The sequence below is a fragment of the Lithobates pipiens genome, unplaced genomic scaffold, assembly GCF_037356315.1.
Source record: "Lithobates pipiens isolate NorthernLeopardFrog02 unplaced genomic scaffold, aLitPip1_a1.2 Scaffold_28, whole genome shotgun sequence".
In the NCBI taxonomy this organism is placed as follows: domain Eukaryota; kingdom Metazoa; phylum Chordata; class Amphibia; order Anura; family Ranidae; genus Lithobates; species Lithobates pipiens.
Window position 1 is genome coordinate 115,496,023 of NW_027507789.1, and position 72,089 is coordinate 115,568,111.

General features: G+C 46.1%; 1 long non-coding RNA gene across 1 annotated transcript; it reads left to right on the plus strand.

Annotated features, from left to right (window-relative positions):
- Window positions 1-15,137: 15,137 nt before the first annotated feature.
- LOC143934890 (uncharacterized) lies at window positions 15,138-51,115 on the plus strand. Its single transcript, XR_013263417.1, has 2 exons — window positions 15,138-15,411; window positions 50,365-51,115. It is a non-coding gene; the product is annotated as an uncharacterized LOC143934890 (long non-coding RNA).
- Window positions 51,116-72,089: the final 20,974 nt, after the last annotated feature.

Genomic DNA, 72,089 nt, shown 5'->3' on the forward strand with positions numbered 1-72,089 from the left:
CCTGAGTTCATACCAGGAAACATATGCCTTCCAGATTTTGTAGTAAATAAGCCTGGAGGCCGGCTTTCTGGCATTGACCAGAGTAGAAAGGACTGGCCCCGAAAGCCCACGGTCTCTCAGAATGTGGGTCTCAGCAGCCAAACCGTCAAATTCAGACTGTGTAAAGCAGGATGGTAAATTGGACCCTGTGAGAGCAGATCTGGCCAGAGAGGGAGGATCCACGGCCTGCATACTGCCAACTTCATGATCTCTGCGTACCAAGGTCGCCAAGCCGGGGCTACCAAAAGGACCAACTTTGTTTCCCTCTTGACTCTTCCCAGGAACCACGACAGAAGCGGGCACGGGGGGAAGGCATAAATCAAATTGTACTGATCCCAGGGAACTGTCAGAACTGTCTGACCCTTGAGCGAGTGCATCTCTTGTCCTTGACACAAATTTGTCCAGTTTTCTGTTGAACCTGGACGCAAACAGATCTACGTCTGGAGTACTCCACCTGCGACATATGTTCCAAAACACGTCGGGGTGCAGAGCCTGGGCACAACTGCTGGCGGCTCAGAAAATCCGCCTGCCAATTTTCCACTCCTGGAATGAAGACTGTAGAAAGGCATGGAACATGCCTTTCTGCCCAGACAAGTATGCGATTCACCTCTTTTTGCGCAACCAGACTCCTGGTACCGCCCTGGTGATTGATATAGGCCACTGCTGTGGCATTGTCGGACTGAACTCGAACAGGGAGACCCCGTAGTCTGAAAGACCAGTTTATGAGAGCCATATAAACTGCCCGGATCTCCAAGACATTTATGGGCAACAGCTTCTCGATCGCAGACCATTTCCCCTGCGAGCATGTCTCCTCCAACACTGCTCCCCAGCCTGTCAGGCTGGCATCTGTCGTAATAATCTTCCATGGAAGGGGAAGAAAAGTTTTGCCTTTCAGCAAATTCTCGGTTTGTAACCACCAAACGAGACTCTTGCGTGTCCCTGGGGATAGACGCATAGGAAGATCCAAGGCCTGGGGCTTCCTGTTCCAAGCCACAAGGATGTATCTTTGCAGAGGCCTTGAGTGGAACTGGGCGAATGGAACGGCCTCGAAGGAGGCGACCATCTTCCCTAACAGTCTCATGCACAACCGAATGGGGGAAGATCTCCTGCCCAGAATTAAGAACACCAGAACCCCAATGGCCAAGGCTTTTGGCCTTGGTAAAAACACCTTGCCCTGAGCGGTGTCGATGACCATACCCAGGTATTCCAACCTGGTAGCAGGCTATAGGGACGACTTTTCTAGGTTTATAATCCAACCTAGGCGTTCCAGGTGTTCTAGCGTTCTGGTAACACTGTGGTTCAGGAGCGCTACTGTTTTCTCTATGAGAAGCAAATCGTCTAGATAAGCCATAACGGCTATACCCTGGGCTCTTAGGTTTGCCAAGAGAGGGTCTAGAATCTTTGTGAAGACTCGAGGGACCTTAGCGAGCCCGAACGGCAAGGCCACAAATTGAAAATGGCGCCGCTCTACCGCGGACCTTAGATACTTTTGGTGTGCGGAAAAAATTGGCACATGGAGATATGCATCCTTGATGTCTATTGATGCCATAAACTCTCCCCCTTGAAGGGAGGAGACCACAGTGCAAATTGACTGCATTCGGAAGGACCGGATGCGTAAAAACCGGTTCAGATCCTTCAGATCCAGGATAGGTCTGACACCCCCATTTGGCTTTGGAACGGTGAAGAGATTCGAGTAAAACCCTGAACCCTGTTCTTTTGGGTCCACTTCTACTATCACTCCCTGGGATAGTAAGTGATCTAAGGCCAGAAATAGCGGTCTTTGCTTTACTGGGTCCCTGGAATCCTTGACCTTAGAAAGCGAGAAGGTGGAATCTCCTGAAACTCTAGCTTGTAGCCCAGAGATACCGAAGAGACCACCCACTTGTCCCGGATCTCTTCCCGCCAGGCTTCTGCAAACTGCAGGAGCCTTCCCCCCACTCGGCCGAGCGGGGGCGCCCCTTCACAAGGAAGCGTTTGGGCTCTGCTTGGCAGGCTTTCGCCCCCAAGATTACTTCTGCCCCTGGGCCCGGCCTTGAGCTTTTCCTGTAGAGGGAGGTTGGGAAGGCCGTCGCCACTGCTTAGAGCCTGATGCTCCGGGAGAGAGAGAACGCCTAAATGATGGACGTTTGCTCCTTTTGCTTGGAAGGAGAGTAGATTTACCCCCTGAAATTTTTTGGACAAATTTGTCTAATTCTTCTCCAAACAAACGTTCCCCTTTAAACGGGAACCCAATCAAATGCTTCTTGCATGATAGCTCAGCTGCCCAATTTTTTAGCCATAGGGCCCTTCGCATGTGTACCAACAGGAGAGACAAACGAGATGCTTGTTGGACAGAATCCAAAATCGCATCAATCATGAAACACAGAATTTGAGGTATATCTGCATAATTCTCCACTTCCTCACTGGGAAGGAGGCCAAGCATCTGCTTAACCTGTTCCTTGAGGAACTGACACAACCCCACAGCTGCGACTGTAGGTTGCACTACAGCGCCAGTCATGGAAAAGGAGGCTTTCAACAATGTTTCCAGCTTCTTATCAGTTGGATCTTTAAATACCTGAGCATTATCCAAAGGACAGGTCAGGTTTCTATTCACGCAAGAAACAGCCGCATCGACAGATGGGACCCCCCACTTCTTGTTGAAACTTTCCTCCAGAGGATAAAGCATAGAAAACCTTTTAGGAGGAGCAAACAGTTTATCGGGATGTCCCCAATCCTCATACATCAATTTATCCATTAAGGGGTGAATTGGAAAGGAAAAGGCAGTCTGTGGGTTTTTCTTGACCCCCAGGGAAGAAACAGAGGATGTAGTGACCTCAGCAGCGGGCATTCTGAATGTGGTACGCACCAAATCAGTATAATATTGCACCTGTTTTCTGAGCGCCTGGGAGGAGGGGACTCTCTCCTCTTCCTCTGATTCATCCGACTGCTCAAGATCCCTGTCCCAAGATAGGGATCTCTCCTCATTGTCAGAAGTGTCATCTGAAAGAGGAATCTCAGCAGAGGGAGGGGATCTACCCCTTTTCCTGCTATCTTTCAGGGAAGCTGAAATAAAATTCATGATTCTCCCTTCAAAACCCTCCAATGTAGCCCTAAGGGAGTCCTCAGTGACATATACCGGGGCTGAAATATTAGGAGAGGCTGCAAAACCTGACAGGGGCACTGACTCATCCTGTGAGGCTGGCTCCAGTCTTGCAGGGGGGTATGGTAGCCTACAGGCATTTTTAGAACCCCTAGACCTAGGCAGTGATTTACCAGTGCCCTTGTTACCTCCCCCTGAGACACTCTTACGAGGAGACATAGTCCTAAGCTACAAAGCAGAGGTACTAGTACAAAGTGCAATCACTGTTGTGCTCAAAGTCTCACAATAAATATATATGCTTAAACTGCACAACCTGATGCTGAGTAGGTGTCTAATGTTTGCCTGGTTCCAATCCCTTAGGATGCTTACTGCCCACAGCTCCTGTGTCTCCACTTACAGCCCCCTAGCGCTCTGGGCTTTTAAAACTACCGCCTGGCGCCTGCGCAGTACAGCGCCGTGCACACCGACACCCCCCCCCCCCTCCATTAGCACGGGAGCGCGCTTGGCGCACGTGCACGAGGACCTTCGGTCAACCAGGGGGAAAGGGGATCGCCATCGGAGCTGCGTGGGACCCCTGTATTACCTTCATTGTGGCAGAGATTGCAGTGGAGACGTGAGTCATCTGGGAGAACCAGGCTTCACTGAGCGTGTGTATCTGAAAGGCATGCAAGTATGCATCAGGCTGCTCTTACTCCCTCTAGTGGTGGAAACCAGGTAAGACATACAACTACTTAATGAAGAAATCCATAATATATAATTTATATAGGATTAACTTCCCTTACCTGTCCTCGCGGCAGGAATTGCTGAAAACAGACAGATTCCAGCCTTCACCCATCACGGCGGGCAGAGTTGTGCCAACCTTCAGGATTTTTTGGGTTCCTTCTCAGAGGAACCTCTTACCTGGACCTTGTAAAAGACTCTGCCAGAAACTTTCGTGCCACTAAGTAAATAGTACACCAAGTCTGGTTTTCCCAGAGCCCAGTCTTCCAATAGGAGAGGACTTACAGGCAAAAGCTTGTTTCTTCGGATGACGAGACCCGGGTACCATACCATCTTGGGAGTCAAAATATCGGCCCGAGATATGGATCCGGTTATTGTAGCCCTTAGGCACCCGCAGGGACCTACACAGAGCTTTCTTCATAGCACATGTTTTACGTGACCAACCACCATAGTCACTGGCGAAAAAACTGAGGTGCCTCCCATATGAGAGGGGTTATATAGGGGAGGAATTCTTAATTGGGGGTTAACCAGTGTCCAATCACCAGAGGTGCCTATATAACCCATGTAATGAAGCTCCTGTGTCCCATGATGTATGATCAAGAAAAGTTTTTTATGCATTTCCATAGAGTTGCCTGGCAGATTGAATACTTTGAAAACCACAACAGAGCAGCTAACAGCACTGAAGAATGATGGTGGCAGTTCTTCCTGTGTGGGTGTATCATGTGCATCAGCATCTGTCCCATCTAAAGAGTTGAGCTCATCTCCTTGTCAAGCGTCGTACTCGAGGCCTAAACAGGTAGGTTTTCTTTTGATACTAAAACATTTAATGTGGTACTGAAACATTAAAACTGTTTTTTTTTTTTTAATATCTAACATGTCATGTTTACCTGCTCTGTGTAAGGGTTTTTGCACAGAGCAGCCCGGATACATCTCTTCTCAGGTCCCATGCCAGCGCTCATGAACCACAGCTCTGAGTGTCCAATCACACACTGAGCTGTGCCTTGGCTCTGTCTCCTAATTGGCTCATTGGCTGTGTTTGGCAGCATCGGGAGCCAATTGCTGCCACCACTACAGAAAGCCAATCAGCAGTATGAGTCCCTGGAGAGACGAGGCTCTCATGGACATCTCTGGATCGAGAGGGGGCTCATGTAAGTATTGGGGGCTGATGCACACAGAAGGTTTTTTACATTCATGCATAGAATACATTAAGGTAAAAAAACCTTGTGTCTTTACAACCACTTTAATAAAAAGTAACTTTCAAAGCCTGTGTCTCCAAGTGGCTGACAGATGGAGAGAAGCGGGTGCAGTTAGACCCTATGAAAACATCAGCTTTGGCATGTAGACTGTAAGCCAATTTGACTGTTGTGTCAAAATCAAATATCTTGTTCAGTCGGGCAGTAGTCTGAATTAATAAGGCAAGTTGTAGGCAAAATGTTGATTTTTATACAGATTTTTGAAAAGTCTAAAATATTTTGATGTTTTTATACATGCTTCATTTTGTTTGTTTTATTTACTCAGTTGCATCTGTTAGACCCCTTTCACACTGAGGCAGTTTTCAGGCCTTTTAGCGCTAGAAATAGCCTCTAAAAAGTGCCTGAAAACTGCTTCCCATTCGGAGCAACGAGTACTTTCACACCGGGGCGGTGCGCTTGCGTGACATTAGAAAAAGTCCTGCAAGTAGCATCTTTGAGGCGGCTTGGGAGCACTACAAATATCGCTCCTAAAATGCCCCTGCCTATTAAATTTAATGGGCAGCTCTTCCAAAGCACCTTAATGCCTCCTTGGCGCCGGAAAAGCGCTGCAAAAACACCGCAAAAACGGCCGGCGCTTTAGCAGCGCTGCGATGTGAAAGGGGTCTTACATGGCTTTTGGTTCACAAGGAAAATCTAATAAGTCTAATATTTTCCATTTACTTTTTGAAGCTGCTACGTTGGCAAAGTTTCCTGGGACTGCAAAAGGTGTGATTAGTGATGCTGCGGAGTTGAAATATCGCCTGAAGGAAACATCAGGAACCTCAGCACAATACCACAAATAAACTTTTATGTCATTAATGTCATTTACCACAGTTAACACCACTTTCTATTCTGTGTTGTAGTTTTTTTGTAGATTTACATGATAATAAAGCTTTGTGTGTATTGTACGGTGTTATTGTGTTTTCCACATCCAGAAAATAATTCAATGGGTATACATTTGGATTATATTTGAAATGCATTGAAAATTTATTTTCAAAACAATACATAAAATACAATATACACGTGCCTTGCAAACGCATTCACCCCCTTGGCATTTTTTGTGTTTTGTTGCCTCACAACCTGGAATTAACATGGAATTAACATGGATTGTTTGAAGATTTGCATCTTTTAATTTACAGAACATGCCCACCACTTTGAAGGTTTTTTTTTTTTCCTGAAGCAAACAACAAATAGGACAAAATAACAGAAAAAGTCAATGTGCATAATTATTCACCCCCCTAATGTCAATACTTTGTAGAGCCACCATTTGCGGCTATCACAGCTCCAAGTCATTTTGGAGAAGTCTCTATGAGATTGGCACATTTTACCACTGGGATTTTTGCCCATTCCTTCTTGCTCCAGCGCCTTCAAGTTGGATGGTTTGCACTTGTGAACAGCAATCTTTAAGTCTGACCACAGATTTTCTATTGGATTGAGGTCTGGGCTTTGACTAGGCCATTCCAACACATTTACATGTTTCCCCTTAAAGCGGAGGTCCACCCTAAAGTGGACCTTCCGCTCATTGGAATCCTCCCCCCCTCCGGCGCCACAATTGGCACCTTTCAGGGGGGAGGGGGGTGCAGGTACCTGTACAGTACAGGTATCTGCACCCACTTCTGGCGTAGATTCTGCAGAAGGTACGCCCCTTTCTGCAGAATCTACGCCCCTTTCCGAAAGTCCCCCGCTGCCTGCTGGGAAACCCACGGATCCCAGAGACAGCGGGGACCATCCTTATTGTGCAGCGCGACTTGCGCATGCGCAGTAGGGAACCGGGAAATGAAGCCGAAAGACTCCACTTCCAGATTCCCATACCCAAGATGGCGGCGGCAGCACCCGAGAGACGATCGAGAGATCGGCTTCGGGTGCCGACATCGCGGGCGCGCTGGGCGGGTAAGTGTCACTATTTTAAAAGTCAGCAGCTGCAGTATTTGTAGCTGCTGGCTTTTAAAAAAAAAACGGCGGAACTCCCGGCGGACTCCCGCTTTAACCACTTCAGCCCTGGAAGAATTGGCTGCTCAATGACCAGGCCATTTTTTGCGATATGGCACTGCGTCGCTTTAACTGACAATTTCTCAGTCGTACACAAACAGAATTGATGTCCTTTTTTCCCACAAATAGAGCTTTCTTTTGGTGCTATAAAAATGCATTGATTATTGTGTAAATGTCACTGGCAGGGAGGGGGTTAACTGTGTTCCCTATGTGTGGATTCTAATTGTGGAGGATGGGACTGACTATAGAAGATGAGAGATTGTGGTTCCTGTCTCATAAGAACTCACGATCTCTCTCTCCTCACAGAACTGGGTTGTGTGTGTTTACACACACACGTCCCTGTTCCGCCTCTTGTGACCGGCAGTCATCGCGACCACCGGTCATGAGCATCGGCACCCCCCGCTGTGCTGCGGGCGCTCACGCGCCTGCTTAAAGGGACTGACGTACAGCTACAATGGTTTGCGGGATTGTGTCGACCTGCCGCAGTATAATGATGGAGGATGGTCAGCAAGTGGTTAAACCACTCAAGTGTTGCTTTAGCAGTGTGTTTGGGGTCATTGTCCTGCTGGAAGGTGAACTGAGTGGTACAGGTTTTGCTCAAGAATATCCCTGTATTTAGCACCATCCATCTTTCCCTCAACTCTGACCAGTTCCCCAGTCCCAACTGCTGAAAAACATCCCCCACAGCATGTATCACTGTGGGGATGGTGTTCTTTGGGTGATGTGACCTGTTGGGTTTGCGCCAGACATAGCGTTTTCTTTGATGGCCATAAGTTAAATTTTAGTCTCATCAGACCAGAGCACTTTCCTTCATATATTTTGGGAGACTTCCACATGCCTTTTTGCAAACTCAAAACGTGCCATTTTGTTTTTTACTGAAAGTAATGGCTTTCTTCCGGCCACTCTGCCATAAAGCCCAACTCTATGGAGTGTACGGCTTATTGTCGTCCTATGTACAGATACTCCAGTCTCTGCTATGGAACTCTGCAGTTCCTCCAGGGTTACTTTAGGTCTCTGTGCTGCCTCTCTGATTAATGCCCTCCTTGCCCGGTCTATGAGTTTTGGTGTGCGGCAGGCTCTTGGCAGGTTTGCTGTTATGCCATGTTCTTTCCGTATGGTTATGATAGATTTGATGGTGCTCCTAGGGATCCTCAAAGATTTGGATATTTTTTTATAACCTAACCCTGACTTTTACTTCTCAACAACATTGTCCCCAACTTGTTTGGAGAGTTCCTTGGTCTTCATGGCAGTGTTTGGTTAGTGGTGCCTCTTGCTTAGGTGTTGCAGCCTTTGGGGCCTTTCAAAAAGGTGTGTATATGTAATGACAGATCATGTGACACTTAGATTGCACACAGGTGGACATTATTTCATTGATTATGTAACTTCTGAAGGCAATTGGTTGCACCAGAGCTTTTTATCAGCTTCATAACAAAGGGGGTGAATACATACGCACATGCAAATTATCAGTTTTTTATTTCTGAAAAATCGTTTTATGTATATATTTTTCTAATTTTACTTCACCAACTTAGACTATTGTGTTCAGATCCATCACATATAATTCTGATAAAAAAAAAACATTGAACTAAAGGCTGTAATGTAACAAAATAGGTAAAATGCCAAGGGGGTGAATACTTTTGCAAGGCACTGTACATCTGGCAGTTTCCAGGTACAAAGTAGCGGCAGATCATCATTGCCGTTTGAGTCCCAAATTTCTTCCTGGTGACAAGGTTTGACTCTCTACCAAGAATATCCGTCTTTGTGTACCTTCTCTGAAATTTGCTCCCCCTTTTATTGGTCCCTTTACAATTATTTGCCAGGTTAACCCTGTTGCTTTCAAGCTCCATCTAACATCTAACCTAATTATAATATTGCACAACACCAATAATTGCTTCCACAAAAGTATATATATAAACAATTAATTGTGCTTCCTCCTCTGTGAAATAGAGACAATCAACTACACACAGACTTATATAAACAAAACTACACAATGAGTGTATGAAAAGTCCCAATAATATAGACAATCATCACCTGAGAAAGTGATAGTCCCAAACCACCTTCAAATAATAAATCCGAAACCCGAGTCACAACGATACTCTCCAAGTCATGTATCCCCGCTCCGATGGGATTGTGGATTCCCGTGGTTCAGATGGTGTGTTGTCCCAGCTGTTCATTTCTAAAAAGTTGCTCACAAACAAAAACATATGCGCAGGATAGTTGTATAATTAAATACACCCCCAGGAAAAATGTGGACTGATTCACTCACAATTAGCAGGGCTAAAACACGCTTTTAAAACGATCAGAAATGCTTGCAGGCTTCCTCCCCATTGCACACCCGGCGTACTAAAACTCAGAGGTTGACATCACTGGCTCCTCCGTCGTGTTGCGTCACAGGTCACGTGACTTTCTCAAGGGAAATAAAAATAAAATTAATTTAGGCAAGGACGAGGGCCACCCAGGTGACATAACCGAGTGACCCTGCCCCTTCTGACATCATGTGCTGTCAGGGGAGGTAGGGTCATTCGTTTGCATCAGCGGGCGGCCCCGCCCTTGCCTATATAACAGCTATCACAGTGAAAAGACAGTAGTCACCGGGAGGCCTCCCATGGAGGCAGAGTTTTTTCATTTTTTATTTCTATTTTTCGGTTCTGATGGGCGGCGTGATAGAAGATGGCTGTACATCACAGAAAACACGTACCTAGGGTCTCCAGTGCCCTTGGCAAGGAGAATCTGCATCGGCGCCCCTCTCGGTGCTGAATGCTGGAGGCTGGAGCCTCAGCCGGAAAGCGAGACCGAGGTTACAGCATGCCATTCAGAGTAGAGGAGGAGGGTTACCTCCTCTCCGTGTTGCGGTCTTAGACTTTGCCAGCACCACCACACCAGGCAGGCACACTCAGAGTCAGGCAGCCGCAGCAGGCTTAGGCTCTCAGACAGCACTCTGATATGTTAGTGTGTCTGACATAAGGACCCCTTTACATTACGCAGCACCCTACACCTCTGGACCCCTTTACATTACGCAGCGCCATACACCTCTGGACCCCTTTACATTACACAGCCCTTGTAGCTCTGGACCCCTTTACATTACACTGCACCCTGCGCCTCCGGACCCCTTTACATTATACAGCACCCTACACCTCTGGACACCTTTACATTACACAGCACCCTGCACCTCTGGACCCCTTTACATTACACAGCACCCTGCACCTCTGGAGCCCTTTATATTACACAGCACCCTACACCTCTGGACCCCTTTACATTACACAGCACCCTGGACCCCTTTACATCACACAGCCCTTGTAGCTCTGGACCCCTTTACATTACACTGCACCCTGCACTTCCAGACCCCTTTACATTACACAGCACCCTACACCTCTGGACCCCTTTACATTATACAGCACCCTACACCTCTGGACCCCTTTACATTACACAGCACCCTGCACCTCTGGACCCCTTTAGATTATACAGCACCCTACACCTCTGGACCCCTTTACATTACACAGCCCTTGTACCTCTGGACCCCTTTACATTACACAGCACCCTGCACCTAAGGACCCCTTTACATTGCACAGCACCCTACACCTCAGGACCCCTTTATATTGCACAGCACCCTACACCACTGGACCCCTTTACATTACGCAGCACCCTGCACCTCTGGACCCCTTTAGATTATACAGCACCCTACACCTCTGGACCCCTTTACATTACACAGCCCTTGTACCTCTGGACCCCTTTACATTACACAGCACCCTGCACCTAAGGACCCATTTACATTGCACAGCACCCTACACCTCTGGACCCCTTTACATTACAAAGAACCTCTGGACCCCTTTACATTACACAGCACCCTGGATCCCTTTACATTACATAGCACCCTGCGCCTAAGGACCCCTTTACATTGCACAGCACCCTACACCTCGGGACCCCTTTACATTGCACAGCGCTCTGCACCTCTGGACCCCTTTATATTACACAGCACCCTACACCTCTGGACCCCTTTAAATTACACAGCACCCTGGACCGCTTTACATCACACAGTCCTTGCACCTCTGGACCCCTTTACATTACACAAAACCTAGTGTAGTAAGGCCAACATTCTTCATCGTGCGGTAGAAAATAGAGCCAAGGTTTCTGTGCTAAGAGGGTGCTTACTGCTCGCTCCCAGCATAGTGACTGAGCTGTCATAGACAGCTTCCAGTCTCTACTAATGATATGAAGATGGCGAAACTGTCATGTGACCACTGTGACAGCCAATCACAGTGATCTCATGACTAGGCAGTCTTTCCCACCCTTAGACATAAAGACCTAGTTACAGAGATGTAGGTACTGGGCAGGAAGGTGGAAAAATGATTCGTACTCCGGTTGTTGCTCTTAAAATTTCTTAATTTTGTTAGAGAAAATTGAGTACTGTCCATGATACTTTTTTTTATTTGCACTAACATACAATTTTTCAGGACAAGCTTTCGGGGTATGTCCCCTTCTTCAAGGTCCAAGCAGTACTGATTTACTAATTTTAAAGCAGAATGTAAAAACAAAACAAAACAAAAAAAAACACCTCTGAGGGAAAGAAGAGAAAAAAAAATAACAAAAAAAAAACACATACAAATCAATGGCAATAAAGATAACAGAAGAGTTAGTGAGATAAGACAGGGATAGCTATGGAATGGGGGAGGGGGGGGGGGGTGCTAGTCACAGAGGGGGTTGTAAAACTTTAGTATAATGGGTAAGGAAACCTATATCTAAATTCAGGCCATTATTTTTTGTGTCAAAAAGAATTATCATTCTTAGTTCAAAGGTTTTCCTTTCCTGGATAGTTCTGAAATTCCCTTTAACCACTTGCTTACTGGGCACTTAAACCCCCCTCAGTCCCAGACCAATTTTCAGCTTTCAGCGCTGATGCACTTTGAATGACAATTGCGCGGGCATACAACACTGTACCCAAATGAAATTTTTATCATTTTTTTCCCACAAATAGAGCTTTCTTTTGGTGGTATTTAGTTACAGCTCGGAGTTTTATTTTTTGCTAAACAAACAAAAAAAGATGCAAAAAAAAAAAAAAAAATCATGTTTAATAGTTTGTTATAAAATTTTGCAAATGGGTCATTTTTCTCCTTCATTGAAGTGCGCTGATTAGGCGGCACTGATAGGCTGCACTGGTGGGCACTGATGGGCTGCATTGGTGGGCACTGATAGGCTGCATTGGTGGGCACTGATAGGCTGCACTGGTGGGCACTGATAGGCATAGTTAAGGCGGCACTAATAGGCACAGATAAGGCGGCACCGATGGGCACAGATAAGGCGGCACTGATGGGCAAAGATGGGCACAGATGGGTGGCACGGATGGGTGGCACGGATGGGCACTGATAGGTACCACTGATAGATGGGACTGATGGGCACTGATAGGTGGCACTGATAGGTGGCACTGCTGGGCACTGATGGGCGGCACTGGTGGGCACTGGTAGATGACACTGATGGGCACGGATAAGTGGCACTGGGGTGCAGCACCTTTGAGGCAGATTGTGGGCACTGCTGGGTGGCACTGTGGGTGGCACTGCTGGGTGGCACTGTGGGCACTGCTGGGTGGCACTGTGGGCACTGCTGGGTGGCACTGACGGGGGGCACTTACTTTTTAAACATTTGGCACTGCAGGCGGCAGGTGGGCACTGGCAGGGGGCAGGTGGGCACTAGCAGGGCTGGCCGTGATCGGGACTGATGTCCCGATCACGGCCGCCGGTGATCGGCTTTTTTTTTTCTCCTCGCGCTGACAGCGCGAGGAGGAATAATAGCCGATTACCGGCTCCGTTATATCACATGATCAGCTGTCATTGGCTGACAGCTGATCACGTGATAAGGGGTCGGGGCCTTGTAGCTCTGGACCCCTTTACATTACACTGCACCCTGCACTTCCAGACCCCTTTACATTACACAGCACCCTACACCTCTGGACCCCTTTAGATTATACAGCACCCTACACCTCTGGACCCCTTTACATTACACAGCACCCTGCACCTCTGGACCCCTTTAGATTATACAGCACCCTACACCTCTGGACCCCTTTACATTACACAGCCCTTGTACCTCTGGACCCCTTTACATTACACAGCACCCTGCACCTAAGGACCCTTTTACATTGCACAGCACCCTACACCTCAGGACCCCTTTATATTGCACAGCACCCTACACCTCTGGACCCCTTTACATTACACAGCACCCTGCACCTAAGGACCCATTTACATTGCACAGCACCCTACACCTCTGGACCCCTTTACATTACAAAGAACCTCTGGACCCCTTTACATTACACAGCACCCTGGATCCCTTTACATTACATAGCACCCTGCGCCTAAGGACCCCTTTACATTGCACAGCACCCTACACCTCAGGACCCCTTTACATTGCACAGCGCTCTGCACCTCTGGACCCCTTTATATTACACAGCACCCTACACCTCTGGACCCCTTTACATTACACAAAACCTAGTGTAGTAAGGCCAACATTCTTCATCGTGCGGTAGAAAATAGAGCCAAGGTTTCTGTACTAAGAGGGTGCTTACTGCTCGCTCCCAGCACAGTGACTGAGCTGTCATAGACAGCTTCCAGTCTCTACTAATGATATGAAGATGGCAAAACTGTCATGTGACCACTGTGACAGCCAATCACAGTGATCTCATGACTAGGCAGTCTTTCCCACCCTTAGACATAAATACCTAGTTACAGAGATGTAGGTACTGGGCAGGAAGGTGGAAAAATGATTCGTACTCCGGTTGTTATAATAATAATAGCCGATTACCGGCTCCGTTATATCACATGATCAGCTCTCATTGGCTGACAGCTGATCACGTAATAAGGGGTCGGGATCGACCCCTTGCACGGATCGGTGATCAGGCGAGTCTCATGGACTCGCCGATCACAGAGCGCGCCGCGCGCGCCCCTCAGGGGGCGCGCAGGCCGCTCGTGCACGGGACGACGTCAATAGACGTAGTCCCGGCAAAGGAGATCCGCGCTGTAGCCGTCATTTGGCTATAGCGCGGATCTCAAGTGGTTAAGAACTAAAACATTGAGGTCTTCTATAGTGTGGTCCGGTTGTGAGCCCACAGGTGTGCATAAACTGTCTTCTTTATGTTCCTTGATGGTATGTCTGTGTAAATTCATCCTTGCTTGCAACTTCTGTCCTGTTTCACCAACATAAGATCCTTTGCTGCACCTTTTGCATTGGATGAGGTACACATCCCCCCCCCCCCCCCCCCATTCCATAGCTCTCCCTCTGTCTTATCTCACTAACTCTTCTGTTATCTTTATTGCCATTGATTTGTATGTTTTTTTTTGTTTTGTTTTTTCTCTTCTTTCCCTCAGAGGTTTTTTTTTTTTTTTGTTTTGTTTTGTTTTTACATTCTGCTTAAAAATTTGTAAATCAGTACTGCTTGGACCTTGAAGAAGGGGACATACCCCGAAAGCTTGTCCTGAAAAATTGTATGTTAGTGCAAATAAAAAAAGTATCACGGACAGTATTCAATTTTCTCTGTCACAATTGCACTAATACGGCTACAATCACATTAATTTTGTTAAATAGCCACAGTGAACAAACGCAGATTAGGTCAGTTGACGCGTTTCAGTCTATAAGGCTTTAATCATAATCACATTACAGACAGACATAAAACTTTGAAATAAATAGTAGGTCTAGGGATCACAGGCTCCACCTATTGATTGTCTTAATTCAATTATCCAAAAAAGAGAATCAGCTGTAATACATATAAGGGATCCATGTGTATGCCACTAATTTTCACACACCTTGTAGTGATAATATGCGCATGTATGTACACACACATGTACACACACATACATACATTCATACATGTATAGACATATGCATAAGAAAGCACACCATAAAATTCAAAAAACATTAAATAAAAAAGATGAAAATAATAATCCAGGTATGTGGAAAAAAAAAATAGAAGGAGGGGGGTTAATAATTTACTGCACACATTTCTAATACATTAAACAATGCAAACTGTGCTTTTGAATAGATCTAACTTACAATACTACCACGAGCGTTACTGAAGGTTTCCAGATATAGCCATAGTAGAATAACATGACTTTGCTTGTTGTTCCTGTTGAGGCTGTCTCACACTATTACTCATGTCCTGTATCCTGAGGCTATAATAGGAGAACAGATTTCACCATTTGAAACTGAAGCATTAAGTGACCCATCTGGACAAGCTATTGGGGAAACCAGCTGCAACAGAAACTGGACACCATTTAATTGTTTCAGATGTGAGCGTATAGTGCAAAAAAACAACAAAGAAATACAAATACTGCAGGGAAACAATAGTGAGCAATGAGATCACTAGTAAACTTCCAGGTAAGTGACTCACCTGTTTTTTTCACCCAACTGTCTTAATCACCGTAACTGATTGACAGTGCATGATACCTATGCAGGGGGGGGGGGGGGGGGTGTCACTAAAACCTGTCTGGAAGTTTAAGAATGTGCATGAGACTTCTAAACTCAATATCTATTTTGCTGAGTTTAGAATAACCTTTAGGGCCCATAACTCTACTAAGTGATTGGTTAAATGACAATACAAGTGAATTTTGACTGTTTGGCTTCTTCAAACATTTTTAACCATTTTATCCCTGAATGATAAATGTAGGTTTATTGTATTTCTAATGTCCAAAGTTTTTTTGTTCTGCATAGGGTGAAATCATTAAAAAATGTATATAGCACTTACCCCCAAAGGAGCGGCTGATATTTGATTGGACCTGTACTCTGCTATATCCACCCCCAATAATTTGGTTCAACCCACTTGACACAGCTGTGGAACAGTGTTGGTGTGAATCTAGGCAACAAGGGATAATCCCACAATAACAGTATTCCAATTAGGGTGACCACATCATCCCTTTAATCCAGGACACATATGAATTACACGGTTCTGAGGCTGATTTAATGCAGATAAGGCACCAAGTGAGTTTAATTACCACCTTAATCAGCCACAAAACCTGTGTAATTAATTTGTGTCCTGGATTAAAGGGATGATGTGGCAACCCTAATTCCAATAATATATAAAACATAAAAGGTTGCGCTCTAGATTATAACACAAAAATATCAGTGAATAATATATGAAAAATATTGTAATCCCAAAGTGTCCAAGGAAAACACTTTCCTTTAAATAAAGTTTTCAAATACGATCAATGGATTGTGTTCGTGTCCAAAAATTATCCAAACAATGTCCAGTATCTGTGCAATATTGGTGACACTGATGCCGCATACACACGATCAAACTATCCGGCGGACTTTTTTTTCCCAAAAGTTCGGCAGACTTAGAAAGTAGTTTTGACTCAAAAATTGTCCATCGGACTGTGAGTCCGGCGGACAATCCGGACGTCAGTGTGCTAGTCCACCGGACTTTTGAAATGAACGGACTTTCCCGCACACTGAGAAAAGTCTGTTCATTTTGAACGTGGCTCCAGGTAGACGAGACTAGCACAGGTCAATGGCGGCGAGATTGACACGTCACTGGCCCCGTCACCTGGTATGGACTTAAAGGGGAAGCCCTATGCCGAAAAAACGGCGTGGGGGCCCCCCCCCCAGGTCCATATCAGTACCTTATCCAAGCAAGCTACCCGGCCGGTCAGGAAAGGGTATGGAAAGGGTATGGGGACGAGCGAGCGGCCCCCCTCCTGAGCTCCGGTGGTCTTCTTCCGTCTTGGGGGTCTAAGCAGACTTAGCAGTCTAATGGGAGTGGGTTCACATTAATCCGTGGCATCCTTAACACGATCTTAGGAAAGCCGTTGCAGTTCGACCGAGTACATCGGGCCCTTCGCCCCCGAAATGTTTCCTTAGATCAGCCAAAGGACGTTATATGCCGCCTGCATTACTTTTCAGACAAAAACTATAATGATCAAAATGCAGAGCATGCCTACCATAGACTTTGATGGGGCCACTATCAGCATTTTCCCATACCTGTCTAAGGACACGCTGGACTGTCACAGAGCTCTTAAACCCCTTCTGGATCTCCTCCGCGCAGATGGGATTACGTACAGATGGGGATTCCCAGCGCGTTTAATCGCCACTAAAAACGGCCGTTCCCACACCTTACGGTTCCCGGAAGATCTGCCCCCATTTCTGAAGGAACTCAGTTTGCCACAAGTAGATCTCCCGGGATGGCAGGTCCAGATCCCCCAGTTCTCCTCTGCTCTGGATCCTCAATGGCGGAGAACCCCGTCAAAAAAAAGGCGCACATCCAATCCAGGATCTACACAAAAGAGCGGCTGATTAATGCTTTCTGGTGATCAACTTTTTTTTCTTGTTTTGTCTCTTTTTCTCCTCAATCCAAATCACTTTTTCATCACTACTAGACGTTAAAGGCCCATGCTTAGAGTGGACACACCTAATTACTGAAAATAGTATCGCAACTCTTGACAGTGCAATCGCCTCATGCTACATTAGTGGACTCAAGGTGCCCCTCTATCATGGGGCCTTTTTCCTTTTCCGGACCGATGGAGCGGTCCTGTAAGTATTAATACCTGTTTGCCTGGACATTGTTTGTTTTGTTCAATGGTTCTTAAGTGCTGCCGAATGTTTCAGTTGCTGATACCCAGTATGTTTCATCTTTACATTTTTGTGTTCTCTTTTATTCTAACGCTTAGCTAAATGCATTGCTCCCATGTGCCTTTCGCTCAGTAAACCCCCTACCCCCCCCCCCCCCCCGCCTTTTGGGGTTGGAGGGAGTGGATGGCATTCATGTCATGACTCCCAACTCCTTGTTTGAGGTCGGGACTGCCCGCCTGCTCTCCCCCTCCCCTCAGGGATCATGGCAGATTTCTGCGTGACTGGTTAATTGTTCCCAATGGTTCATTTTCAGAAGTGATTTCTAGATACTTCAGATTGTCTCTCCTATCTCAATTTCTCTTCCTTCCCTCTATCTCTCTCTCCCCTTTCTCTACCTCCCTTGGTTGGCTTGTGTGGAAATTTAAGCTTAAGGGTTACACTCTGTTGATGTTATGGCCTCACTAACAATTACCTCATATAACATAAGGGGTCTGAATGTTGCCGCAAAAAGACACCAAATTACCCATGAATTGAAAAAAGCCACATACTCAATTGCCTTTCTTCAAGAGACACACTTGACTAATGCAACACCGATCAAATTGACCTCCCCCAAATTCCCGCAATGGTACTATAGCTTGTCTGATACTAACAAAGCGAAGGGCGTGACCATAGGTTTCAACAACAGGGTTCCCTTCCGTCTTGTTGAAATGTTAGCAGACGATCATGGTCGGTATCTTTTTTTAAAGGGATTTCTGCGTAACACACGCTGCACCCTGGCAAACGTTTATTGCCCCAACCGGCACCAACCTGCCTTCCTCTCCCAGACCCTCTCTAAATTAGCACAATTTGCCGATGGCATAACTATCCTCGTGGGTGACATCGGTATGCCTTTAGACCCCGTCTTAGACACCTCACAGGGCCGTTCAAATATCCAGTTTAAAAGACTGTCCTCACTCAAACGCAGGCTCCTCGATCTACAACTGATCGATGTCTGGCGGATGCTCCACCCCAGAGACAGGGATTTTTCTCACTTTTCTAAAACACACCAGTTGTACTCGCGTATTGATAATATCTTTTTAGATCAGCACCATCTCCAGTTATTGTGGTCCGCCCATATAGGAACGGCCACCATATCTGACCATGCACCCACGTCGATGTGTATGACCATGCCCTCCTTAGCGCACCGCTCCAATAACTGTAAACTCAATGACTCTCTCCTCTCTAACCAGGTAGAGGTATCCGAGTTGTCCTCACATATAAAACAGTACTTCAATGAAAATACTTCTTCCGAGTCCTCCCCCTCCATTGTGTGGGAAGCTCACAAGGCTACCATGAGGAGCCGCCTCATTGAACTAGGATCGAGGAAAAAAAAAGGAGCATGATCAGCAGGTCGCGCAGGTCCTTGGTCAAATTGCAGATCTGGACAAACAACATAAACTTACTTTACATATAGCCCACCTAAAAGCTCTCACTCTGAAGCGGGAAGAATTAAAAACCCTCCTGGATCTGGACACTAAAAGGAAATTCCAACGATTCGCTCAGACAATGTATGAGTGGGGGAATAAACCCGGTAGACAACTGGTGAGCTCCCTCAAGCCGAAACGAACCAGGTCTTTTATCCCCAAAATAAAACTCCCCAATGGAAATTTAGTGCACGCTACTCCACACATAGCCACGGCATTTAGGGACTATTACTCTGACTTGCATAACGTGCAGAGCAAAATGCCCTCGCTAACCCCGGGGGAAAAACGCAACAGCATACAGTCGTATTTAAAAGAGGCCAATTTGCCCACATTATCCACCTCCGCACTCCAGGCACTAGAAGAGGAATTCACTGTTGAGGAATTCCGGGCTGCCCTGAGGTCCTCGCCCACGGGAAAGGCCCCTGGCCCCGATGGATACACCATCTGTTACTATAGAACATTCAGTGACATCCTACTCCCACACCTCACGGCATATGCCAACTCAATCTCACGCAAATCCTGTTTGCACGTGGAATCTCTCACAGCCCACATCACAGTCATTCCTAAACCAGGTGAAGACCCTACATTATGCAGTAGTTATAGGCCGATCTCCCTGCTTAATGTTGATGTTAAGCTTTATTCCAAGGTTCTGGCCAATCGGTTACTTCCCCTTATCCCCAGCTGGATCTTGAAGGATTAGGCTGGCTTCATACCGAGTAGGGAAGCCGGGGATAACTCTTTCTGGACAATCTCCCTGATTCAATACGTACGGCGGTGCCCCCAACCTACCCTACTTGTTTCCACTGACGCCGAAAAAGTGTTCGATAGGGTGGACTGGGACTACCTCAAAGCGACTCTGCATCACCTGGGACTTGGTCCCAAAATGTTCTACCGCATAACCTCCCTATTGTCAGACCCACGTACCTGACAGGTGAGCCCGAAATAGCAGGGGAAGGTCTCCCTTACGGGTCTGGTTCACGGCCCCTGATAGGATGGACAGGAGGCACGGGAGCGCAGATGGGTATGAGAGCCTGGCGGGTTAGTTGCTGAAGGAGGGATCCGACGGCAGGGTTCAGACAGGTAGACAGTCCCTCACGGCTAGATGCAGGAGCAGATGCAAGCAGAAGGTGGGAGCAGGTCCAGCCACAGGCACAGATGACAGCAGGCAGGTAGTGCAGAAAAGGGATAAGCAAGTTCGAGTCCGGGTCACAAGCAGGGTTGGCAACAGGCGGGCAGCGTGGTACAAGGAGCAGGCAGATGCAAGGTCAGAGACAGGCCGAGGTCAAAGGCAGGCAGCAGACAGGGAAATCCAAGGGACGAGCCGGGTAAACAGGAGTTCAGGAACACAAGCGAAGTCACAGGGCACAGGAAGCTGCAGATCGGACAGCACCGAGCACACCACGGGGGAACACTTAAGTAGGCCGATTGGCGCCAACGCGCACCGACACACGCGCACCAGTGTGCACACGCGAACGCGCAACCGTCCGCGCGCCCAGCAGCGCCAGCGCGCACCAGCACACACCGCCGCCCCGCAGCGCGTCCAGTGACAAGTCCGCTACGGGCAACTCTCTGACAGTGCCCCCCCCCTCAAGGGCAGCCTCCGGATGCCCATCCGGGCCAATCTATCCAAGTGGGCACTTTTAAAAGCACTGAGCAGTTCCTCCGCATGTAAATTGCTTTCAGGTTCCCAGGAGTTATCTTCCGGACCGTACCCCTTCCATTTAATTAAATACTGGATTTGGTTACCCCTCCTTCTACAGTCCAAAATCGCTTCCACTTCGAATTCCTCTTCATTATTAACGATTACGGGTTTAGGTGGGCCCGAGTTCCGGCCAGTGAAAGGATTAGGAGTAACAGGTTTTAACAAAGATACATGGAAGACTGGATGAATCTTTAGGGAACTGGGCAAGTCCAACTCATATGTAACATCGTTAATTTTCCTTCTGACCGCAAAGGGACCCAAAAACTTAGGACCCAGCTTCCTTGAGGGACAAGCCATCTTCAGATTAGCCGTAGAAAGCCAGACCTGATTGCCCGGTACAAGGATGAGTTCTCCTCGCTTCTTTCTGTCAAACATCCTCTTGTTATAATCCTGGGTCTTGGCCATAGCCTCCTGTAGCAATTTGTTGTTGGTCATAAAAAAGTCAATTGTCTCTGAAACTGCAGGAATGGCACACTCAGGAACCGAACCGGGCAAGAAGGATGGATGGTAACCATAATTTGCAAAGAAAGGCGTCTGTTTGATAGCAGAATGCAATGAGTTATTATAGGCAAATTCGGCTAGAGGCAGAAGAGAGACCCAGTAGTCTTGTGAGAAGGCAGAAAAACAGCGGAGGTATTGTTCCAAGGTCTGATTAGTCCTCTCCGTCTGCCCATTCGTCTGGGGATGATAGGCAGAAGAAAACGCTAACTCAATCTCAAGGGAACTGCACAGAGCCTTCCAAAACTTGGAGGTAAATTGGACACCCCGGTCGGATACAATGCTTGAGGGAACTCCATGCAACCTCACCACTTCTTTAACCACTTTCAGACCGGACCAATTTGCTGGTCAAAGACCAGACCACTTTTTGCGATTCGGCACTGCGTCGCTTTAACTGACAATTGCGCGGTCGTGCGACGTGGCTCCAAAAACAAAATTGACGTCCTTTTTTTCCCACAAATAGAGCTTTCTTTTGGTGGTATTTGATCACCCCTGCAGTTTTTATTTTTTTTGCGCTATAAACAAAAATAGAGCGACAATTTTGAAAAAAACGCATTATTTTTTACTTTTTGTAATAATAAATATCCCCAAAAATATATAAAAAAACATTTTTTTCCCTCAGTTTAGGCCGATACGTATTCTTCTACATATTTTTGGTAAAAAAAATCGCAATAAGCGATTATTGATTGGTTTGCGCAAAAGTTATAGCGTTTACAAAATAGGGATAGTTTTATAGCATTTTTATTAATAATTTTTTATTATTTTTTTTTTTACTAGTAATGGCGGCGATCAGCGATTTTTATTGTGACTGCGACATTGTGGGGGACCCATCAGACATTTTTGACACATTTTTGGGACCATTGTCATTTATACAGTAATCACTGCTATATAAATGCACTGATTCCTGTGTAAATGACACTGGCAGTGAAAGGGTTAACCAGTGGGTGGCAGTGTAGGGGTTAAGTGTTCCTAGGGGTGTGTTACTAACTGTGGGGGGGTTGGGCTTTCATTTAGTGTACACTGATCTCTGCTCCAATCACATGGAGCAGAGATCAGCGTCACTAGTTGCTAGGCAGAATGGAAAAATTTTGTTTACACAGCATTTCCTCCATTCGGCCGCTCCGTGAGACGATCGCGGGGATGCCCGCGGCGATCGAGTCCGCGGGTCCCGCGACCGGGCTCACGGGGGTCCCGACCAGCGCGGGAGCGTGCCGCTGCCGGCGCGCACCCGATGGCACGGCGGCATCGAATATTGGACGTACATGTACGCCAATATGCCTGCCCGTGCCATTCTGTCGACGTACATCGTCGTGCGCTGGTCGGGAAGTGGTTAATGAACACCTTTGCAGTTTCCAAGGCCGAAGGTGTGCCTTTCATGGGCAGAAAATGGGTTATCTTAGACAGTCTGTCGACCACCACAAAGATGGTAGAGAAACCTTCCGCCAGGGGCAACTCCACGATGAAATCCATTGAAATCATCTTCCAAGGTCTTTCTGGAACTGGCAAGGGTCTTAGTAGACCCCAGGATCTTGTCCGGCTAGTCTTGTTCCGGGCACAGGTGGTGCAGGACTCTACGTACTTCCTGCAATCACTAGTTAGCTGCGGCCACAAGAATGCACGCTGTACCAAGTCCGCCGTCTTCAACGTGCCTAAGTGGCCGGCAAGTTTGTGGTCATGGCAGAGCTCCAGGACAGCCATCCTCACATCATCCGGGACTAGGATTTTGTCCCTGTACCGGAACATGCCATCTTGTGACCTCACAACATTCTCAACTGGCGGGGACCACCCCACAGAAGCTTGTCTAATCCGGGACAGGAGATCCCCCTGAAGAAACAGAAAATTTCCAGCAGGGAGGATGGTATCTGGAAGCAAGGTATCCTGGGAGTTATGAAACATGCGGGAGAGGGCATCTGGCTTGATGTTCTTGGAGCCGGGTCTGTACGTGATGTGGAAGTGGAATCTGGAGAAGAACAATGCCCACCTCGCCTGCCGTGGTTTCAATCTTTTAGCCGTTCTCAGATACTCCAGATTCTTATGGTCGGTATAGACCAGGATTGGATGTGCAGCACCCTCCAGTAAGTAACACCACTCCTCCAAAGCTGCCTTTATAGCCAGTAGTTCCCGGTCCCCCACATCGTAATTCCTCTCCGCTGCGGAAAGCTTGCGAGAGAAAAAGGCCACAGGGAAGAGAAGGAACCTTGTCGCTGGGAGAGTACAGCCCCTACCGCGATTTCCGAAGCGTCCACCTCAAGGACAAAAGGCAGGGCAGGATCCGGGTGCTTTAGGATGGAAGCAGAAGTAAAAAGTTCCTTCAGTTTCTGAAAAGCAACTTGGGCCTTAGGGGACCAACAGAAATGGTTTCCTTGCTTGGTTAATTCAGTGATGGGGGTGATTATAGCTGAGAAGCCCCTAATGAACTTCCGATAAAAGTTGGCAAAGCCAATAAAACGCTGGACACCCTTTTTATCGGTAGGAGCGGGCCAATCCAGAATAGCGGACACTTTCCGAGGGTCCATCCTGATGCCATCAACAGAGATAACCAGGCCAAGGAACTGTATGCTTTGGAGCTCAAATTCGCACTTCTCCAACTTGGCGTAAAGTCTATGATGCCTAAGGCGGGTCAACACATTTCGGACGTGTCTGCGATGGTCAGAGACTGAGGAAGAGAAGATTAGGATGCCATCCAAGTAAATGATAACATATAAATCTAACAGGTCACGGAAGACGTCGTTTATAAAGTGTTGGAAAGTGGCGGGTGCATTACACAGACCAAAGGGCATAATGAGGTACTCGAAGTGCCCGAACCACGTACGGAAGGCAGTCTTCCACTCGTCCCCCTCACGAATGCGAATCAAATTGTAGGCACCACGGAGGTCTAACTTGGTGAACACAACAGCGGATCCCAGTCTCTGGAAGAGTTCAGACACTAAGGGTAGCGGGTAGCGATTTTTGATGGTAATTTTATTTAGCTCCCGATAATCAATACAAGGTCGAAGAGAGTGGTCTTTTTTTTCAACTAAAAAAATGCCGGCCCCAGCTGGGGAAGTAGATGGGCGAATGAAGCCTTTCTTGAGGTTTTCATCCAAATAGCCCTTCAGAGTTTCCAGCTCTTGCTCCGTTAGCGGAAAAATCCTTCCAAATGGGACCTCAGTTCCGGGTAAAAGCTCTATCGGGCAGTCGTAAGATCTGTGCGGGGGTAAGGTTTCTGCTCCTTTCTTGCTAAACACATCCGCAAAATACCGATAGGGCTCAGGAATTGCTTGAGGGGACTCAGGATCAGAGTCCAGACTGAGAAGCTGAGTGGACGTGGAAGGGACTTCAAGAAGGCAGTGCTGTTGGCAGTAGCCGGAAAGAAACTCGACCCTCCCTGAGGCCCAGTCGATGTTGGGGTTGTGGGCTTGTAGCCAGGGCATTCCCAAGATAATGGGAAAAAGAGGGGAAGAAATGGCGTCCAAGCAAAGGAGTTCACGATGGTTAGGACCCATGGTGGCCAGCAAGGGGATGGTTTCCTGGGTGACAGGACCAGAACTTAGGATGGAGCCATCGGCAAGGTGCACCGCCAGGCTCTGGGACTTCGGTCGGAGGGGAATGCGGTGGTTGGCAGCAAATGTCTGGTCAATAAAACAACTACAGGCTCCGGAATCAATTATGACTGGAACTAGGATATCCTTGTCGGGAAGCTGTAGAACAACAGAGAGAGCAAGGTGAGAAGTAGACTTAGGCAGATTAGGAGCATGCTTGAAAGGAATCGGAAGAGACTTACGTGTCTTGTTAGGACAAGGCGTGGTACAAGGAGCAGGCAGATGCAAGGTCAGAGACAGGCCGAGGTCAAAGGCAGGCAGCAGACAGGGAAATCCAAGGGACGAGCCGGGTAAACAGGAGTTCAGGAACACAAGCGAAGTCACAGGGCACAGGAAGCTGCAGATCGGACAGCACCGAGCACACCACGGGGGAACACTTAAGTAGGCCGATTGGCGCCACCGCGCACCGACGCACGCGCGCGCACCCGCGCACGCGCAGGCGCGCGCACCAGCACACACCGACGCCCCGCAGCGCGCCCAGTGACAAGTCCGCTACGGGCAACTCTCTGACACCTATACTCCACTCCCACGGCACGTGTTCACATAAACGGCTCTTTAAGTGACTCATTCTCACTGTATAATGGGACCAGGCAGGGCTGCCCCCTATCCCCTCTCCTATTTGCTCTCACCCTTGAACCCTTCCTGTCCACCATTAGACATAATATCAATATCCATGGGGTCCAGATAGGTTCCACAACCCATAAATATGCAGCATACGCTGATGACATCTTGTTTTTTGTCCAGCTCCCTCGCATCTTCCTACCTAATTTAATGTCGGCCCTCTCTACCTATCAAAAGCTTTCCAACTTCAAAATGAACCTTTCCAAGTCAGAAATTCTGAACATTAACCTTCGCTGATGAGAAGCAGATTCTATACGGCCCCTCTTCCCTTTCAGATGGGTTCAACGAACCATGAAATACTTAGGAATCTATCTTACGCCTAATATTCATTCCCTTTTTCGGTATAACTACCTTCCTCTACTGAACAACATCAGAGAAGACCTGAGAAATTGGAAGAGCCTCTCGCACTCCTGGCTGGGGAGGGTTAAAGTTATCACAATGAACATATTGCCTAGAGTTTTATTCCTATTCCAAATGATTCCCACGGGGGAACCCATAGGGTTTTTTACCGCATTACAGACCATGATCTCCCGCTATATATGGAGGAACAGTCACCCCAGAGTGTCTAGGGACATCTTACACCATTCCAAGGATGCTGTGGGTCTGGCCCTACCAAATTTTAGGGCATATTATCATGCTGCCATACTCTCCAGGATAGCAGATTGGAAGTACGCTGCTAACACTAAGCTGTGGGTTGACATGGAATACTTTCTATGTGGTGCAGACCTTACGGTTGTGCCATGGATCCCCCGCATGCACAGACATCTTAGCCACGAAACCTCCTCGCTTACTTCCTCTACCTTGGATGTAAGGGACAACCTACACAAGAAGTTCTGGTCTTATGACTCCCCTTTAATGCCACTCCTTAACCATCGGTACTTTTTGCCAGGACTACTAGACCCAGGATTTCGGGCTTGGTCCCCAGACCGACCCCTGTTATTGCACCAGGTCCTCCGGACCACTACCATTAAGCCTTTATCGGATATCCTCGGCGCCAAACCAATTACATAGTTACATAGTTACATGGACAGGTGGAGGTAAGCTCAGTTACAGTGCTTCCTGCGAGCCCTTCCTCGACCACTAAGAGGTCCTGAGAATCTAAATTAAATTGAAGATGTGTTTTACCCAAAGGATCCTCCATCACACTGCATATCGTTGTTCTACAAGGCCCTTATCAAACTCCTTCACAATTCACACCCGCCTTATGTGGTTAAATGGGAAGAAGACTTAAACGCACGTCTTACGGACCTACAAAAAGGAAAGGTACTGGCTGAAGTTAATTACAAGTTGCTTACCAGGCGGCACTATACTCCAGCGAAACTACACCGGATGTTCCCCGAAAACTCCCCGCTAGGCTGGAGGAACTTTTGGTCCAGGGCCACTCATGTACACATCTGGTGGTCATGCCCACTCATCAGACCGTTTTGGTCCAGCGTTCTCCAAATCATACAGCGGATCTCGGGCATCAGCCTTCCCAATGATCCCTGGGCCATTCTCTTCCACGCTACTACAGATCCTGTTGGCTTGTACAAACGCTCCATAATTCCCTACTTGTTGAATACAGCCAAGGCACTAATACCTGCCCTTTGGGGCCAACCCAAGATTCCGTCACTGAAAAGTTGGATGCATAAAATTGCGGCCGTTCACCTCATGGAGGACATCACTCACACCAATAAGAATACTTCACAAAGACATTTTTTGACGTGGTCTTGCTGGAGGGAATTCACCACCACTTCATTTTATAAGGATCTTATAACGCAATCCCATTGAGCGGTGTACACCCTCACAAATCTTCCGGGACAGCTACATCTACCAGAGGAGTCATTCTCTTCTTCTCTTCCTGTGGACTGGTCTTACCGTACCCCTGGTTTAATTGTTGAATAGTGAAGGATCTGTTACACTGATTCTCTATGTGTTACCACGCAAGCCACCTCCTCCCTCCCTCCCCTCTTGATCCTCCTCCCCTTCTTTTTCCCCCCTTCACACTCTCTCATCTTTCCTTGCTCTACTAACAGTATTTCTTTGCTTCTATGACAGACAACTTGAAGCCCAGTCCTTGAACTAGTGCTGTGTAATACACCCATACCCTCCAAAATGTTCGTTTCACTGGCATTTACACTTTTCCTTCTCTGTATTAAGTGGCAATATGTTCTGATTTTGGATGATTAGACGGTACTTGGTAATCCTGTTATCTAGCTTTAGGGCTTGGGTGCTGTATGTTGACTTTACTGTAAATGTTTGTTGTTTGTCTTTAATAAACATTTATAAAACAAAAAAAATGGGAGTGGGTTCATAGTTGTCAGCCAGCTTCTGCAGGACTGAGAAAAGTGAAAGGGTCTGCATCCCTTTAGATGTGATTCCCTATTGGGAGTATCTGATGCCAAAAAATCTGACTTTTATCTTGATGCAGACTTCTGGGAAAATCAGTGAACCAGTCATACAAACAGTAAATTATGTTTCAGGGGGTGTTCTGTGGACATTCTGTGTACAGAGCACCTCCAGATAGTCATGTTTCATTGCATTTTACAAAAAATTGCAGCCCTGCAGATAAAAAAAAAAAATTGGAGTAACCCTTTAAATAAGCCCGTCTGGAAGAAGTGAAGAGACAAGGTGATGTTCCCATCGGTCACGGCAAGGAGTGCATTATGGCTGAAGCCGTGGTTGGTGGATCCCTCCAAAAAGTAAAAATAATGGTGCAAGACACCAGAACACAGATTCAATCTATTTGGGAGTAGACAGGATACAGCCATCTCAAGGGTGACCATTAGCAGGTCAGGGGGAATATCATCTGACAAAAACTGAAAATTCAAAGGTCCAGCATACAGGTGGCAGCTCCCAAGTAGACACCAGGCAAAATCCTACGAACTGGGAAAACGATTAGTAAACTAACTGGAGAAGTACCCAATCTTCATTATTGAAGCCTTAAAGGTCTAAGGCTGCTGTCTTAGAACAGCAGAAGTGCTTTTTAAGGGTGCACTAATCCAGGAGGTACCTGTGCGAAGCTTTACGCACACACCTGGAGGGAAAACCTTCAAGATCAGTGGGCCATATCAGCTATATTGGCATGACATTGGTGGAAGTTTAAAGGGAGGTCCGCCTTTCTGGTATAATAATTTTTATTGAAAAAGTATAACATGACAAACTCAGCCATGCAGGGGCATAATTCATTGAGCATACTGATCATATAACATTGACAGGTGGGAAGTCCACCTTTCAATCTCTTCCAGTCAGCCAGGCTACCAGGGTTGATGGAAAAGTAAAGATTCTGTTCCAGTTTATATCTGGATTAAAAAGAAGGAAAAAAAAGGAGCAATCGTGAAGGTTCTAGTTACCCAGAGGAGATGGGGATTTGGTTCACCTCTGTTCCTAGCAAAAATAAAAACCAGGTAATCTGTGCCCAGTGCTAAAGTAAAAAAAATAAATAAATAATTAAAAGCAGCACAGGAAGTTAGAGTCATGCAAGATGGAAAACCTCCAATCAGTTATATTATTCATAAATCTGGGAGACTGGATTCTCCTGTAGGTTTATCAGACACCTACTTGTCCCAATTCATCCTCAATTCCTCTACCAGTTGAGTTCCTCCCCTTCGGTCTGTACATCTCCCCCAGGGCATTCACAAGGTCTTAGACCCCTTTCACACCAGGGCGTTTTGCAGGCGCTATAGCATTAGAAATAGCGCCTGCAATCCACCCTAAAAAAGCTGCACCATTGTTTTGTATTGTGAAAGCCCGAGGGCTTTCACACTACAGCGGTGCGCTGGCAGGATGTCAGGGAAAAGTCCTGCCAGCAGCTTCTTTGGAGCGGTGAAGGAGCAATCAATGGGGCAGCGCTGTAATACCGCCTGCAAAACGCAGCTATTGCGGTGTATTCCTGGCGGTTTTAACCCTTTCTCGGCTGCTAGCGGGGTTAAAAGCGCCCCACTAGCGGCCGAAATGCGCCGCAAATCCGGCAGTAAGATGCCGCTAAAAATAGCAGCGTTTTACTGCCCACGCTATGGGCGGTGTGGTGTGAAAGGGGTCTTACTGTCTGCAATAGAGACAGGAAAAATTCAGTAGAACTTACACAAGGGAATTTCCATCCTCTGATAGAGAAAGCCAAATGTGCTTTAGGAGTGAAGTCTCTTCCAGCAGAACAGTGCCGGAGTATCCTTGGTTCTTCGTAACTGACCATTTGTTTTCAGATGGAACATTATCACATCAGACCCCAGCTAGAAAGGTTTGGGGACTCATTTCAAAGATCAGGCTGCTTAAGGTCATGGGATGTTAAGCTTATGAGGAATAGTATTGAATTTTCTTGAACCGAGTAGTGTTCAAAGCTAGAGATGGACGAACTTCTGACGGGACGTAAACCGCGAACGCGGCCAAAAGTTTGCGAACCGCAAAGTTTGCGGCGGGCCCCATTGACTTCAATGGCAGGCGAACTTTAAAAACCTACAGGTCATATTTTCAGCCACAAAATACTTACTAGCTGTGCACACATAGTCCCACCACATGGCTACTGACATAACACATGTATGAAGTGAATCTGGGATCGACAACTACAAGCATTCTTTTTTTATCTGTGAAATGTTGACAATTCAGGACTCAGGAGCGCATAAGGGCAATGAAGGAGAGGAAAGGTCAGAGTAGGCTATGAAGAGGGTACAGGAGATGATCACCAGCACCGTGATATAGAGCACTGACACCAGCACCGCGATAGAGTGCACTGACACCAGCACCGTGATAGAGTGCACTGACACCAGCACCGTGAGAGCACTGACACCAGCACCGTGATATAGAGCACTGACACCAGCACCGTGAGAGAGTGCACTGACACCAGCACCGTGATAGAGTGCACTGACACCAGCACCGTGATATAGAGCACTGACACCAGCACCGTGATAGAGTGCACTGACCCCAGCACCGTGATATAGAGCACTGACACCAGCACCGTAATAAAGAGAGCACTGACACCAGCACCGTGATAGAGAGAGCACTGACACCAGCACTGTGATAGAGAGAGCACTGACACCACACCAGCACACCGAGATAGAGAGCACTGACACCAGCACTGATACCAGCAACTCACGGCATATAGTACGGTGTGCTTTTTTTGTACAAGGAAGTGAGCCAAATGTAGAAAAAAGGTCCGTGTGCTCGATTAAATAAATTGTTTATAGAGATATACATGGTCTACTGGTCACATGTGTTGAATTCCTCCGAGATCCATGCCTCATTCATTTTTTAAATGTGAGGTAGTCAACACTGTCGTGAGCTAGGCGAGGGCACTTATCGGTCACGACCCCCCTGCTGTGCTGAAAGTCCTTTCAGACAGGACACTGGACGAGGGGCAAGCCAACAGTTCCATTGCAAATTGGGCAAGCTCTGGCCAGAGGTCAAGCCTGCCCACCCAGTAGTCCAGGGGTTCGTCACTCCTCAGAGCGTCCACATCGGCCGTTAACCCGATGTAGTCGGACACCTGTCGGTCTAGGCGTTCCCTGATGTTGGATCGGGATGAGACCTGTCGATGGGTCAGCTGAAAGAACGACCTCATATCAGAAGTCACCAACACATCTTCAAACCGGCCTCTTCTTGCAGGCGCTGTTGGATTGGTACCCGCAACTCCTTCTCTGGGAGTGGGAATTGCTCCTCTGCCAGCGCACGCAAAAGCAGAATGCAGCATTTCTCGAAGCAAGGCCTGGAAGTGCTCCATTCTGACAGCCCTCTGTGATGGTGGTAACATTTCCGCCATTTTGTGTTTGTACCGGGGGTCTAAGTACGTTGCCACCCAGTGCTGGTCCTTGACCCTTATGCTTTTTATACGGGGTCCCTGTTAAAACACTAGAGCATGAAGGCCCCCATTTGCACTAAACTGGAAGCGGTGTGGTGGCCTGGCTCCTGCTCATCATCCAGGATAATGTCGTCCTCCTAGTTCTCCTCTCCCCATCCACGCACAACAACAGGGATCCCAGAAAGGTTTAAAGCATGCTCTTCTTGCTCCTCCTCATCCGCCCCGGCACCATCCTCCTCTGACTCCTCTTCAGACTCCTGTTGTTGACTTGTCTCAGATAGAGTAGCCCCCCCTGGGAATTCATCCAGCATCTACCTGCTCCTGCTCCTCCACGGCTTGATCAATGACACGACGCAATGCACGCTCCATAAAGAAGGCATAAGGTACGATGTCACTGATGGCGTCATGGCTGCGACTGACCAGTTTGCTGATCTCAAATGGCCGCAGAAGTCTGCATGCATCGCCCATGAGAAGCCACTGGCGCGGTGAAAACAAAACAAGCTCCCAGAACCTGTTCTGCCGCAGAGTTCATACACGTAAGCGTTAACTGCACGTTTCTGCTGGAGCAGCCTATCAAGCATATAGAAGGTTGAGTTCCATCGCGTCGGGCAATCGCAAATAAGACGTCTGACCGGCAGATTGTGTCGCTGCTGAATGTCAGCAAGGCGAGCCATGGCCGTGTAAGATCTTCTGAAATTTTCCTTGCCTGCCGCAAGATGTCCTGGACCCCAGGGTATTTGACAACGAATCGCTGCACGACCAAGTTTAAGACTTGTGCCATGCATGGCACATGTGTAATTTTGCCCTGTTTCAATGCGCTCAGCAGATTGGCACCGTTGTCACACGCCACTTTACCAACTGTCAAACTGAGCGGTGTTAGCCACTGATCTGCCTGTGAACGCAAAGCTGAAAGGAGTGCAGGGCCAGTGTGACTCTTGGCCTCCAGGCACAACAGACGCAGCACAGCATGGCAACATCTCACCTGGCATGTCGAATAGGTTCTGGGGAGCTTGGGCGGCGCAGCGGAAGAGACGCTAGCAGCGGAAAAGGAGGAGTCAGCCGAGGAGGAGAGGGAGGAGGATGGAGTAGGAGGAGGAGAAGAGCAAGGCCTGCATGCAATCCATGGTGGTAAAACCAAATCTACATGGGTGCCACGGGTTACATGCTTGGCGGCCGTCAGAAGGTTCACCCAGTGGGCAGTAAAAGTGATATACCTTCTCTGCCCGTGTTTGAGAGACCACGTGTCTGTGGTCAGATGTATCTTGGCATTGACACTGTGTGCCAGAGATACATTCACTTCCCGCTGAACATGGCCATAAAGCTCTGGGATGCCCTTCTGTGAGAAATACTTCCTTCCTGGGACCTTCCATTGTGGTGTTCCAATGGCCACAAATTTTCTAAAAGGCCTCCGAGTCCACCAGTTTATATGGCATTAGTTGGCGGGCTATCAGTTCTGACAAGCCAGCCGTCAACCGTTGGGCAAGAGGGTTATCCGGCGTCATCATTTTTTTACACTCAAACATTTGGCCCATGGAAGCCTGCCTTTTTGCAGAAAAATGTGAGGATGGCGTGATGGAAGGTGGAGTGGAGGACAATTGTGAGGAGAGAGGAGGAGAAGTAGAAGATGAGGCTGGACGGTGAGAGACTGGAGTGTGGCTTTGTGTGTTCCGTTGCTCCCACTGGGCTCAGTGATGGCAGCTCATGTGCCTTCTTAAGGCGGTCCTCCCTAGGTGAGTGTTGGGCTTACCGCGACTTATGCATTGACTGCAAAGATTGCAGATGGCAACACTATTGTTAGCAGCGGACACGTTTAAAAAAAGCCCACACTGCAGAGCCATGTTCCGGCGTCCTGGGAGCACCAGATGTGACCGTACATGGTTGATGCCTCGCTCCTGATACATTAGCAGTCTGCTTTGTCCCTCCTGTGCAATTTAAGTTCTTCCTGCTTCTTCTCCCTATCTGCTGGTCCATATCTCCCTCTGAACTCCCCTCCTCTTCCTCTCTTATGAGAACGCATGTGACATCACTAGACACGTCATCATCTACGTCACCTTCCCCACCTCTATAATTAGAGATCTCGGAGTAGTCAGCAACAGCGGGGACCAACCTCCTCCTTGGGCTGATCTGGGTACTGTCGTCAGACTGCTGAGTGGTGGTTGTTTGTACCTCCTCTTTCTGATCCAATGGCAAGAGTGGCTGTGCATCGGAAATGTCTTGATATGGATCGGAAAATAATTCCTGTGTCTCAAGCGGAAGGTATATGGTGGTGGTGGTGTTGGTGGTAGTGTCTTTGGGGGTGCACACAGCAGAGAGTGAAGAATAGGGTGCAGATCGAGAGGATGAGGAGGGTGCAGAAGAGTAAGGCTGAGTGAGCCACTCAACCAAGTCTGGTGCATCCTTTGACGTAATCGCACGCACCTTCTGCAATTTGCCACTTTGGCTCAAGCCTGTTGCTCCTGCCCTACCCCTACCACCCCTGCGGAAGGGCCTGCCTCTTCCTCTGCCTGTCATATTTTAAATGACCCTGTGACAAAAGTCTCTAGAGAAGTGCAGTATGTATGTGGAAGAAGGTATACAACACCCCGCTTCAATCTGTCGTTTTTGGGGGCCACTGGTCACACCAGTTATAATACTTTTTTTTTATTGCGTTCGTCACTCTTTGTAGTATCGCTGCAGAACCGCTGTGGAAATGCACTATACTATGCCTCTCCTATGGACGAGCTCTGCTGCCACCTTGCTGGACTTACTCAGGCGGTGAAGAGCCTGCAAGAGGGCTATAGTCAGCTGGAGGAACGTGTCCAAGCCCTGTCTGCATCCACACCCTCTGCTTCCGGGACTTCTGTTGCACCTTCAGTGGTGATGATGCCGCCAGGGTTCCCACACCTGAGAGTTTCTCAGGCAACCAGGGTAAATTTAGGACATTCCGTAATGCTTGTGAACTTTTCTTTGCCCTGCAACCAAGGACCTTTTCTCTTGAGGCCACCAAGGTGGGGTTTGTTATTTCGCTGCTGGCAGGTGAACCCCAGGCCTGGGCTCATCGTCTCCTGGAAAAGAAGGATCCCTCTCTTGATACCTTAAGCACCTTTTTTCAGGCCATGTCTCTGCTTTATGAGGATCTGCAGCTAACCGCCACCGCAGAGGCAGCTCTGCACGCCCTGCAGCAAGGCCGCAGACCTGTGGAGGACTACGTGTCGGAATTCAGATGTTGGAGTTCCGACACAAACTGGAATAATGCTGCCTTACGGTACCAGTTTCGTATGGGTCTTTCAGAGTCCTTAAAAGATGAACTGGCCCGAGTGGGCATCCCTGAGACTTTAGAAGCCCTCATTGACCTGTCCATCCAAATAGACAGACGTCTAAGAGAGCGACGCATGGAACGATCCTCTGCAACTTCTCGTCCTGTTTGGATGTTGCCACGTGTGCCTAGTTCTCCCCATTCAGCCTCTCCAGTTCCTGCTACGGCCGCCTCAGATACTCCAGAGCCTATGCAGCTGGGCTTGCTTTGACCATCTTTGACCCCTGAAGAACGCCAACGCCGTCGGGCCCGTAACCTTTGCCTGTATTGTGGAGAACCGGGATATTTTGTACGAACTTGCCCTGCAAAGCTTTGTGCGTGTTTTTCCATTTCTCCTGCTCTTACTCCCGTTTTGCCGAACAGTATTACTCACCTGGCTGTTCCTATTCTCTTGCAGCTCCCAGGAAGGAATATTCGAACCAATGTTATAATTGATTCAGGGGCTTGCAGTGGCTTCATGGACTTGTCCTTTGCTTCCAAATATCACATACCCCTTCGGCCTAGAGCAACAGGACTTTCAGTGTATTTGGCCGATGGCTCTACTCTTAAATCAGGTCCAGTAACTCAGGAGACTTTACCTCTGCTTACCACCATTGCCGGGACTCACCAGGAGTTACTGTGTTAAGATGTCATCAAGTCTCCACTATTTCCCATCATACTAGGCATGCCCTGGCTGAGAGCCCATAATCCACAAATCGATTGGATTTCGGGGAAGATTGAATTCCTCTCACCTTACTGTCATCAACATTGTCTACCGGAAGTCAACGATGCCCTTTCTTCTCTACTGTGCCTAGAAGTGGATACTGAGACCCGTCAAGCTGCACCCGAAGTTTACCACAGCTTCCTGGACGTTTTCAGTAAAAAGGGTGCAGAAACTCTCCCTCCACATAGGCCGTACGATTGCCCAATAGAACTTCTTCCTGGAGCAGAGATCCCTTTTGGAAGAATTTTCCCTTTGTCAGAATTGGAATTAGGGACTTTGAAGACTTACCTTGATGACAACCTAGAAAAAGGGTTTATCCGACCCTCCACCTCCCCGACGGGTGCAGGAATTCTCTTTGTGGAGAAAAAAGATCACTCCCTACGTCCATGCATAGATTATCGGGCACTTAACAAAATTACAATTAAGAACCGATATCCTCTGCCTTTAGTGCCAGAACTCTTCCAAAGACTGGGGTCAGCAGTAGTGTTCTCCAAGCTGGATCTTCGGGGTGCCTATAATCTAGTCCGCATTCGGAGTGGAGATGAGTGGAAAACCGCCTTCCGCACATGGTTCGGGCACTTTGAATACTTGGTTATGCCTTTCGGCCTTTGCAATGCCCCCGCCACATTCCAACGCTTCGTGAATTACATTTTCAGAGACTATCTTGACCTATTTGTTATTATCTACTTGGATGAATCTCAAATTTTTTCCTCCTCCTTAGCTGAACATCGAGAACACGTTAGAAACGTTTTAACATGACTCCGTCTTCACGGTCTATACGCCAAACCTGAAAAATGTATCTTAGAACAACAGAGCATCCCGTTCTTTGGTCTGATCATTTCGGTGGAAGGCATTAAAATGGACCCTCAGAAGGTTTCTGCCATTCTGGACCGGCCAGCCCCTACCGACAGGAAAGGAATTCAACTGTTTATGGGCTCCGCAAACTTCTACAGAAAGTTCATAAGGGGATTTTCCACCATCCGCCTTTACAACTTTGAAAGATCTGTTCATCTCAGCCTCAGTTTTAAAGCACCCTGACTCGACCCTGCCATACATCTTGGAAGTAGATGCCTCGGAGATAGCGGTTGGTGCAGGGCTTTCCCAGAGACAAGGACCTAAATCCCTTCTGCACCCAGTCGCGTTTTTCTCTCGTAAGTTATCCGAAGCAGAGAAGAACTACAATGTTGGTGATCAAGAATTATTAGCAATCAAGGCTGCGCTTGAAGAATGGCGCTATCTTCTGGAAGGGGCAGCTCACCCGATCCTTGTTTACACAGATCATAAGAATCTGGAATATTTAAAGACTGCCAAGAGACTGAGACCACGACAGGCCAGGTGGGCACTTTTCTTTACCAGATTCTCGTTTCACATAACCTATCGCCCGGGTCGAAGAACACCAAGCCTGACGCCTTGTCGCGAATGTACAATGAACCTGAAGCTCCTTTGTCCCCAGACACCATCCTGTCTTCAGGAAACTTCCTCCTGCTCCAAGGGGATTTACTTTCTCAAATCAAACAAGCTTCTATTGGTTGAAATAAAAGGAGAACAAAGTTGGGACTTTATATGAGACCTTGGGCATCCCGCACAAAGGTCTCCATCCCTAATCTATACATACACAAAGGGGAAAAAACTGGGGGACATGGGGGACAAGGGGACTTTATATGAAATACAACACTCAGGGTTGGCTGAGACATTGAATTAATGTATAATATAATGATGTTCTGAGGTGACAATAATGGGCATAAAGCAATAATTCATCAAGTATTTAATTGAAATCAATCGGTAAACAGTAAAAAAAAATAATTAATACAGATACAATATATTACTATGTAAATAAGTTGAATCAATTGTATATTAAATAACATATAGTTAGTATAATATCTCTCGACATGATTTAATATCATACAATATATCATAATAATAATAATAATAATAAAAATTGGTATAATAACATAATAAATAATATATCATATAGTAAAAATAATTAATAAGTAGCAGCAGTACACCCAGAATCGACACGACATAATGAACATATTGTAGTAAAAAATAATAAATAGATAATAAATAAATCAATGTCTCCACCCTTTAATAGGACCCCTGATAAGAATTATGGATACTGTGATATAGCAGCAAGGGTAAAAGCTTGACGCGTTTCGTGGACTTATATCCACTCATCAGGAGCAGCTGGTTGGGAGTATCTAAAATAAATTATATGCAAAAAATTAATAATGGTTTAGGAATTAATTAATTGATATCGGAAAGAGAGGGAGCAACATCTATGATCCTAGCCCTCTTACCTGCAGTAATATAGTATAAATAGAACAGGTAAAAAATGGTAATAATAAATAATAATTGGGATTAAATGTATCGGGGGATGATAAACCATCGTCCACCCAGGAGCTGAGGTGGTGACGAATGCGGCAGCAAGGCAGAGGCATCCAGGGGACAAAGAGGAGAAGGGTGTGTAAACAGGATCCCCCTTCCAATGCAGTGGTATTCGATATAAATCATGAAGTGTACTGTAACAAATAGTAACATATGATATAGTAAGTATATGGGTAAGATAATAAAAAAGTAGAGGAGGGGGAAATAAGCAAAAAGGGGGGGGGGGGGAAGCGAGGAGAAGAAAATGGTTATGTGATAGGGTGCATGGGTGGACAGCTTGTGATAAAGAAAGACTGAAGTTCAAAGTGCCAAAAAAGGGGGAAGATGTGCCCCAAAAGAACAAGAGTGAGTTTGTCTATAATTAGGATAGATATGGTGAAGGTGAAAATGCCACCGTGAATAGTTAGAGGTCTCTGGATGAGTAATGGAAAAAAGGAGAGAAACTGACCTGCCAGCCCACAATAGTCAGCAACCAACGCCACGTAAGTGCCGTGCTTAGAGAGAGGAGGTAGCCACAAACAGGCGGGGTGCCGCCTATTTGTAGGCACCCGATCCCCTCTCCTTACGGTACGCAAAAGATGTAATTAGCACGCCCGTACGGTGACCGCAATCGCGTCAACCATGCGGGCGTGTAACCGTGGTGCCGACGCACAGCGAGTACACGCCCCCAGCCCCGCAGTCATGGAGACGAGGGAGTGGGGGAATGACGCGGTGCGCGTCGCAGCTCCCGGAAGTAGACACAGGTCAAACCCCCAGGTGTTGGTAAATATAAAAATAGAAATCACAAGTAGGAAAGCCATCCCAATGTTGCCAAAAACTGAAAAATATATATACATTGGCTCTTGGTGCATATCATACAGTAATCCATATAGTAAAAAAATATAAGTGAGTGTGTATTTCCATCCCTAATTCGTTGAAATAAAAGGAGAACAAAGTTGGGACTTTATATGAGACCTTGGGCATCCCGCACAAAGGTCTCCATCCCTAATCTATACATACACAAAGGGGAAAAAACTGGGGGACATGGGGGACAAGGGGACTTTATATGAAATACAACACTCAGGGTTGGCTGAGACATTGAATTAATGTATAATATAATGATGTTCTGAGGTGACAATAATGGGCATAAAGCAATAATTCATCAAGTATTTAATTGAAATCAATCGGTAAACAGTAAAAAATAATAATACAGATACAATATATTACTATGTAAATAAGTTGAATCAATTGTATATTAAATAACATATAGTTAGTATAATATCTCTCGACATGATTTCATATCATACAATATATCATAATAATAATAATAAAAATAGGTATAATAACATAATAAATAATATATCATATAGTAAAAATAATTAATAAGTAGCAGCAGTACACCCAGAATCGACACGACCATAATGAACATATTGTAGTAAAAAATAATAAATAGATAATAAATAAATCAATGTCTCCACCCTTTAATAGGACCCCTGATAAGAATTATGGATACTGTGATATAGCAGCAAGGGTAAAAGCTTGACGCGTTTCGTGGACTTATATCCACTCATCAGGAGCAGCTGGTTGGGAGCATCTAAAATAAATTATATGCAAAAAATTAATAATGGTTTAGGAATTCATTAATTGATATCGGAAAGAGAGGGAGCAACATCTATGATCCTAGCCCTCTTACCTGCAGTAATATAGTATAAATAGTAGAGAACAGGTAAAAAATGGTAATAATAAATAATAATTGGGATTAAATGTATCGGGGGATGATAAACCATCGTCCACCCGGGAGCTGAGGTGGTGATGAATGCGGCAGCAAGGCAGAGGCATCCAGGGGACAAAGAGGAGAAGGGTGTGTAAACAGGATCCCCCTTCCAATGCAGTGGTATTCGATATAAATCATGTAGTGTACTGTAACAAATAGTAACATATGATATAGTAAGTATATGGGTAAGATAATAAAAAATTAGAGGGGGGGGGGGGAAGTGAGGAGAAGAAAATGGTTATGTGATAGGGTGCATGGGTGGACAGCTTGTGATAAAGAAAGACTGAAGTTCAAAGTGCCAAAAAAGGGGGAAGATGTGCCCCAAAAGAACAAGAGTGAGTTTGTCTATAATTAGGATAGATATGGTGAAGGTGAAAATGCCACCGTGAATAGTTTTATCATCCCCCGATACATTTAATCCCAATTATTATTTATTATTACAATTTTTTACCTGTTCTCTACTATTTATACTATATTACTGCAGGTAAGAGGGCTAGGATCATAGATGTTGCTCCCTCTCTTTCCGATATCAATGAATTAATTCCTAAACCATTATTAATTTTTTGCATATAATTTATTTTAGATACTCCCAACCAGCTGCTCCTGATGAGTGGATATAAGTCCACGAAACGCGTCGAGCTTTTACCCTTGCTGCTATATCACAGTATCCATAATTCTTATCAGGGGTCCTATTAAAGGGTGGAGACATTGATTTATTTATTATCTATTTATTATTTTTTACTACAATATGTTCATTATGGTCGTGTCGATTTTGGGTGTACTGCTGCTACTTATTAATTATTTTTACTATATGATATATTATTTATTATGTTATTATACCTATTTTTATTAATATTATTATTATTATGATATATTGTATGATATGAAATCATGTCGAGAGATATTATACTAACTATATGTTATTTAATATACAATTGATTCAACTTATTTACATAGTAATATATTGTATCTGTATTAATTATTATTTTATACTGTTTACCGATTGATTTCAATTAAATACTTGATGAATTATTGCTTTATGCCCATTATTGTCACCTCAGAACATCATTATATTATACATTAATTCAATGTCTCAGCCAACCCTGAGTGTTGTATTTCATATAAAGTCCCCTTGTCCCCCATGTCCCCCAGTTTTTTCCCCTTTGTGTAAGCTTCTATTGGTGCTGCTTCCCCCCCTGACACCACTCTACAGGCCAGGGACGACCTTCTATGGTATAAGGACAAGATTTTCGTTCCCCAGGAAGTGTGAGTTTCGGTCCTTAGTTCCTGTCACGATCACCTGCTGGCCGGCCATTTCGGGGTGCACAAGACCTCTGAACTACTTCAGCGCACGTTCTGGTGGCCACAGTTACGGAGGGACTGTAAGGAGTATGTGGAGGCATGTGCTACCTGCATCCAGAACAAGGGCAGCAAGTCTAAGGCATGGGGTCTGTTGAAGCCATTACCCGTCCCAGAGGGACCATGGAGGATGATCTCCATGGATTTCATTGTCGAGCTGCCACCCTCAGAAAATTGTACTACAATCTTTGTGGTGGTGGATAGATTATCTAAAATGGCTCACTTTTTGCCAATGCAATGTGCACAGAGACGACGTGAAGTATCACGAAACGCGTCGGGCGGTGTGACATGCTGTTTATTGCCTTGTGAACTATACCAGCTGGAGAAGGAGAGACCTGTGAAGATCAGCGTAAGGCCGACGCTTCAAACTTGTTTATGCCATATCTCACTGCTTGATTGTAAGTGTGTCATTTAGTTTTTGATTTTTATTAAATAAGCAATTTTACACTATTGGAGCGCCTTTTCTCCCTTTTTTATGGTGAATTCGGTAATTTATACAAACTGGAGCCTGTTTGAACCATGACCCTGAAGGAGGGTGGAGCTTTGGAGGATTGAGGAGTATATATAGCGTGATCTGATCTTTTGATGTGCGAATAATTTTTTGACATCTGGTAAGGAGCCAATCTTGACCTTTGGTGGTGGTACACTGTGGCATGTTTCAAGATTTTCGTTCCCCAGGAAGTGTGAGTTTCGGTCCTTAGTTCCTGTCACGATCACCTGCTGGCCGGCCATTTCGGGGTGCACAAGACCTCTGAACTGCTTCAGCGCACGTTCTGGTGGCCACAGTTACGGAGGGACTGTAAGGAGTATGTGGAGTCATGTGCTACCTGCATCCAGAACAAGGGCAGCAAGTCTAAGGCATGGGGTCTGTTGAAACCATTACCCGTCCCAGAGAGACCATGGAGGATGATCTCCATGGATTTCATTGTCGAGCTGCCACCCTCAGAAAATTTTACTACAATCTTTGTGGTGGTGGATAGATTATCTAAAATGGCTCACTTTTTGCCAATGAAGGGCACACCCTCTGCCGCGGAGATGGCCAAGACATTCATCAAGGAGATAGTGAAACTCCATGGCATCCCTGCAAATATTACGTCAGATCGAGGAGTGCAATTCACTTCCAAGTTTTGGAGGGCACTTTGTGGGGCTCTGAAGATTGACCTCTCCTTATCCTCTGCCTATCACCCTCAAACAAATGGCCAGACGGAGAGAACGAATCAGATGCTGGAACAGTATCTGTGCTGCTTTTCCTCGTTCTCCCAGGATGATTGGGCTCCTCTTCTCTTGCCGAATTTGCATATAATTATTTTCATTCTGCCATGAAACAATCCCCGTTTTGTGCAAATTACGGTTTCCATCCTCTGTTCCTGTCCAACAACCTCAGAGTGTCCGGTACCAGCCGTCCAAGAGAACCTAAACTTCTTCGAGTCAAACAACAAGCTTCTGCAGGAGACCATGAGAAGGACTCAGAATTACAATAAAGAGGTGTTTGACAATAAAAGAAGGGGGGAGCTTGATCTCAAAGTCGGGGATCAGGTCTGGCTATCTACCTTGAACTTGAATTTAGCATGCCCGTCCAAGAAATTGGGCCCAAAATTCGTGGGTCCCTTTCCAGTTGTAAGGAAGATTAATAGTGTGGCGTATGAACTGAAGTTACCGGAATAATTTCGGATTCACCCGGTCTTTCACGTGGCCCTACTCAAACCTGCAGTTCCAGATCCCTTTGCCAACCGGAAGGTCGGTCCCCCTGAACCTGTGATCATTGATGGAGAAGTTGAATATGAGGTCGAATCCATCTTGAATTGCAGGAAAAGATGCAATCAAGTTCAGTTTCTGGTGAAGTGGAGGGGGTACGGGCCTGAGGAAAACTCCTGGGAGCCGGAGTCCAACATCCATGCCAAGAGATTGATTCTTGCCTTTAAGAAGTCCCATCCGGGTAAGATGGCACAGTTGGGCATCCGGAGGCTGCCCCTTGGGGGGGGGCAATGTCAAGGACGTCCCGGTAATCCAGCGGTATATGGAAGACCTGCCCACAGAATCCCTATCCTAAGAAATAACCGGTACACGCGGGTGCACGATGGCGCGAGTGGGCGCACGCGGACGCACGCGGGTGTGTGATGGCGCGCCGTGTAACTGTTTTTGGCGCCCAGAAGGCTATTTAAGGGAATCTGTCACTGTGCCTCCTTGCTGTCCAGTCTAGAGAGTTTCCTGTGATCCTGCTACCCGTTACCAGTTTACTTGATTCCTGTCTACCCGGCCTGCTCCTGACGACGTCTGTTTGCTGCCTGCCTCCGACCCCGGCCTGCCTGACTACGCTTCTGCCTCTTCCTTTGGATTGATCGCTGCCCGCCTGTTACCGACCCAGCCTGTACCTCGACTACCCTTCTGCCTCTGTGTGGTACCTGCTCTGCCCGCTAGTATTGATCCGGCCTGTCTGACCCTGCCTGTGTTCCTGCCTGACCTCTGAGTACCTTCCTGCTACCTGCTGTTCCAGCCTCCTGCCGTACTGCAGGACACCTCCTCGCTGTCAGCTGTTTCAGAGTTCCTACCAAGCTCAGGCATCCCCATACTTCCGCTATTCCAGTGTTCCTGCCAAGTTTCTGTGCACCACTTCGCAGCCTGCAGATCCTGCGCTCCTGCTGCACTACAGAACTCCTCCCAGCGGTCTGCGGTGTTCTGGTCACCAGTTCCAGCTTGCTGTTCCTGCTTGCCTTTCTACTGCTACTTCAGAGGTCCGGACTAGTCCCACACCTGCCATCTATCAGGCACTTGTGCCCTCTGAACTCTTGAGTCCCTGTCTCCTCTACCAGGGGTTTTCGAGCCAGAGGCTTACGAGAGGCCGCTCCCTGCATTCTGGGCTCCAACACCAGCTACGTGACACATTCACTCCTTTTAGCAAGAGGAACAAGATTTGTACTGTGCCTAGACAGCAGTGGAAGGGTAAAATTCTTAGGCTGTCAGTGGAGCTTCCTATATCAATAATTGCAAATATACCATTTTGGCTTAGGAGGCTCTAGTGTCTCTCTCTCCTACTCTTAAGCATTGAATCACCACTGCCGCTTCCAGTGATGAAGGATTTGCTCTCTCATGGACAATTTTGCCATCCAGCTCCAAGAGACTACTTTTGATGGCCTGGAAGTTGAGGCAGTGGCTACCAAGTCAAGTATGCTTAGTGCAGGTAGTGCCTACCTTGTGTCAAACCAGAGGTCTTCATGAATAAGATCTACCTAAGAATATGGGTAAACGATGCAGATCTCACACAGCAAAAGCCTGGAGTCCTTTATCACCTAAACCAGCCAAGGTTCCACAGTTCTTACAACTGGGGCTGAACAGGGGCCTAGGTTCAAATATGGTGATAAGCGTGAAAAAGTCCTGCGCAAATATGCCAAAAAATAGTCCTTGGAACAGCTAAGTGCAAAAACCATAAATGCATAAATATATATAAGTAAAACAAAAAACTATATTAAAAGTCCATATAATCACAAACACCAATAATAAAAATAAGTGGATGAAAACGGTGGTGTTAAATCCCAGGAATAAGGGCTCTCAGAACTCTCACCTCAAAAGGAAGAAAAACGAGCACATCACAAAAGGGCTATCCCACTCCACTCCTCGTCTCCAACCACCAGGGGGGTCCTTTACTGTGCCAGACTAAAGATGATGATTTCCATACCGGGCCACCAGAGGGCCATAAGTAGCATGTACACTTATTGCGATGACCAGGAGGATATTCTCCGTGATATGCGGCTCAGATAGGAATAAAAAGGGAAGGAGAGAGAAGGGACGCTCCAATAGTGTAGTAGTTTGAATAAAATAATGGTTTTAATGAAAAAAAAGCAAATCGGACTCTCACATTTAAAAAGGAAAACAACAGCACAAGAAGTAAAAAAATGGTGGTATGGCGTCTTCCGCCAGTCCTACTTCACTTCCGGTACGTCATACGGCCACTCCCTACGAGTTGCGTCAATCACGTGACTTCTTCAGGGGATTCACTTTATTGGGTAATTTGTGTATACTATCAGGTCTTGCTGCATTTTTTGCACCTTATATTTGCACGTGCACTTTGTGATTATTCATTTATATTTTCTACAATTATTTACACTGATTAGTTGGAGAGGTATTTTTACCCTATTTGTATTTATATATATTTTTTTATATAGTAGTGCGAAGGCCCTTTTTCCACTATTTCTAGGTTCAAATATGTTCAAAGCTCAAAGTTCAGCCTTCTCTGCACTTGCAGGGTTTTAGGAGTCATTGACCCTTTAGTGATGCAATTCTGAAAAGGCTTGCATTAAGTTATAGGCCTCCCAGGAAACCATTGTTCCCTATGTGGAACTTGCTTATGGTCCCCATTTCTATCAAGGCCTCATTTCTATCCTACAGCATTGACTACACTCTGCAAACCCTAAAGACCATATTTCTGGTTGCTACAACCTCTGTGAAGGATGTCAGAACTGCAGGCTTTGTACTCAGGGAGTCTTACTTATCATTATACCTGGACAGAACAGAATAGTCCTAAAACTCCAGACTGCTTTTATCCATAGGGAGTCTTTCTCCTTCCAATTTAACCAGGAAGTCAATTTGCCATCCTTCTTGGTTGAGTGAGAGAACCACATCCCCTGGATGTTGAGCTAACGCTGGTGACCTGCTTGGCAGCTACCTTTTCATTCAGGAAAGCTGAAATATGTTCTTGGTTCCAGCGTGGTTGAAGACAGGGTCAGTCAGCATCAACACATTCAGTCAGGGCTGGACTGGGACAAAAATTTGGCCCTGGACTTCATCCTAACCGGCCCACTTTAATTTTGCAAACATGCACAAATTGAACAAGTGAAGTGGGAGGGCTAACATCATGCAGGAATATTGCTACATCTTCATTGGCTGGAATTTTAGAAACCGATTTTTCTGCACAACCATTGGCTGCCTTTCAGCAATGCAGCAGTGCTGAGGCTGAGCCGGGTTGCGCACTATGAAGTGAGGCGATGGTCATTGCAGATGACAGGTCTCTCTCATGCTGACCAGACATGGCCAACCCTAATAGCCACCCAAGCCCCCCCCTCCCCCTTCACTGTCCATTAGCCATTCTACTTTATTTCTATTATAGGCAGTGCACAGTGGTGACTATAGGAACAATATATATGGGCACATAAGATACTACAGTCAAAACTGGGGGGGGGGGGGGGCAATGATAATTTTTCATGGTATAACTACTTGAAGTCCAGTGACATACTGGAAAATATAGTGTACATAGTGCAGGAATGTGGAAAAGAAAAAACTTGGATAAAAATGTGGCCATACACAAGGGCAAAATGGGGCTAAACTGTGACTATAGCAAGCCATTCCAGATCTAAGCTAAATGAATAAGGCCTTCACCCTTCACCATTACAAATTGGCAGCATTGTCAAACTGCACTCCCTATAATGTGTGGACCTCATTTAGCTGCTATAAATCTCAATGCCTATACCTAAAATAATGATATATTAAATATCCTGAATAGAAGTCTCCCTGAAAAACTCCACAGAAATATCCTTCTGCATCCACCAAGAATGAGTTCAGCAGCAATCCATCAATATAATGTACATATCACCCAGCGCTAGGCATATACAGAGGTGCTCTCATGCAGTGTACATGGTCTGAAGAAAAGAAAATGAGTGCATCCTAATACTGCTCTTATTAGTCCTGTCAGTAGAAAGCAGATACTTTATTCCTTATATCAATTTACTGCAACCTAACATGAGAGCATGGAGTAGGGGCCAGTTCACACTGCTGCGATGTCAGAGATCGGATGTGATTCACACCGCACTGCAGTGAAAATCACATGTGATATCTGTACGATGCGATTTTAGCCAAAAAGATTGTATGGCTGAATTTGCATCGAATTCGCACAGGACCCTTTTTTGTCCGCAGCAGAATCGGATCACATGGGTGTTCACACACATGTGATCCGATTCCTGTCCGAGTTTGCAGATCGTACTGCGATTTGTAAACTAATTTGGGGTTGTCATTAACTATATTTGACACTCCCGGCAGTTGGCATAGGGCACTGTGAACTGCTGCCTGGAAACGTGCGTTGCGGGAACCTGCAGTGGATTCGCAAGGTTCCCACATCGCAGCAGTGTGAACTGGCCCTAATAGATCATTGGAGAAATAAATGGTTTAAACATATAGCACATCCATAGATACCCAGGCAATGCTGCTTGTGAGTCCCGATGTGTTTCTTATCAATGGCATAAGATACTGCGGCTCTGCTATAGTAATAAAATAATGTTATCTTTCCACATTTCAAACACATCCTGAATACTGACCCTCAGGTAATGATTCTGGACACTCAGGTCAGCCACACCAGAGCAAGAAGTTGAAGCAGCAATACAGCAAAACTTGCAAACTAAGGGGAGAGAGAAGCTGCCACTGACTCTAGAAAGGAACCCCTTCAGTCACTATGGAGGGTGACTGCACTGTTACTAAGTTAACCACTATGGGTTCCCAGCTTTCATTCAGAACTAGTTTTGTTTAATGTTACAGAGATTACCACTAAAACCGATCCTCAGACTTTTCACTGATCCATTACCTTGTACATTAATGTTCATCTGGTGTTGCTAATGTCCCCTCAGGCTCACTTGTCATATTTTCTGCTGCTTTCTGCGTGTTTCCCCATTGGTCTAAGTGCTGTAGTTTGGGAGCTAGAATGGGCATGCCTGATGTCCCCTGACATGGAGGCAGATGCCTGCAGATCCTGAACAGCAACAGATAGCAGGGAAACGAGCAGTGGGGACACAGACATAGGAAGGTCTGCTCTCCCTCTGGGGTCCCTCAGACAACACTCAGGCAGTGCAGAAAAGTCGGGCACGGGCAGCAGAAGAACAGGATCACACGCACAGCCCTTCCTCTCTAAGAGCATGTCACCGGAGCAGAGGAGGAGGTGGGTGAGGTGAGCTAAGCACTCGGCGCGGAGGAGGAGAAACTTAAACCCTGCTCCGCTGTGAATGCTGGGGCCGTCTCAGCCTCCTTCTGTGTGGCTGACGTCACTGGTTGCTACACGCTAGGCGGCAGGTGGCTAGCAACCAGTTTGGAAATCTCACTTGAGAGACAAAATGTGTGCCTATGTCAGCTATGTGGCGGCCAGAGGAAGATGCTGGGCTGCAGGTACCCGCTACACATAAAAAGAGGCATTTCTGTCACTGAAACAGGCCCACTGAGCCATCGGCCCACCGGGAAACTCCCGGTAGTCCCGATGGCCAGTACATGCCTGCATTCAGTCACCTCCTAGACAGTGCTAACTCTGAGGACAGCTCAGCGCTGAGTGTCTCCTGAGGTTATTTGCAAGCAGGGGTGGACTGACCATTCGGCCACTCGGGCACTGCCCGAGGGCCCTGGGCCACTAGGGGGCCCAATCAGGGTTGCCAGCCTCAGTAAAACCAGGGACAGTATGTAAAAATCTATGTTTTATTTACATCTGTCTCTGAAATGTCCCTTAACGACATCCTTTTGGTCTAAAAATCCAGAGATTATAACTGCCCCACCTCTCCAGTACCTTCTCAGCCAATAGAAACATATCTGTGTATACTGTGTGTGTGTGTGTGTGTGTGTATACTGTGTGGCCCTATAATCTTTGATTGCCTGGGGGCCCCATAATCTCTTATTGCCCGGGGGGCCCCATGAGTTGTCAGTCCGCCCCTGTTTGCAAGTCAGCAATATGGTCCTTCCAGGACACCTTCATTACCCTTTTATAGGTGAACCTAGCTCCCGACAGTAAAATTAGGAAAATTCATAGTGCATACTTGCGCTACTGACGATTACAAAATTTTTCTTGCACCCTCCCATATGGCAAGTTAGTCCCCATAGGTATGCTGCCATGATGCACCAGGAAAACTGAAAATTGTATACTCACCTTTCCGTAATTTTCCTTTCCTGGTACATCTTCAGGGCAGCATACAGATGCCCACTTAAAGTGTGAGAGTTACAGAGAATGCTGTGACCTGGGTCTGTCTTTGATTTATAGTTAACCAGTCCTATCAGGTTGTGGGGGCAGAGTCACAACCCCCATATGTATGCTGCCATGAAGATGCACCATACACTCCTCCTGAAAAAAACTTCAGTTTTTAAAACTTTTTTTTGTTGCATTGGGGCAGGACCCGAGACGCCAAACACTTTTTATGACAACAACTTGCATATTAGCCTTTAAAATTAGTACTTTTGATTTTTCATGTTCATGTCCCATAGACTTTAACGGTGTTCGCGTTTTCAAATTAATTGTTTGCCTGTTCGCATGTTCTGCTGCAAACCGAACCGGGGGTCCCAAAAGAAAAAACAAATAGCTGTAACTGCCAGTGTTAGGCCGCGTACACACGCGGGGACTGTTCGCCCAACTTTGTCCGTCAAACAGTTTCAGCGAACAGTCCGCTCAAAATTAGCATGGACGGACATGGCCACACATGACGAACGAACAGTTTGCTGAAACCGTGCGCGATGACGTATGTCACGTACGACGGGACTAGAAATAGGAGGTCCAAGGCACAGCAAAGCACCCTTTGGGCTCCTTCTGCTGACTTTGCGTTAGTAGAAGTTTGGTTAGAGACGATTCGCGCTTTTCAGACTCCAGCTTAATTTGTCCGTTCACTGCGGCGCAGTCTACCTGTGAGGTTTGTATCTGTCTTTCGGTACGCGTGGATCAGTTGTACCTGTTATTAGGCGCTTCTGGTCCGCTCGTTTCTGGGTTTCAGGTCGTTCTTCATAGGTCTGGCTGTTCTTCAGTGCGTTCAGTTGAGCTTGTCTGTCCAGCCGACCGTTTCAAAGCTATGGAGTGTGGACGTACTCGGGAACGAGTTCGTGCTATATGGGGGCTTGGTGTTGGGGTTAATACTTTGACCCGAGCCCAGTCTGTGAACAGGGTGAGGAGGAGTTCATGGACAAAGAATTGGTTGCGCCAGCGTGACCAATTCTCTCATATGTCTTTACTCCGTGAGATCCGTGAGAATAATCCTGATGATTTCAGGAATTATCTCAGGATGACGGACCCCGTTTTTCACCGTCTGCTGGCTTTGCTGACCCCTTATATCAGCAGGCAGGATACCTGCATGCGGCAAGCCATCACTCCGGAGCAGAGGCTCGTCGCCACGTTGCGCTACTTGGCGACAGGGAGAAGCCTTCAGGACCTCAAGTTCTCGACAGGCATCTCCCCCCAGGCTCTGGGGATCATTATGAGAGAGAGAGAGAGAGAGAGAGAGAGAGAGAGAGAGAGAGAGAGAGAGAGAGAGAGAGATGGATTGTCAACTCATTAATTATTCCCCCCACTCAAATTTGGTTCATGTGTTGTATACTTAGTAATTAGTCCCCACCCCACTCAAATTTGGTTCATGTGTTGTATACTTAGTAATTAGTCCCCACCCCACTCAAATTTGGTTCATGTGTTGTATACTTATTAATTAGTCCCCCCCCCCACCCCACTTACTCACCTAATTTATGTCCCCTGGTCCATCAGAGGGCTGATTAATCTGTGAATTGGTCCGCCTACTTTTTTTTTTTTCTTGGCAGAAAACAAATTAGCAAGATTTCGGTTTAACTGTTGTTCCAAAATGTTTTTGAATTTTCTTTGTTATGAATTGTTTTTATTTAATGACTAATTTTTTTTTTTTGTTTCAGCTTCCTTCAACGCCACAGGAATGGCAGACTGTGGCTTCCCAGTTCGCTGCCCGTTGGGACTTCCCCAACTGCGGATTGTGCCCCCACCCCATTCGGGGTCCTACTATTGGAATTATAAGGGGTTCCATAGTGTGGTGCTAATGGCGGTGGTGTCGGCACAATGTGACTTCCTTTATGTGGATGTGGGGAAGAACGGCCGGATGTCTGACGGAGGAGTCTTTAGGCAGACCGAGTTCTGCCACCGTCTTACCACTGGTGGCCTGGACTTGCCACCAGATGCCGAAAATGTGGAGGGGCTGCCGTTTGTTTTTCTGGCTGATGAAGCGTTTGGTCTGAGTGAACATCTCATGAGACCCTTCCCCCAAAGGACCCTCACCCCGGAGAGGAGGATTTTTAATTACCGGCTGGCCAGAGCAAGAAGGGTTGTGGAGAGTGCCTTTGGCATTATGGCCAGCCGGTTCCGTCTGTTGCTGACAGCCATCAACCTGGCAGAATATAAACTCAACTATGTTATTCTGTGCTGCTGCATTCTTCACAATTTTTTAAGGAAATTTTCTGGTAACCAGTACCTGCAGCCTATTGGGCCTGAGGCCGGACTCAGGCTTCCAGAACTGACAGGGCTGGATCATGCCCTTCCTGGCTTAGCCCCCCAAACAGCACGTGAGGTGCGTGACCGCTATGTCAGCTATTTTAATGGTAGGGGGGCTATTCCAATGCCAGCTGACCAATAAAAAAAATCTTTTTCTTGAAATATGTCTTGTCTGTTCAAATTTTTAAGTTTGGTTCTTGTTTGCTTTTCACGTTGCTTGTATCCTACATTGACCTAATTCAGGGATATGCAATTGGCCAACCTCCGGCTGGTGCAAAACTACAAGTCAATCATGCCTCTGGGTCTCATGCTTGTGGCTGTCAATCTTGCTATGCTTCATGGGACTTGTAGTTCTGCAACAGCTGGATTTCCACTAATTGCATATTCCTGTCCTAGTGCATTTGTATAGCAAAGTGGTTTTTGACAATAGGAAATAAGGCCCTTTGTGACAGAAAACACAAAATGACTTTCCAAACTGGTATTGAGTATTGAAAGAAGTAGACACACACATATTTTTTATTTTTTTTGATTTTTTAATAGTGCACATTCCAACCAGTGCCTCTTATTTAGATCTTTTTTTTTTTTGTGTTTTTTTTTTTTTTTTTTTTGTGAAATTGGTTTTTAAAAAATAATTTTTTTTATATTTTTTTTTTTTTGTTTTTATAAATTATTTTTTTCTTTTGTCTTTTTTTTTTTTTTTTTGGTAAACATAGAAATATATAAATATATCAAAAATGCAATTATCACAAAAATTTAAAATAATAAAATCAGATTTTTAACTATTTACATAAAACAAGGGGTAAAGCCAAATTTTGAAGATGCACACCAAAAATTGGTAATGTCAACATGTGCTATGTACCATCATGAGTGATCAATGGACGTGTTTGGTGTGTGCAATCCCTTCCTCTCTCATACTAGAAGGAGGAAGGGTTTGCAAACACCAAATGCGTCCATTGCGATCCTCTGATGGCACATAGCACATGTTGACACACCGTGTGCATCTTCAAAATTTGGCCTCTAAAAATCAACTAAAAACCTTAAAAACTTTTTGGCAAGGAAATGAAGGACATGATCGATTGTGTTTTAGGGGAAAAGGGGCTTATATTCTCCCTAAAACATCGATCATGTCCTTCATTTCCTGCCTCATAGGGACCAGCTGTTGTTGAATGCCCTGGATTCGTTGTTGCGTGGCCAGGATTTGTTGTTGCATGGCCTGGATGTTGCTCTCCATTAAGTCGATCCTGGCATTCCAGGCCATGATCTGCCCTATCAGCCTCTGGGCACTGTCCGCTGAAAAGGGCTCCGCAGCTTCTCCTACCACCACCAGATCATCACCTAAAAACATGTGTAGATAAAAAATTGGTTAAAATATACAGCCATTAATTGTTTACCTTAAGCTGGGTTGTCAGACACTCACTTTCACTTTGTGGGGTGTGTAACTCCACCTGCTCTTCCTCCTCCACATCTAGCCCTGGGCTGGGCTCATCCAGTGGAGCTACGGAGCTTGGTCCAGCGGAGGATACCGAGCTTGGCTGCTCCCTCGAGGACACTGGGCTGGGCAGCTCCAATACTGACGCGGGGCTGGATGGCTCCATCACCGACACGGGGCTGGGGCTGGGGCTGGGGCTGGGGCTAATTGCCCAATCAGGCTGGCGAGGTCGGGGGGTCCTGGGCTGCTCCGCCTCTTGTCTGAGTCTTTGTTTCCCTATGAGAATGAAAAAAATAAATAAAATACTTTTAAGCATAGTGATATTTGAGTTCAGAAATTTGAATATGAAACATTGGTTTGAAGTGGTGTAAAATTATTAGCTGGTTATTACAAGATCCTAGTTTAATACATCCTTAACCACTTGCCGACCGCCTCACGCCGATGTACGTCGGCAGAATGGCACGGGCAGGCATAAGCACGTAGATGTACGTGATTTGCCTCCCGCGGGTCGGGGGCCCGATCGGGCCCCCGCCCGGTGCCTGCGGCGGTCGGTTTTCGTTCGGGAGCGATCCCGGACGAGGGGACGGCCATTCATTCATGGCCACCCCCTCGCGATCGCTCCCGACGAATGGAAATCCCCGGTGACATCACTTCCTCTCCTGTAATGTAAACACAGGAGAGGAAGTGATGTATTCTCTCCTCCGTGTCGGTATTTTTCGTTCCGACACGGAGGAGAGCGGATCAGTGAGTTGCACCAACACATCCCACACACAGTAGAACATGCCAGGCACACTCACACCCCCCCTTTACCCCCCGATCACCCCCCCAATTACCCCTGCCCCCCAGTCACAGTGACACCAATGTCATTTTTTTTTTTTTTTTTTTTTTTTTTTGCATTGGTGTCATTTGTGACTGTAATAACTGTTAGGGCAGTTAGGGTTAGCCCCCTTTAGTTCTAATGTACCCCCCTAACCCCCCCAATAAAGGTTTAACCCCGTGATCACCCCCCGTCGCCAGTGTCACTAAGGCTGGGTTCACATTGCAGCGGTTTATGAGAACGAATGTGATTCGCACCGCACTGCAGTGCAAATCACATCCGATCTCTGTGCGATTCGAGTTCAGCCATTCGCCGCACCCGCCGCACCCGCCACACCCGCCGCACCCGCCGCAAATTCGCACGGGACCCTTTTTTTGGCCCGCAGCAGAATCGGATCGCATGGGTGTTCACACCATGCGATCCGAGTTTGCAGATCGCACTGCGATATGCGAACTGATCTGGGGGTGTCAGTAACATTTCACTGACACTCCCAGCAGTTCGCATAGGGCAGTGTGAACTGCCGCCGGGAGGCATGCGATGCGGGAACCCGCCGCGGATTCGCGGCGTTTCCGCATCGCTCCAGTGTGAACCCAGCCTAATAAGCGATCATTTTTCTGATCGCCGTATTAGTGTCACAGGTGACGCTAGTTAGGCAGGTAGGTATTTAGGTTCGCCGCAGCTTTTTATAGCGCTAGGGACCCCCATATACTACCGCATAAAGCCCCCTGATTGCCCCCTAGTTAACCCTTTCACCAGTGATCACCATATAACTGTTACAGGTGACGCTGGTTGGTTAGTTATTTTTTTATAGTTTCAGGGCACCCGCCATTTATTACCTAATAAAGGTTTAACCCCCTGATCACCCGGCAGGTGTCATTTGTGACTAATAACTGTTAGGGCAGTTAGGGTTAGCCCCCTTTAGTTCTAAGGTACCCCCCTAACCCCCCCAATAAAGGTTTAACCCCGTGATCACCCCCCGTCGCCAGTGTCACTAAGGCTGGGTTCACATTGCAGCGGTTTATGAGAACGGATGTGATTCGCACCGCACTGCAGTGCAAATCACATCCGATCTCTGTGCGATTCGAGTTCAGCTATACAGATAGTATGGCTGAATTCGTGTCGCACCCGCCGCACCCGCCGCAAACTCGCACGGGACCCTTTTTTTGGTCCGCAGCAGAATCGGATCGCATGGGTGTTCACACCATGCGATCCAAGTTTGCAGATCGCACTGCGATATGCGAACTGATCTGGGGGTGTCATTAACATTTCACTGACACTCCCAGCAGTTCGCATAGGGCAGTGTGAACTGCCGCCGGGAGGCATGCGATGCGGGAACCCGCCGCGCATTCGTGGCGTTCCCGCATCGCTCCAGTGTGAACCCAGCCTAATAAGCGATCGTTTTTCTGATCGCTGTATTAGTGTCACAGGTGACGCTAGTTAGGCAGGTAGGTATTTAGGTTCGCCGCAGCTTTTTATAGCGCCAGGGACCCCCATATACTACCGCATAAAGCCCCCTGATTGCCCCCTAGTTAACCCTTTCACCAGTGATCACCATATAACTGTTACAGGTGACGCTGGTTGGTTAGTTATTTTTTTATAGTTTCAGGGCACCCGCCATTTATTACCTAGTCTCACTAGTGTACCCCTAAATTTAGGGGTGTCTACTTTCTAAAATGGGGTCATTTGGGGGGGGGGGTTTGTGCCATCTTGGCATTTTATGGCCTTCAAAACTGTAACGCCCTTAGAAAGCCTGAAGGCGGTGCTTGGTTTTTGGGGCCCCGTACGCGGCTAGGCTCCCAAAAAGTCCCACATATGTGGTATCCCCGTACTCAGGAGAAGCAGCAGAATTTATTTTGGGGTGTCATTTCACATATGCCCATGGCATGCGTGAGCAATATATCATTTAGTGACAACTTTGTGAAAAAAAAAAAAAGTTTGTAATTTTCCCGCAACTTGTGGCAAAATATAAAATATTCCATGGACTCAACATGCCTCTCAGCAAATAGCTTGGGGTGTCTACTTTCTAAAATGGGGTCATTTGTGGGGGTTTTGTGCCATCTTGGCATTTTATGGCCTTCAAAACTGTAATAGGTAGTGAGAAGTGAACTCAAAAAATTACGCCCTTAGAAAGCCTGAAGGCGGTGCTTGGTTTTCGGGGCCCCGTACGCGGCTAGGCTCCCAAAAAGTCCCACATATGTGGTATCCCCGTACTCAGGAGAAGCAGCAGAATTTATTTTGGGGTGTCATTTCACATATGCCCATGGCATGCATGAGCAATATATCATTTAGTGACAACTTTGTGAAAAAAAAAAAAAAAAAAAAAAAGTTTGTAATTTTCCCGCAACTTGTGGCAAAATATAAAATATTCCATGGACTCAACATGCCTCTCAGCAAATAGCTTGGGGTGTCTACTTTCTAAAATGGGGTCATTTGTGGGGGTTTTGTGCCATCTTGGCATTTTATGGCCTTCAAAACTGTAATAGGTAGTGAGGCGTGAAATCAAAAATTTACGCCCTTAGAAAGCCTGAAGGCGGTGCTTGGTTTTCGGGGCCCTGTACGCGGCTAGGCTCCCAAAAAGTCCCACATATGTGGTATCCCCGTACTCAGGAGAAGCAGCAGAATTTATTTTGGGGTGTCATTTCACATACGCCCATAGCATGTGTGAGCAATATATCATTTAGTGACAACTTTGTGTAAAAAAAAAAAAAAAATTTTTTTTTTGTCATTATTCAATCGCTTGAGGCAAAAAAATAAAATATTCAATGGGCTCAACATGCCTCTTATCAATTTCCTTAGGGGGTCTACTTTCCAAAATGGGGTCATTTGGGGGGGTTTTGTACTGCCCTGTCATTTTAGCACCTCAAGAAATGAGATAGGCAGTCGTAAACTAAAAGCTGCGTAAATTCCAGAAAACGTACCTTAGTTTGTAGATGTGACAACTTTTGCGCAAACCAATAAATATACAATTATTGACTTTTTTTTTACCAAAGACATGTGGCTGAATACATTTTGTCCTAAATGTATGACTAAAATTGAGTTTATTGGATTTTTCTAATAACAAAAAGTAGAAAATATCATTTTTTTTCAAAATTTGCGGTCTTTTTACGTTTATATCGCAAAAAATAAAAATCGCAGAGGCAATCAAATACCATCAAAAGAAAGCTCTATTTGTGGGAAGAAAAGGACGCAAATTTTGTTTGGGTACAACATTGCATGACCGCGCAATTACCAGTTAAAGCAGCGCAGTGCCAAAGTGTAAAAAGACCTCTGGTCATTTACCAGCAAAATGGTCCGGTCTGAAAGTGGTTAAAATGACTTTTTTTTTAGTTAGGCTGTGTTCAGACTGCTGCGATGTGTGAACGCTGCAAATCTACTGTGGTTTCACGCATCGCATGCGGAGTTCGCACTGCCCTATGTGACCTGCTGGGAGTATCAGTGTAAAGTTTTATTGACACCTCCAAATTAGTTCTCATTTCACAGTGCAATCTTTAAACTCGGACAGGAATCGGACCACATGGTGTGAACACCCATGTGATCCGATTTGGCTGTGGACTAAAAAAAGGGCCATGTACAAGTTTGGTCCGAATGCGATGTAAATTCAGCCATACTACATGCGTGGCTGAAATCGCATCACACAGAGATCACATGTGATTTGCACTGCAGTGCGGTGCAAATCACATTTGATCTCGTACATTGCAGCAATGTGAACCTAGCCTTTAACCAAACTGTGATACTGTATATCTTTTGTCCAAGTTTCACAGACGGACAAACTCGAATCATCCCCTGGAGTACCTGTGTGTGATTATGTCAAAAATGTTCTATGAAGGCCCAAACTACACTTATAAAAGTTTCCTAGTCCAGATGTTGAACCAGCATTTTATCTATCTATCTATCTCATTTTTTTAATTGAGTCTACATTGCACTGAATAAATTTATGAAACTTTATTAAAAATTTATATCCTATAAACTGAGCGTGACAATTCAGTTTATCATGAACAATACAAAAAATAAAAAATAAATAAATAACTAATTAAAATCTAATCCAACACCAGATAAATTTACACCATACACAAATTCATGCTATTTACGCCCACATATACGAACAACCATATGCGCCATATTTTCATAAACTACCTACACGAACGATTACGATCTAATCCGCCAGATTTACACCGCCTACACGAACGATTAATATAAATCCGCCAGTTTCAGTCACTATCTACATGAACGATTACGATCAAATCCGCCAGTTTTACATACACTATCTACACGAACGATTACGATCTAATCCGCCAGATTTACACCGCCTACACGAACGATTAATATAAATCCGCCAGTTTCAGTCACTATCTACATGAACGATTACGATCAAATCCGCCAGTTTTACATACACTATCTACACGAACGATTACGATCAAATCAAACGATTATGTCCGACAGTCACGAGAAACGCGGAGTTTACTCACTTTTTTTCAGGACCTTTTTGATGCGGTCATATTGGTCCGGCTCCCTGGACTTGATGTCCGACCATCTTTTCCCGCAGCTGGTCCTTTCCTCTCCGTACCCCGAATTTTGTCTCCAAGGCTGTGACTACCTCGTCCAAGATGGCGCTTTTCCTGATATTCGGTTTTGGGTAAGGGCCATGTTCCCCATCATAATCCTCCCTTTTAAGGATAGCCACCATCTCCACCATCTCTTCGAAGGCCATATTGGTGGCCTTGTATCTCCTCCTTGCTCCTGATGCATGGGGCCCATGGCTTTCCTCCGCGCTGCTCACGCTGCTAATTGAACTTGCATCCGCCATTTTCTACTCTCATACACCCACAGCGGAAGGAGGGTAAAAGGGGCGGGGAAACACGGTCGCAAGGAACGTCAGGGGCGGGCGACGCAGGCGGAGCCTGAGCGCATGCGCCGTATATAAAGCGTTACCACGAGGCCGTACGCTTGTCTGAACGGGAGCAGCGAGTGCTACACGCGACGGTAAGATAGTTATCATTTTATTTTCGGTTAATTTAAAGCCTGCGTTAGGGATATGCATATTGAATTTTATTCTTATTGATGTTTAATTGATTTCTATGTGGGTTGGTGGTTGAGTGGGCTTGGTGTTTTGTGTGGTAGTGTGGGGGTGGGTGTATAGGGGGTGGGGCTAGTGTGTGTGTGTGTGTGTGTGTGTGTGTGTGTGTGTGGGGGGGGGGGGGGGTAGTGTGTGTAGAGTGTGTGTGTGGGGGGGGAGTGTTTGTGTGTGGGAGGGGTAGTGTGTATGTGGGAGGGGTAGTGTGTGTGTGTGGGGGGGGGGGGGGTAGCGTGTGTAGTAGTGTGTGTCTCGCCTACATTGTCACAATATAATGTGCATTTGGTCTGACTTTTTTTTTTTTTTTTTTTTTTTTTTCAGAAAATGCAAAAGTATACTGCAGACCCCTTTAAAGAGGAGGCCTTCCTCTCCACCTTTCTAGATTTAGTGGAGTCCCACAGCAATCTGTGGGATACAAAACACCCCCAATATCCAATCCGTGCTGCCCGGAAGAAGACACTGGAGACAGTTTTGGCGTTTGTGAAAACCTGAGTCCCCCAAGCAGACACTGATTTTGTGAACAACAAAATTAAGAACCTGCGTAGCGCGTATAGGCGGGAGCAAAGAAAGATCCTAGAGTCCCAAACATCAGGATCAGCAGCAGGTCAGGTCTATGTACCTAAGCTGTGGTATTATGACAGGCTGCGTTTTCTGGATGACACGTCAGAAGCCAGGCCGTCACTTTCGACTCTTCCGTCTACCCGTCCCTCCACCCTTCCCTCCGCCTCAGGTGAGCCATCCCTGGAAGATCCAGACCCTTCCTTGCTGGACGAGGTTGATGCGCCCAGCTGGAGCCAGGTATATTTTAGTTTCTAACGTTTGGATTGCTCAAATATTAATGATGTCAAGTTCAATGTTTGAATTGCTTCCAAATCTAGGATTTCATCACAAATTAAATTAGATAGAAGGATACAGTAGTTTACACAAATGTGGCTCAAATCTTAATGAACTGATGGAAAAATGATGGTGTCAAAATGATAGCCTTTTGTATTTCAAGACAAATGTATTTGCAAGTGAGAACTGTAAAATTGTTAGTGATTGATGATTTCTAAATATAGACATATTTTAGTTATTGATTGCTTTGTTTTTTTACACAGGATGAGCTCACCCAGGAGGAGGCCGGGACCAGTGGTATGGAGGAGGAGGCCGGGACCAGCCACACGCAGGAGCTAGCTGGGCCCAGCAGGAGTAGGACTGAGAGCCAGGTCCCTCCCCTCCGCCTAGCCAGCAAAAGACCCAGGAGGATGGCCCGTACAGAGGAGGAGTCCTTGGTGCTGATACAGCGAGCCACACAGATTTTGTCCAAACCCCCCAATCCTGAGGAGGCCTATGCCACTTATCTGGCTAGCAAGCTCCAAGAAATGGACAAACCCCAAAGAAACATGTGTGAGGCAATCTTTTTTGATGCCATACAACTGGGTCTGAAGGGTGAGCTCACACCCACCACTAAGCTCTACAAAACAGACCCTACTGCTCCTCCTCCTCCTCCTCCTCCTCCTACCACAACTCCACCACCAGAGGCACAGCCTCCAGCGAAGCGTGGGGGGAAGGCTAGACGGAAGAGTCGCAAGTGACTGCCTGGCTTCAGTCTGCTCTGAAAGAAGACGCAGGCTGTTGTAGTACCACAGTCTGGGGACATAGATCTCATCTGCTGCTGTTCCTGGTCTTTGGGATTCTAGGACCTGGTTGTGCTCCCTATGTACATGCTACGCAGGTTCGGAATTTTGGTGTCCACTCACTTGATGTGTGCCTGGGGGACAAAAGGCTTCACAAACGTCAAAATTGTCTCCAGTGTTGCCTCCCTCTTGATTTATTTTGGTTCTGAGGAAAAATAAAAATGTATTATTTCAAAAAAATCTTGTATGTTTTCTTTTTTTTTTTTTTATCAATATTTTTGTATAATTTTGGGTTAAAAAAACAAAGTTTATTTGTGAGTAGGCAGATACATGTCAAAAGACTCTGGGGGTTATTTACAAAACACATGTTCATGTAAATATGCTAACTTCAAGTGCAATTTTTAAAGCACTGCAAGTGCACTTGGAAGTGCATTCGCTGTAAATTTGAGGCTTAACATTTGAAATGAGGGGAAGCTCTGCTGATTTTGAACATGCAATCATGTGTAGGCTAAAATGCTGGTTTGGGTATCTATCTATCTATCTATCTATCTATCTATCTATCTATCTATCTATCTCTACTTGCATAGTCCTGCTTGGCCCAAAAAAATGCAAGTCCATCTTGTTTCAAACCCCCCACCCAAAAAAAATAAAAAAAAATAAAAAAACAATAGTAGTTCCAAAAATATATAGTAATAGATATTTTTTTTTTCTGAAATAAATAAATAAATAAATAAATAAATATATATATATATATATATATATATATATATATATATATATATATATATATATATATATATAATGTGTCTATCTTAAAAAAAAAAAAAAAAATTTGACAATGGTAGTTCCAAAAATATATAGTAATAGATAAATTCTTTTTTTTTCCTGAAATATATATATATATATATATATATATATATATATTTATTTATTTTTTGGGTTGGTTTGTTTTTTTTTTTTATATAAATTGGGAATATATTTTTGCTATAATTGGAAGATTAATCATAGGATGAGGATGAATAAAAACATGTAGTATAACTCTGTGTGAATATAAGCAGCAAAGCTACTTCACTTTTCTTGCATTACGAAGAAGAAAAGAACGGGCTATATTAAAAAAACCACAAAATTAGCAGCATGACGAATATGCTAGCTTCAATACGAACACTAGTTTTACAAGACCGAGCGCTTCCGCCCTGTAAATTCTTTCTGAGTATGCGCGGAACTTAGTTTGACGAACAAGCCTACACACGAGGGGACTGTTCGCTGAAACAAAGTTTCAGCGGACAGTTTTTCGGAAATTCCGAAAAACCTTGTTCAGCGGACTGTTCGCTGAAACTGTCCGCTGAAAGCCCACACACGGGCGGACTGTCCGCCGAAACACTGTTCAGCGGACAAAGTTGGGCGAACAGTCCCCGCGTGTGTACGCGGCCTTAGTGTTAGCAGTGTTAGCTGGTATTTTACTTTGATTTGTTGGTGTATGTAAATCTGCTAATACAGCTAACACCTCTCTTCACCCCAGACCGACAACGCTGCTGTCCAAAGGTGCCCCCTGTGATCCTTCATACAGTGTGGGGACACTCTAATACAGGAGGTGTGTTACTAGCCCGACCACCAGGTGAAAACACTAAAGCCTAAAAAAAGAAAACGAATGCAGCTACCACACCTAATGATTGGTAAGTTGCAATATATTACCTTTTTGATTTTTAAATAGTTTAAAGGCAGAACATTTTTTTTTAATCTTAATACATTCCATGCATTAAGATAAAAAGCCTATTGTGTGCAGCAGCTCCCTCAGTCCCCTTAATACTTACCTGATCCCCATCTCCATCCAGCGATGTGCACGGATGCCTCGGCCATCTGGGACTCTCCCTCCTGATTGTCTAGGGCACAGCAGTGACGCCATTCACTGTCAATCAAAGTCAGTTAACCAATCAAGAGAGAGGTGGCGGGGGTCGAACCACAGCTCTGTGTCTGAATGTGGAAACAGAGCTGTGTCTCGGCTCGGGTGCCTCTATAGCAAGCTGCTTGCTGTGGGAGCACTCTGCAGGAGGGAGGGACCAGGAACACTGAAGAAGGACCCGAGGAGAGGAGGATCCAGGATGGTCTGTGCAAAACTACTTCACAGAGCAGGCAAGTATAACACGCTTGTTATTTTTAAAGAAAAACAAACAAGACTTTAACCTCCCTGGCAGTAATCCTGAGAGCCGTTTCACACAGGGGCGACACGACTTTCAACACGACTTTTGGAGGCAACTTGGACATGACTTGAACACGACTTGGGCACGGCTTGGGGCGACTTACAACATGACTTTAAGTCGCCCCAGGCCAGGCGACTTTTGCCGTGGCCAATCAGAGAATGAGTTCTGAAGGGGGAACTCCACGCCAAATTTAAAAAAAAAATGGCATGGGTTCCCCCTCCGAGAGCATACAAGGCCCTTAGGTCTGGTATGGATTCTAAGGGGAACCCCCTACGCCGAAAAACAGCATGGGGGTCCCCCCCAGATCCATACCAGAGCCTTATCGGAGCACGCTACCCGGCTGGCCAGGAAAGGGGGTGGGGATGAGCCCGGCTTTCTTCTTCGCCGCCGCCCTCTTCTTCCAACTTCGGAGGTCTTGTCCCCCTCTTCGGTTCTTCTTGCCGGGCCACCGCGCCTTCTTCTAGCTCTTTTACAAGCGGTGGCCCGGTCTTCTGTCACCGCTGCCGCTGTCACCTTCTTCTGTTCTTCTGTTCTTCTCTTCAGGAGATGTTGCCTCGTCACTGTCTCCGCTCACTATGACAGAACACGCCGCGTGCGGCGACTTATATAGGGACATCACTGGATGATGTCCCCGCCCATTATGATGTCACAGTCCCAGCATCGTCTGGGACTGTGACATCATAATGGGCGGTGACATCATCCGGTGATGTCCCTATATAAGTCGCGGCACGCCGCGTGTTCTGTCATAGTGAGTGGAGACAGCGACGAGGCAGCATCTCCTGAAGAGAAGAACAGAAGACGGTGACAGCGGCAGCAGCGACAGAAGATCAGGCCACCGCTTGTAAAATAAACTATGTTAACTCTTGTGTGTTGTGTTTTTTTTTGTACATTTTTTTTCACAGGTGAATGGGTAGGGGTACATTGTACCCCATACTCATTCACATAGGGTGGGGGGCCGGGATCTGGGGACCCCCTTATTAAAGGGGCTCCCGGATTCCGATAAGCCCCCCCACTCGCAGACCCCGACAACCAATGGCCAGGGTTGTCGGGAAGAGGCCCTTGTCCTCATCAACATGGGGACAAGGTGCTTTGGGGTGGGGGGGCGCGCGGCCCTCCCTTCACCAAGGCACCCCCCATGTTGAGGGCACGCGGCCTGGTATGGCTCAAGAGGGGGGGGGCGCTCGATCGTCCCCACCCCCTTTCCTGGCCGGCCGGGGTAGCGTGCTCTGATAAGGGTCTGGTATGGATCTGGGGGGACCCCCACGCCGTTTTTTTAGTGTAGGGGGTTCCCCTTAAAAACCATACCAGACCTAAAGGCCTGGTATGCTCTCGGAGGGGGAACCCACGTTAAATTTTTTTAATAAATTTGGTGTGGAGTTCCCTCTTGAGAGCTCATAATTCTGTCAGAGTCGCCTCCGTATAGACGGAGATCCGACTTGGAGGCGACCTCCATTGAAATCAATGTGTACCAGTCGCCTACAAGTCGGATTGAAGTAGTACAGGAACCTCTTCTGAAGTCGGAGCGACTTCAGTAGTGTGCATTAAGACGGCTCTCATTCACTTACATCGATTTTTTACATGTTGTCCGACCTAAGGCGACTAGGGGCGACCTGAAGTCGGATCTGAGTCGCCCCTGTGTGAACCGGCTCTGAGTGTGGCTTGTGGTTTATTTTCAGTACCAAAAGCAGTAACCCGAGCCAAATTTGGGATTACACCACAGTATCCAGGTACAGGTACTTACCTTGTCCATAGGATCCTGTGATGTCTTCCCACTGTATCCTCCAGCCAGATCCTTTGCCCAATGTATCACTGTGGTTCCAGGATCCATTCCCTACAAGTATTGCATCGGAGCCTGGCGGCAAATTTAAAAAAGTAAAAAAAAAACATAACACACATAATAGATTGTAATCTGTAGATTGCATTACTGCATCAAATCATTTCACCTTAGTTTGTCCCCAGTGCTTTGTCCAGTGCCCTACCTGCACTTTTACCATTCTTTCTGCCTGGAAACTTGAGAACGTCCATGGCATCCAAAAAGCATCCCTCTATGTCAAAAGTGGTTTTAGACGGCTAGAAAACAGCGATAGTGAATTAGAATCACTTGCAGAATTAAGCGATAGTGATTTGTGGGGAAATTTGTCATCAGACACTGAAAGTGACAAAAGTGATGATTCTGTGACTGAGCTCAGTGATGTGCGAACTGATGACGAATTTCCTCACAAATCACTATCGCTCAATTCTGCAAGTGATTCTAATTCACTATCGCTGTTTTCAGGGGGCAATAGTACTTGTCAAAGTATTTTGCACATAACAGATTAAACAAAAACATTCTTGGCCAACATCAGTATGACATTTATTTTAAGGAGTATTTCAAGACAAAAATATAAGGTCCACTTATCATATTCCTCACCCCCTCACATGGCCCATTGTAAAATTTTTAGGGGGGTGGAGGTTTGAGGTGACTTTGGGAGCCAAAATAAAAGCATATAGCACTCTGCCTGAATTTAAGGACAACAATAACATTTGTACACATTTTGGGGGGTGTTTAGGGTAAAGCACTACAATGGAGCTGACAAAATACATTGTTAATTGACTAGGCTAGGTGTATATGGGCCCAGAATAGCATGCCGGGGAGATTAGTGAGGCAAATTTGCATGGAGGCCAAAAAAGGAGCATTAAAAGCTTACAGCATGCATGAGGATAAAGGAGACATTCACAGCATATTACAATCATGGTAATTAGGGAATGATGAAATAAATGCAATACATTAGCAAACATTAAATACATATAATGTGATGTTAAAGGATAAAACTTACTCTAATATAGCCCTTCTGCAGGACCTGAATGATGGCAGAACAGGTCCCTGGAATAATGATCCCCAGAGCCTGGGGGGAGATGCCTGTAGAGAACTTGAGGTCCTGTAGACTTCTCCCAGTCATCATGTACTGCAACGTGGCGACTAGCCTCTGCTCCAGAGTGATGGCTTGCCGCATGCAGGTGTCCTGCTTCATAATATAAGGGGTGAGCAAAGCCAACAGATGATGAAAAATGGGGTCTGTCATTTAGAGAAAGCTCAGTAAAGGCATATGAGAGAATTGGTCATGCTGGAGTAACCAATTCTTGATCCATGAACTCCTCCTCGCCCTGTTCATGAACCGGAGTTGGGTCAAAGTAAGAACCTCAACACCATGCCCCCACACAGCATGAACTCTACGATGAGTACCCGCACCATGGTTCAAAACGGTCGGCTGGTCAGAACAAACTTAACAGAATGCACTGAAGAACAGCAAGGCCTGTGAAGAGCGAACTGAAAATCAGCAATGAGCGGACAAGAACGCACTGAAAAACAGATACGAACTGACTACACGTAACTGAAAACCAGATACAAAGATACCCCAAAGCTCTGTTTTGTCAGGAGAAGGATTGGGGACTGTGGAAGAAGGGGAGGATCAGAGAAGATAGAATTAAACTTTTTTACCTTTTTACACAATGCACAGGATTAACCACTTAGGTTCCACAGTAAGTATAACAAGCATGCTTAACTACATATACACACTGATTTTACTGTTGTAAAGCAATAACTAAATCAAATTTTTGCGCAATCAGGGCTTGGAATGCACTGTGCAAACATCCCGCCGTGCGGTTCCTGCAAATTTGAGTGTTTGCTAAATGGACAAACAGGCAATGTTTGCTCTGCTCTACTCCTGGGATAGTATCATTGCATATCCCAGGAGACTTCTGGCAGTTAGACAGACTAATGAGTCATCAAAAAGGGGCGTATCTGCAAGGGAGGGGATGGGAGGAAGAGTGAGCCACCTTCCATAGAGCACACTTGCTGCAGGGGAGTGAAAAGCAGGTCACTGTATGTATCAGCAGCTGGTGTGGGGAGAGGAGCAGTTCACACTATGCAGTGGCAGCTGGTGCGGGAGAGGAGCAGTGTATGTAGTGGCATAAGTGCCTGGCCTGGGAGAGGAGCAGTGTATGTAGTGGCATCAGTGCCTGGTGCGGGAGAGGAGCAGTGTATGTAGGACCAGCAGTACCTGGCATTGGAGAGGAGCAGTGTATGTAGTGGCAGCAGTGCCTGGCTTGGGAGAGGAGCAGTGCATGTAGTGGCAGCAGTGCCTGGTGCGGGAGAGGAGCAGTGTATGTAGCAGCAGCAGTGCCTGTTGTGGGAGAGGAGCAGTGCATGTAGTGGCAGCAGTGCCTGGTGCGGGAGAGGAGCAGTGTATGTAGCACCAGCATTGTCTGGCATAGGAGAGGAGCAGTGTATGCAGCACAAGCAGTGCCTGGCATGGGAGAGGAGCAGTGTACATAGTGGAAGCAGTGCCTGGCATGGGAGAGGAGCAGTGCACATAGTGGAAGCAGTGCCTGGCATGGGAGAGGAGCAGTGTATGTAGCACCAGCAGTGCGTGGTGCGGGAGAGGAGCAGTGTATGTAGCGGCAGCAATGCCTGGTGCGGGAGAGGAACAGTGTATGTAGCGGAAGCGATGCCTGGTGTGGGAGAGGAGCAGTGTATGTAGCGGCAGCAATGCCTGGAGCGGAAGAGGAGCAGTTCACTGTATGTAGCAGCAGCCGGTGCTGAGGGTGGCAAAGCAGGTTACTATGTACACTCACTATCCCTTTTATTATGTACACCTGTTCAATTGCATGGTAAAACAAAAAATACCATCTCTTAACGCACAACACATTGAACCTTGAAGCAGATAGGCTACAGCAGCAGAAGACCACACCAGGTGCCACTCCTGTCAGCTAAGAACAGGAAACGGAGGCTACAATTCGCACAGGCTCACCAAAATTGGATAATAGAAGATTGGATAAATGTTGCCTGGTCGGATGAGTCTCGATTTCAGCTGGGACATTCTGATGGTAGGGTCAGAATTTGGCATAAACAACATGAAAGCATGGATCCATCCTGCCTTGTATGAACGGTTCAAGGTTGCTGGTGGTGGTATAATGGTGTGGGCGATATTTTCTTGCCACACTTTGAGCCCCTCATTATCAATTAAGCATCATTTAAATACCACGGCCTACCTGAGTATTGTTGCTGACCATGTCCATCCCTTTATGACTACAGTGTAACCATCTTCTGATGGCTCCTTCCAGCAGGATAATGCACCATGTCACAAAGATCAAATCATCTCACCACTGGTTTCTTGAAAATGAGGTCACTGTACTGTATGCTATCATGTCACTAAGGACCAAAATCTCTGAGGAATGTTTCCAACACCTTGTTGAATCTATGACATGAAGAATGAAGGCAAAAGGGGGCCCACCCCGGTACTAGCAAGGTGTACCTAATAAAGTGGCCGGTGAGTGTATAGCAGCATGTGTACTTAACTGTTTCAGGAAGAAACCGTCCACTTGCTTCACCTGCCCATACTTCAAATGGCAGCCATCACACTGTAGCTCAGCACTGCATAAATAACACATTCACAGCATATTTTCAAATAGTAAACTCCTAATTCTAATTTACAATATTCTTTACTGTAAAACTAGGGCTGTTACTGATTAAAATTTTCATGTTCGATTAATCGATTTTTTTTTTAATCGACTAATTTCGATAAATTATAATGCACATACAGATCCAATTACTTTTAGCTGATCTCCTTGCATTGTAACTCTGCATCAGTCAGTGGTAAATGTGGTATACACTATATTCAATCACCCGACACTAGTTTCCACAATCCATGACTTAACTTCACAGTTCACACAAATATATTTTAAATTCAAACTGTAGCACTGACGTAATTTTTTTTTTCCACAGTAGCGTGACAATCCCTCCACCTCTGACCTAACTAATCACTCTCACCTTATGGTATGGACCCCTGTGCAAACAGATGGTCATGCAAGTGAGTATCAAAAGGGTTAACACGGACCATAAACTTCTCTCACATCTCCTTAGATCTCAGCAAGGACGCCAGGTCATGGGTAGAAAGAAAAGATCTAAGTGCTCACCGCTTAAGTATAAGATTTCATTTTTGTGTTCAAACACAAACTACTCACATAAAGATGATAAAAACACAGCATGTAAATCCGACAATTGTGTTAGTTCCGTAGGGCAGCAACGGGTGACGTCATGCGTAGCTCCTCCCACTTACGCATTACATTCAATCAAAACTTCAATGTCACCGGTCTCATCCCCCCGTTCCCTTCGTTAGCAGATGGAGGCACTTGGGGAAGGGGGGAGGAGTCCAGTGACGTCGATGTCCGTGACGTCACTGGATCTCCGACAGAACTCTCTGAAGACCTGGAAGCCGGCGGAGAGGTGAGTACCGAGCAAAAGAATTTTGATTGATCAAAAAAATGAATCGATTAATCAAGGAATTAATCTTTAATTTCCACAGCCCTACTGCTTAGGGTTTTTTTTTTAAAGGTTTACATTTTGACTGAAGTTCCTCTTTAAAGCGGAGGTCCGCCCACCCCTGCAAAAAATAATAGCCAGCAGCTACACATACTGCAGCTGCTGACTTTTAATAATCTGCACTTACCTGTCCTGGAGTCCAGCGATGTCGGCACCACAGCTGATGGGACATCAGCTGTTGAGTGCAGCCGCCGCCATTGCGGGCCAGGGAAGCATTATGGCTTCACTCTGGGTCCCTAGTGTGCATGTGCGAGGCACCACTGCGCTTTTCTACTGGCCCAGCGGCAGAGGAGGGAGCCAAGCTGGGCCAGTAGGCAAGTGCGGCGGGGCCTTGCGCATGCGCAGTAGGGACCCGGCGTGAAGCCTTTGGAAGGGACTGAAAAAAGTCCCTTCCAATGCTCCCAGCCTCCTCCATTTATTTATTTATTTATTTATTTATTTTAGCTGTGATCTGACATCCTGTTAGAAGGTGCTTGTGTTTATTCTTCATGGTATGTAGAAACACAGCCACCCTCTCTTAGGCTGACCATACATTATACAATTTTCTTGGACAATGTTGCTTAACCACCTCAATACAGTGCACTTACACCCCCTTCCTGACCAGACCAATTTTCAGCTTTCAGTGCTCTCACACTTTGAATGACAATTAATCAGTCATGCAACACTGTAGCCATATGAAACTTGCGTCCTTTTTTTCACACAAATAGAGCTTTCTTTTGATGGTATTTAATCACTAGTGGGGTTTTTTTTTTTGTGCTATAAATAAAAAATGCCGTAAATTTTGTGAAAAAAATGCCTTTTTCTTTTTTTCCATCAAAATTATTTGCAAATTAGTAATTTTTCTTCATAAATTTTGGCCAAAATTTATACTGCTACATATCTTTGGTAAAAATAACCTAAATTAGTGTAAATTATTTGGTCTTTTTTAAAGTTATAGAGTCTACAAACTATGGTACCAATCACTGAAAATTGATCACATCTGATCAGGCCTTCAGTACATCAGGTGTATCTCATTTCTTCAGACACTAACAAGTCAGGAAAGTACAAATACCCCCCAAATGACCCCTTTTTAGAAAGTAGACATTCCAAGGTATTAAGTAAGTAGCATGATTATTTTTTTTTTTGTTGTAATTTTTTCCCACAATTCTTTGCAAAATGAAGATTTTTTTTTTTTTACAAAATTGTCATATTATCAGGTTATTTCTCACACACAGCATATGCATACAACAAATTACATCCCAAAATACATTCTGCTACTCTTCCCGAGTATGGCGATACCAAATGTGTGGGACTTTTACACAGCCTGGCAACATACAAAGGTCCAACATTGAAGAAGCATCTTCAGGCGTTTTACGAGCATAAATGACACATCTCATTTCTCAACCACATATTACATTTTTGAAGGCCCTGGAGAACCAGGACAATGGAATTGCCCCCAAAATGACCCCATTTTGGAAAGCAGACACCCCAACGTATAATCTATGAGGCATAATGAGTCTTTTGAATAGTTCATTTTTTTCCAGAAGTTTTTGGAAAATGTGGGAAAAAATGAAAACGCATTTTGTTTTACACAAAGTTGTCCATTTATCAGATATTTCCAACACATAGCATGTACATAGCAAAGATGACACCCCAAAATACATTCTGCTACTCCTCCTGAGTATGGCGATACCACATGTGTGAGACTTTTACACAGCCTGGCCACATACAAAGGCCCAACACTGAAATAGCATCTTCAGGCATTCTACGAGCATAAATGACACATCTCATTTCTCAACCACCTATTACACTTTTGAAGGCCCTGGAGCACCAGGACAATGGAATTGCCCCCAAAATGACCCCATTTTGAAAAGCAGACACCCCAACGTATAATCTATGAGGCATAATGAGTCTGTAGAACGGTTCATTTTTTTCCAGAAGTTTTTGGAAAATGTGGAAAAAAATGAAAACGCATTTTTTTTACACAAAGTTGTCCATTTATCAGATATTTCCAACACATAGCATGTACATAGCAAAGATGACACCCCAAAATACATTCTGCTACTCCTCCTGAGTATGGCGATACCACATGTGTGAGACTTTTACACAGCCTGGCCACATACAAAGGCCCAACACTGAAATAGCATCTTCAGGCATTCTACGAGCATAAATGACACATCTCATTTCTCAACCACCTATTACACTTTTGAAGGCCCTGGAGCACCAGGACAATGGAATTGCCCCCAAAATGACCCCATTTTGAAAAGCAGACACCCCAACGTATAATCTATGAGGCATAATGGGTCTTTAGAACGGTTCATTTTTTTCCAGAAGTTTTTGGAAAATGTGGAAAAAAATTAAAACGCATTTTTTTTTACACAAAGTTGTCCATTTATCAGATATTTCCAACAGATAGCATGTACATAGCAAAGATGACACCCCAAAATACATTCTGCTACTCCTCCTGAGTATGGCGATACCACATGTGTGAGACTTTTACACAGCCTTGCCACATACAAAGGCCCAACATTCAAGTAGCACCATCAGACGTTCTAGGAGCATAAATGACATATAGTTTCCTGGCAACCTATCATTTTTGAAGGCCCTTCATATTTCTAACACATAGCATGTACATACCAAGAATTACAATTCAAAATAAATTCTATTGTGGAAAGGGTAAAAAAAAAAGCATTACCTGTGTAGTATCCACCAGAGCGCTGGTCCAGGCAGCAGGCAGGGATGTGCTTAGCGACAGCAATGGTAGTTATCAAGGCAGCCGGCAGGAATATTGTCCATAGTCAGCACAAGGATATTGTCAGCACGGCAGTCCATAGAAATTGTCCAGGCAGAGACAGCCAGCACAGCCATAATATTGGTCCTGGTACACTGTTACCTGCAGACACTCATTATCGCACCGCTCTCCAGCCCTTCATAAACATACTGCCTCTTGCTACAGCTAATTATTTGCATAGTCCAGGTAGCGGTGTGGTCCGTTCATGCGGCAGGCAGAGGCATGGTGGCAGTAAGTCAGCGGCAGGCTGAGGGCCGCAACCACGTAAGACCTGTGCACAGGGGCACAGGGGTAGAGGCTTCGACCCACCCAAATCTCTAAGAAGCCTCCGGACTCCAGACCCTATTCCGAAAACCGGAAGAAACAATAAAAATTGTTTCCTCCACCCGGAAAAACATTTCTGGAGCCCCTCACATGTGAGACCCCTGTGTCCTAGAGTAGCAGGGCAACAGATCAGTCCAAGCGGTAGGCAAAAGCATAGTCCATAAAACAGGCCAGGGTCAGATGACGTGAAAGCAGTCCAAACGGTAGGCATAAGCGTAGTTGGTAAAACAGGCCAGGGTCATTTCACGTGGAAGCAATCTAAACGGTAGGCAAAGGCAGATTCACAAAACAGGCCAGGGTCAGTTCACGTAGAAGCATTTCAAACAGTAGGCAGAGGCATAGTCAAAAAACAGGCCAGGGTCAGTTCATGTGGAAGGCAGTGGTATGGTTATTTCGGGAAGCATGAAAAATGGTCAGCACAGATAATGAAAATGGGGAAATGGTTAAAAATATGGGCTAATATTTTAGGGATGTATGATAAAGTTTGAAGCATTCACCAATGCAAAGGCCAGGTTGGGAGGGACAATCGGGACAATGGTAGCTGGTATCT